Genomic DNA, 55,032 nt, shown 5'->3' with positions numbered 1-55,032 from the left:
CTAGTGTCAGTAGATTGCCTTTACTGCACACAGGTGAGCAGACCCAAATTTGGTTCAGTAACAACCCCAGGACAGAGTGAGCCCCTTGATACAAGCACACAGGGCCCAGCTGCCATCAGAGCTTTTTTGGCGCCTCACTGCATGTGATGGATCAGACATGGGCACACTCTGTGCACCTTTGACTGAATGTACTGTAAAGACAAGCAGAAGTCTTAGGCCTTTCTCCCAGAGATTGCTGTTAAATGTCAATTATCATTTCAGCTGCCATGTATTGCATATCTACTGTGTGCAGGTTACATGCAGTCTCTAATCCTTGAAACAATCCTGCAATACAGGAATTAGGTCCATGTAATACTGAGGAGAATAGGCTTGAAAGAGGTGAAGTGACTGCCCAAGATTCAAGGCAGCCAGCCTGATTCCGGAGTGTTTCCCCACACGCTACCCAGTCTCTTTACACCTTAATTTCTTCAAACCTATCCTGTTCCTGGGCCACAGTAAGCACATTCCCAGCCTGATGCTAAAGCTGCCAACACCCTCTCTCCTCTTCCCCAGTCTTGAATGACAACATATAGAACTCACATGCTTGGTTTTTCTGAGAACTGAAACTAACATAAAATCCTCCAAAACTCATCTTAAATTTCTTTTCCACACCTATCACTAAATGTGTGAAAAATAAAGTATTCTGAGTTAAACACAACCACCGCACCACCTAGAATATCCTGTTCTGCCGTCTCCCACTTTCCTTTCTTCCTTCTCTGCTGTTAGTGTTCAAGAGTGAAAGCAGGTTACACCAAGGCTGAGAAGCTCCTTGACCCATCAGGCACTTTTGCTGGACCTCACAGTCTTGAGGAAAGGGGCAGTTTCATGTTGCCTCCCTCATGTCTTACACACAGTGCCTGGGTGCAAAGATTCATTTGATAAATGCTTTGTTGGATAAGTGACACTGATAGGAAGTTCACAGTGGTATAACTTTATTGAGATTTCCTTGTAATGTAGTCATCTAACAGGGCTACCACCCTAAGCTAAATAGAATCTAGGTTGTTAGGAAAAGCCCGAAGATTTGTTTTAGAGATACTGCTATCTGCAAATGCTAAACGCAAGGAATAATATTAACAGAAGAAAAGAAAATTCTTCCCTTTTTCCAAAGGATGCCTTTTCCACTCTGACATCTTGGCAGCAAACAGGACTTTTAGTCATTTGATATTTTCTTCTGATTCAATTTCACATTGTGAAGGAGAAACTGCCACACCTAACAAATAAATGCTGGAATCCTACCATGTTATGCCTGGCTTGTTTTAATAATCTCATGGTCTGAACTTTCCAAATGTGAAAGTCAGTTTCTGCTGACCTACTGAAACCAATGAGCTGTCACATAGGCTATATTTGTTGGTTACTGGGAGCTCTTTGGTTTGTCCCAGGGGAAAGTCAGTAAGTTTTTTTTTTTTTCCTACCCAAGAAAAGTAAAGATCTTATCTATAAAAAGTTTACCTTTCTTTCTTGAAAAGAAAATTGGCCAGTTCACTCCACATTGTTACTAACTTTTCCAAGGACATTTGTTTCTGTTGACCTTTGAAAGAATGTGCTAACAAGGTATTCTGCCTTCCTGTCAGGAAACACTCTTGCTGCCGTTCACACTGTCACTTCATGGAGTGGATTGGAATGTGGTTATTTGGGGGAACTTTTCTTGGGGGGGCTGTGCCATGTGTCTTACAGGATCTTATTTCCCAAACCAGGGATCAAACCCGTGCCCCCTGCACTGGAAGCACGGGAGTCCTAATCACTGGATAGCTAGGGAATTCCCTGGGTATGGGGGGGGGGCTTTTTTTTTTAATCTTTCTGAAGTATAAAACGTATCAGTCAAGTACCCAATCTTAAGTGTCCTGCTTGATGAATGTTTGCAAAGTGAACACATCCATGTTAACTGCCACTCATCAAAATTACCAGAAAACTCTTTCATGTACCATCCTCGTCATTCCCCTCCACAAAAGTAATCACTCTTCTGATTTCTATCATCAAGATTAGCACGCTCCATATATACAATGGAATATTACTCAGCCATAATAAGAAACGAAACTGAGCTATTTGTAATGAGGTGGATAGACCTAGAGTCTGTCATACAGAGTGAAGTAAGTCAGAAAGAGAAAGACAAATACCGTATGCTAACACATATATATGGAATTAAAAAAAAAATGTCATGAAGAACCTAGGGGTAAAACGGGAATAAAGACACAGACCTACTTGAGAATGGACTTGAGGATATGGGGAGGGGGAAGGGTAAGCTGTGACAAAGCGAAAGAGAGGCATGGACATATATACACTACCAAACGTAAGGTAGATAGATAGTGGGAAGCAGCCGCAGAGCACAGGGAGATCAGCTCGGTGCTTTGTGACTGCCTGGAGGGGTGGGATGGGGAGGGTGGGAGGGAGGGAGATGCATGAGAGAAGGGATGTGGGAACAGATGTATATGTATGACTGATTCACTTTGTTATAAAGCAGAAACTAATAAAAAAAAAAAGATTAGCACGCTCGTCCTGTTTTTGAACATTGTGTAAATGGAATCATACCGTATGTGTTCTTTTGTGTCTGCCTTCCTTCACTCAATATTACGTCTATAAGATTGATCTACATTGCTGCATATGGAAATAGTTTATTCTTTCATTACTGTATAGTATTCCATTGCATGAATATAGCACAATTTACTTACATATTCTACTGCTGATTGTCTACTACTATTTCAAGTTTTGGCCTATTTTCAGTAAAGGTGCTAGGAACATTCTTATCCATGTCTTCAGGTAAACATAACCACTTGTTTCTGTTCCATATTAAGCCAATAGTGAAATTGCTGGAGCATGACATACATATACACATATATGTATACATGTATACATATATACATACATATATATGTTCAGCTTTAATAATTACTGCCAAACATATTCCAAAGTGTTTGTGCCAATTAATACTCCCATCAACAACTATGAGAGGAGTTCAAATCGCTCTGTATCCTTGTCAATGTTTACTATTCTCAACTTTAAAACTTTAGCCATTCTAGTGGGTGTATAGTATATCGTGGGTTTTTTTTTTCGTTTTTGTTTTTTTTGGCGGTACGCGGCCCTCTCACTGTTGTGGCCTCTCCTGCTGCGGAGCACAGGCTACAGATGCGCAGGCCCAGCAGCCATGGCTCACGGGCCCAGCCGCTCCAGGCATATGGGATCTTCCCGGACCGGGGCACGAACCCGCGTCCCCTACATCGTCAGGCGGACTCCCAACCACTGCGCCACCAGGGAAGCCCCCTATATCATGGTTTTAATTTGCTTTTCCCTCATCACTAATAGTGTTGATCTCCTTTTTAGGCTTACTAGTCATTTGGATATATTCTTCTGTGAAGTGCCTCTTCAAGTCTTTTTTTCTACTGATTTGTACAAGTTCTTTATATATTTTGAATATGATTTTTTTTGTTGGATATATGTATAGTAAATAAATTCTCCCAATATGTGGCTTGCCTTTTGACACTCTTAATGGTGTCTTTTAATGAAAAGAGATATTAATTTTAATAAAATGCAATTTATCAATCTTTTTATGATTGGTTATTTTTATGACTTTTATTTTTCCCAGGGAGGTTGTTGATACAGGGAGCAGTAGGCTTGATGGAGCCATGTGGAACAGTACCAAATCCACATTTACCCACATACCAGATGTAGTTTAAAATTTCAGGCATAGGCTTTGAGGATCTATTGGATGTGCACAGGGGAGCATGAAAATATTCTTATATTTTCTACTAAAAGCTTTATTGTTTTACCTTCCATATTTAGGTCTCTGATTAACTTTGAGTTGATTTTTGTGTATGGTATGACGTAATAGTCAATGTTCATTTTTTCCCAGATATACAATTGCCTCAGCATCATTTATCATTAAAAAAGACCATGCCCCCCACTGAATTATAGGGGCATCTTTGCAGAAGTCAAGAGACTGTAAATGTGTGGCTTTGTTTCTGGACTCTTTATTCTGTTCCACCAGACTGATTCTTCACTTTTGGGCCTGTAGTGCACTGTCTTAATTACTGAAATGTTATATTAAGTCTTGCAGTTTGGTAGTGTTAAGGTCTCCAATTTGTTGTTTTACTTCAAGATTGTTTTGGCTATCCTGGGTCTTCTGCCTAGGTTATAAATTTCCATAATAATGTTACAAAAAACTTGTTAACGTCTACAAGAAAATGCTGGAATTTTGATTTGGATTGCACTGAATCTATAGATCAAGTTGGGAAGAACAGACATCTTAACTCTTTTGAATCTTTCACTTCATGATAATGGTGTATCTCTTTGTTTATTCCATTTATTTAAGGTTTCTTTAATTTTTCTCAACAATGTTTTGAAGTCTTCAGCATAGAAATTTTGCTTATATTTCATTGCATGAATTCCTTGATATTTGATGTTATTGATTCTATTTTATTTTTCCCAACTGTTTGTTGCTAGTATAAAGAAATACACTGGATCTTTATTGACCTTGTACTGTGACCTTGCTAAATTCACTTGTAAATTCTAGTAGTTTGTAGATTATTTTGGATTATCTACATACAAAACCTTGACATCTCTAAGACAATTTGCTTCTTTCTTCTAATCTCTATGCTTTTAATTCCTTTTTCTTGCCTGGTTAGAACACTCCAGTTTTAGTCAACACTGTTGAATAGAAGTGTGATGGTGAATATGTATCTTGTTCCTGACCTCAATGGGAAAATGTTTAATATTTCACTATTAAGTACAATTTTAGCTACAGGGCTTTTTTTTTTTTAAAGATATTCCTTCTTTGTTGAGAGCTTTATCATATTATTATGAATTTTTATCACACTATTAAATTTTATCAAATGCTGCATCTAGTGAGATGATGAGTTACCACCTATGTTCTGTTCATTTTACCCTTGATTTTTTAATTTTGAGATAACTTTAGAGTCACATGCAGTTGTACAAAAATAATACAGACAGATCACATGTACTCTTTATCCAGTTTCCCTAAAAATAAGCATTTTTTCCAAAATTATAGTGCAATGTCACAACCAGGGTATTGATATTGATATAATCCATTGATCTCATTCATGTTTCCACTCTGATTACTGAATATTAAACCAACCTTGCATTCTTTATTCATGAAATATTATATATTATAATATTGCTAGATTCAATAAGCTAATATTTTGTGAATGATTTTGCATCTATCTTCATGAGAAATACTGGCCTTTAGTTTTCTTTTCCTGTAATCATGTTGCCAGATTTGGGTATTAGAATAATATTGACCTCATAGAATAATTTGGAAGTGTTTCTTTTTTCTCTATTCTCTGAGTTTGTGTATATTTGGTATTGTATCTTTCTGAAATGTTTGGAAAAATTCAGTGAAGCAAGCCAGCTGGCTTCTTAAATTTTTTAAATGCAGATTGGATTTTTAAAAACATATCTAGGCCTAAATCAGAATTTTTATTTCCTTCTGTTTTGTAGAAATATTTTTCAAGAAATGTTTCCATTTCATCTAAATTGTCAAATTTATGGGGAAAGTTTTTTTCTACTTAATTTCCTTTTATCCTTTTAATAATGTCTGTAATTCTGTAGTGATGTCTCTTTTTCATTTATTTCCTCTCTTTTTTGATTAGTCTTACTATGGGTTATCAATTTTAATTAACCCTTCAAGGAACCAGCTTTTGACTTTGTTGATTTTCTCTTTTATATGTCAACTTTCTATTTAATTAATTTCTGCTCTTTATTTCCTTCTACTTTCTTTGGGTTTATTTTTGCTGCTTTTTTTAGATTCCTGAGATGAAACTTAGAAGATTGAATTTTCAAACTTTCTTCTTTTTAATACATGAAAGGTTATAAATTTCCCCTTAAACATCACTTCAGCTGGTTCCCACAAGTTTTGATGTCATATTTTTCATTATAATTCAGAGTATTTTCTCCTTGTGATTTCTCCTTTCACACATAGGCTTTTCCAAAGTATCTTGCTTACTTGAAAATTACAGCTTTGTTGTTGTTGTTTTTTTTTTAGTTATTTTCTACTGTGGTCAGAGAACCGTTCCATGCATCTCAACTTTTTGAATATTTTATGGCCCAGGATATAGTCTATTTTTGTAAATATTTTAGGTACACTTGAAAAGTATGCATAATCTACAGTTGTTTAACTTTTTATATCCTTAATGATTGGGGTTTTGGTTTTTTTTTTTAATCAGTTATTGAGAGAGGTATGGTAAGACCTTCAAGTCTGATGGTGAATTTGTTTCTGCCTTTTTTCTTTTTTTATTGTGGTAAAATATACATAAGGTTTACCATATTGCTTTTTAGTTTGGTAAATTTTGTTTTATATATTTTGAGATTATATTATTATTTAGAATTGTTATATCATCCTGATGAATTAATCTGCTTATTATTGTGACATATATTTCTTCATTTTCTCTTTATTTTCTTAACACTTCTTACCTTAAAATCTACTTTGTCGAATAGTTTGGTCACACTAGCTTCCTTCTGGTTAATGTTTGCATGGTGTATTTACTTTCAATCTATCTGTGGCCTTATATTTAAAAGGTATTTCAAAAAAAAGAAAAAAATAGGCATTTCTTGTAAAAAGCTTTATAAGTAGAACTAGCTTTAAAATGGAAAGCTGATGCCAAATTCAGGCACAGTCAGAGTGTCCTTGGCTTGTGGTACCAATAAGAGGGAAGGAGTAATGACCTTGGATAGAGACTCAGCAGTTGAGACTTGATATAGCTGATGGGAGATGGACCTCCCTATTGAAGGAATATTTTTGTAAAAGAAATTACTACCCTCAAATTTGTTTCTAAAATGTTTGATTTTCATTATAGTGTTAGGTTAAAGAAGAGTAGACTTGAATTGTGGACTGGCTATCTATCTTTCAGCACCCTCAGAGGGAAAGATGTGTAGTCAGTGCTATGCAAACCTGTAAATTTTCTCAGAAAATTCCTAATTGAACTATTTCATATTGGCATCCTAGACTGATCAGTAAATTTTTTTTTTTTTTTTTTTTTTTTTGTGGTACGTGGGCCTCTCACTGTTGTGGCCTCTCCCGTTGCGGAGCACAGGCTCCGGATGCACAGGCTCAGCGGCTGTGGCTCACGGGCCCAGCCGCTCCGCAGCATGTGGGATCCTCCCAGACCGGGGCACGAACCCGTGTCCCCTGCATCGGCAGGCGGACTCTCAACCACTGCACCACCAGGGAAGCCCCTGATCAGTAAATTTTTAAGTGGTAAGCAACCTCAGAGACCATCTTGGCCCACTGTCATGCTCCTGTGTACTTGAATATGGAAATATAAAGTGTACTTTCATTTTTGTCACTCAGGCCACGCAAGTAAATGAATAGCTGAATACTCAGATCTTTGATTTTAAATATAATTATGACCTTTAGAAACAACAACTGCTTTAAAAATGGACCAAAGAGTAAATAAAATGGGCAACTGATATACCTCAGTTCCCAAAGGAAATGTATAAGAAGTTGTTTTTACTTTGCAGATTTCAGTCTTAGAGAAAAGACTTCATCATTTTATATGTGATGTGGCTTTCCGGGCTCCTGACATTGTCATAGAATTTGACTGGAGTCTCCTTCTCTTGGAAATGGATGGGCATTTTCTTGCTCTCCACAGTCATGAGCTTCACTTCCAGGGGGCGCAAGTTTACATAATCCTGTGGTGAACAGACACAGAGGAGAATAGGAGAGGTTATTCAGCAAGTTACCAGCCTTCATAGATCAGGTTTTATTTACTATAGTTGGCCTCTATATGACAGATTTCATTGCCCTCCTAATTGTCTGAATGCTGTATAACATGTGAAATATGAGAGCTACTGTAAATAAAAACCACTCAGTAAAGTTATATACCCAGTGGGGGCATGGTAGGCAAATCTCCCAAAGAGCAGGCAGCAAGGCTTGTAGGCTTGTCTTTTGGGGGCTTGAGCCAGGGAGGGAACATCAGCTACAGTGGGGAGGTATATTCTCTGCAAGCTCTTTAATTGGTAAAAGGAAGTAGGAAGTATTGGCTGCATTTATATAGCCCTCTGCTGGCCAGGATATAACCACAGCAGAGTTTTCTATATTATTCAAGAACAAAATGAATGATCTGCAAACATCTTTGATGATTAATATCTTTTTTTAAAAAATAAATTTATTTATTTACTTATTTATATTTTTGGCTGTGTTGGGTCTTCGTTTCTGTGCAAGGGCTTTCTGTAGTTGCAGCGAGCCGGGGCCACTCTTCATCGCGGTGCGCGGGCCTCTCACTATCGTGACCTCTCTTGTTGCAGAGCACAGGCTCCAGACGCGCAGGCTCAGTAGTTGTGGCTCACGGGCCCAGTTGCTCCGCGGCATGTGGGATCTTCCCAGACCAGGGCTCGAACCCGTGTCGCCTGCATTGGCAGGCAGATTCTCAACCACTGTGCCACCAGGTAAGCCCGACGATAAATATCTTAATATTGAGCAAATCTACATGGGTTTTGCACATTTCACAGGATCTACTGTAGATATAAAACTTACCACATTCTGTCAAACTGAATATAGTTTCAGATATCAACAAACAGAATTAGAAGTCTAATTTATATGAAATCCCACAGGTAACCCCAAACTGACTTGAAACAGCTCCAGCCCTACCCAATGGGCCTTCCTCTTGGAAGCCTCTCCAAGCTGTAACTCCTTCCTTTTTATTCCTTCAACACTTCAGCAAACCTTTCCTGAGTGCCCACTATGTGCCAGGCTGTGTACCAAGTGCTGGGGCAAAAGACTGGTCAGGGAGACAGATATAGGTAGTACATTCCTCCTGTACAGTAATCAATGATTTTCTTATCAGTTTTCTACTAGCATGTACACTATTTAGGGTAGGGTCTGCCACATAGGCATCTTTGAGACTTCATTTCCTCCTGTTCTCCTCCTTAACTTCTCAAGCATCTAACAAGTACCTGGCATGTTGTGAGGGTCTCAACAAACATTTATTAGAATTTAGGAGAATCAAAGAATGAAAAAAGAAGGCAATGTTTTATTAATATTTCTCAAAAATTCATATAACTGTATGTAGCTTTTAAAATACATAATTACAGAGCTACAATAAATGCGAGATAGGAGAAAAGTAAATTGATGGAAGTCTACCATATATTTCAGAACCATCTGGAGCAGGAGTCTGAAGTAATAGACTCTCTTAGTCTGCTTGAACTGCCATAGCAAATACCACAGGCTGAGTGGCTGAAACAACAGAACTTTATTTCTCACAGTTCTGGAGGCTGGGAAGTCCAACATTAGGATGCCAGCATGGTTGGGTTCTGGTGAGAGCCTCTTCCTGGCTGGCAGATGGCTGCCTTCTCACAGCATTCTCACAAAGCAAAGCCTCTTCTTATAAGGTCACAGTCCTATCAGATGAGGGCCCATCTTCATGACCTCATATAATCTTAATTAACTCCTGAAGCCTGTATCTCCAGATACAGTCATATTGTGTGTTAGGGCTTCAACATGTGAATTTGGGGGAGGGGCGGGGACAAAATTCAGCACATACAATACCATTTCCACCACATCAAAAACTTCCGTGGAAAGTAAGGTCTTAGAAGATAATGTAGGCAAAACATTCTCTGACATAAATCATACCAGTGTTTCCTTAGGTCAGTCTCCTACGGCAATAGAAATCAAAGTGAAAATAAACAAATGGGACTTAAACTTACAAGCTTCTGCACAGCAAAGGAAACCATAAACAAAAGGAAAAGACGAGCTACAAAATGGGAGAAAATATTTGCAAATGACACAACCAACAAGGGCTTAATTTCCAAAATGTACAAACAGCTCCTACAACTCGACAACAAAAAACAAACAACCCAATCAAAAAATGGGCCAAAAGAGACATTTCTTCAAAGAAGAAATACAGATGGCCAATAGACACATGAAAAGACGCTCAACATCGCTAATTATTAGAGAAATGCAAATCAAAACTATAATGGGTTACCACCTCATGCTGGTCAGAATGACTATCATTAAAATGTCTACAAATAACAAATGCTGGGGAGGGTATGGAGAAAAGGGAACCCTCCTGCATGGTTGGTGGGAATGTAAGTTGGTGCAGCCACTATGGAAAACAGTATGGAGGTTCCTCAGAAAACTAAAAATAGAATTACCATATGATCCAGCAATCCCACTCCTGGGCATATATCCAGACGAAACTATAATTCAAAAAGATACATGCATCCCTATGTTCATAGCAGCACTATTCACAATAGCCAAGACATAGAAAAAGCCTAAATGTCCATCAACAGATGAATGGTTAAACAAGATGTGGTACATATATACAATGGAATACTACTCAGCCATAAAAAAGAATGAAATAATGCCATTTGCAGCAACATAGATGCAACTACAGATTATCATACTAAGTAAAGTAAGTCAGATAGAGAAAGACAAATACCATATGATATCACGTGTGGAATCTAAAATATGACACAAATGAACCTATCTATGAAACAGAAAATCAGGGACAGAGAATAGACTGGTGGTTTGCCAAGGGGGAGAGGGGGTGGGAGAAGGGAGGAGTGGGAGTTTGGGGTTAGCAGATGCAGACTAGTATACATAGAATGGATAAACAACAGGGTGGTACTGTATAGCAAAGGGAACTATATTCAATATCCTGTGATAAACCATAATGGAAAAGAATATGAAGAAGAATGTATATATACATATACATGTATAACTGAGTCACTTTGCTGTACAGCAGTAATTAACACAACATTGTAAGTCAACTTAAATAAAAAAGAAATTTAAATAAATAAATTCAACATAAAAGCATATAAAAATATGCCAAAAAAAGCAAAAAAATAAAAAGTAAGAAGGTTTTTCATTTATCCAAATGGTATGCAAATTTGGAATTTTATAGACAGTTGTCCACTAGTGTGAGGTTATTGTAACATACAAGGCATCATGATTCCAATATACTCATGGGGGTGTTTGAGTGTTATAGAGACTAGAGCTTTAGTCTTTAAATTATCACTTGATGGTAGCAGGACTGAGTTGTACTTAGTTAAAATGGTTTTTGTTGATTTATTCAGTTTCTTTTGCTTTCTTAATCACTCTTTCTCCTACCAGACTTTAAGTTCTAGGAGAACTTTCAAGGTTATTGGTAGTATCAAGAGGGAAAACAGCAAGGGGTGGATGTGAAAGTGACTGAAATGTACCAAAAGGTTTTAAGACTAAAAGGCTTGATAGTCTAGGTTTCACCTAATGGTATATGTGACTATTTGTACTTTCCAAAGATGGTCATGCTAATATACATCCTATCCCACATGCTTTTCTTACAATATGATGCTGACCTTCCTCTTTCAAGATGCAGGAGCTGCATTGTTTCTCTTTGGGTGGAATTTTGTAGCTACATCAACAAATAGAATATGATGGAAGTGTTGGTGTAAGATTTCCAAGGCTAAGTCATATGAAATGTTTGGTCTCTGGGACTGATTGCTTTGGAAGAAGCCAGATACTGTAACAAAGGGACAATAAAGGTGCCCTGTAAGGAGGCCCATGTGAAGAAGAACTGAGGCCCCCAGCTTAGCCAGCATCAACTTGCCAGCCATGTGAATGAGCCACCTTGGAAGTGGATCTTCCTGCCCAAATCAAGGCTTCAGCCAAATATAACTGCACCTTCTAGAGAACCCAAGTGAGGACTGTCCACTGGAGACCTTCCCAAATTTCTAACCAACAGAAGCCCTGAAAGAGAATAAATGATTATTGTTATAAGCCACTAATTCTTGAGGCAATTTGTTACGTAGCACTAGATAACTTACATGGTATACTAGTAATGGATGTCTATAAATGAATATATGTAGTAAGCTGGGCAAGGGTAGGAGTGAAAATAGTATCTAGTGACAGACATGAATGGTTGGCAAATTTCACTAATAATTGCAAATAGAAACTTTCAGCATCCATACTTCAGGTTAATTTTCTCCACTAACTAATAAAGCAACATTTTCTCTAGTAGTCAAGATGTTTTCTCATGAATCTTACCTTGAAATCCTGCTCATCCTCATACAGTAAGTATTTCCTATCAGAGGCTCCAAACTCTATACTTGAACTCTCTTCATCTATCTTCAGATGCTGGCCATATCTGCTGCTATCCTCATGACTAAGATGTAAAGCACTGCTCCCAAGTGATAAGCTCAACAAGTCTCTACTTTTTACTTCTGCAGGTTGTAATTGTAACTTTTCTGGGATGAGTGCAAAGAAATTAATTATGTACAATTTTTGAACAGATTAAAAATACAATACATACTTTGTCACATTTTATTTTTTTTTCAGTTTTAGTGTTTTTTGAATTGAAATATGGTTGCTTTACAATGTTGTGTTAGTTTCTGGTGTACAGCAAAGTGATTCAGATATATATATATACACTCCTTTGTCACATTTTAAATTTGAAAGACCTTTGAGAATCTCCTGGAGGAGAAGAATTTGAGAATTAGAAATGTAGAATCTAGGTATTAAAGTGAGAATGAGTCCTATTATTAGAAACCACATCTAGGTTGTATTTCCTTCTATTAGCTAATAAGTTATAATAATCACATGGGGACCTGTGAGTGTGTTGGTATTTTGGTTGGTTGGCTAAATTGGAGCACAAACCATGCCAGTGTAGACATCATTCCATCCCTCTCTACCAGTGTCTATTTAATTCACTGTGACACATGGTGACTTTGATTTGAAAATAAGACTAGAGAAAGGAGATGGGTTACGTAAGCTCTGCAAGAACAGAGAAATATGGGGGAGCTGGCAGGCATCTATTCCCTGAATAGCTCTCTGATATAAGGTTCCTATCCATAATAAGAAGCGCAATTAAGTGTTTGTCAACTTTTAAAAAATCACCATTACAATAAAATAATACCTATATATGTTTCTGGCAACTCCAAAGGCATTTCTTCATGTGGCACTTCCTGTCCAACAGCTTGAGCAAGATATAGTCGCCTAAAAACAAATAAGAAAAGTAGTCTGTCAGTCAGCAAATATTGTACCACCTGCTCAGTAGTGTCTTACCTCTCTGCTGGGTGCTGGAGACACAGATGAAAAAGGGGCATCAGGCCCGGTGGGGGTGCAGACAGGCTTACAGTGTTTTATGGTGATGGTTTGTACCATGATGGGTAATTATGTGAGGAGCATAGTGTCAGGAGTGCCACGGGGCAAAGAGAAGCAGCACCGGATTTAGCCTTAGGAGGTAAGGAAAGGTTTCCAGGAGGAGATGAAACCTGAGTTGAGTCTTGAAACACCAGGGGCTGTTTGCCAGGGAAGAGCTTGGGGTGAGGGGAGGGCATCCCATGATTAGGAAATAACAGGCTTAAAGTCCCAGAAATGAGAGTGATCATGACACCAGTTATGTTACTGTTGCAGGGAATCCAGATGAGGAATGGAATGGGATTTGAGATAAAGAGAAAAAGAGAAAGACAGTGAGCATTTGGAATCCAAGATGACACCTAGGTTCTGGCTCTCGCTGAGTGGCATGTTCCAGCTACAAGCCTGGTGAGTTTGCGTCTGCTGTTGCAACTCTCTGCACTGCAGAGGCCAGTGGAATTTTCAGTCAGAAGACATGATACCTTGAAAGCTCCGTACAGCATTGCCATGAAGTTTGCCTGAAGCTAGCATGAAGCAAGTGCCCCTTGCAGATGCGCCAGCCACACTTCATGCTTAGCAACTCAGCAACCAGAGTGAATCCCCTAGATTACAGGCTGTCAATTACTTAAAGACCACGAAGGAAGTGTTATCTGAGATGCTTAAAGCTCCAGCAAATAATGTAACTACATACAATATCTATATCTTAAAACCTTCTTAAGAGTTAACTTAGTGAAGCTCTGGTCTGCAGGTGGACAAGTCTGAGGCCACAGAGTTCTCTTCTTTCCTGGTTTTACTCTTTTGAATAACTAAGATCTTACTAAACGCCGTAGCCTTCTGAAGTCTGGCTTCTCTCTTAATCATTAGTTTATTGTCACTTTTGTACCACCACAGGGCAGCAACACTTGTTATAGAAAATATTTTACAGAACATTATCATATGAAACTAGCATTAGATTTGAGGTACTGCGTCCACCTCGCCTCAGCTCTGCGGCGTGGGAGTCCCTGGGCAGTCACCTCTAGCTCATTCAGCTCATCTAATGTATCAGGCAAATACTGTGACGTTCTATGGGAGTCAGGAAGGAAAGAAGTTTGGGGAGCTCTGGATGGGAAATACAGTAACTCTATTAGGTAGAATACCCCATTCTTCAACCAAATAGGGAAGTTTTTATATGTTTACTGGGTACTGTTCATGTCTATTTCTCACCCTACCAGAATATACAGGACGAAATTCTCAACAAAGAGGTGGAAAGAGCAGTTACCATAAATTACACAGTATGTGTTAACATTTCTTTGACTTGAAAATGGATACAGGAAAAGCTCCTGAACTTTTCCTTCTGGATAAGCATTGTAACAGATAATTGAGGGTTTACACATTTCTCTGTTTCTTTATTCAGGTCTTTCTAAGATGTCCTAAACACTTGTCTCAAGGACAATCTAGCAAGGAAGCAGATGTTTAAAAAGTAGTCACTACTGTGATAAATGCTAGTTACAAAGGAAAAGTTCAGTGTGCCATGGAGGCATATACCGGGCACCTAACCCAGTTCTTATAAATGTCGCCCATGCTGTTTCTTTTCCCTCGGACAGATTTTGAATTCATCTCTCCCATCTCTGAAGCAAAACTAAGCACTCAGGTCTCTCACTAAAGAAAAACAACCCACAAAGCATTGACGAACAATGTGGATTTTACTGAAGATTTCTGTGGGGAAGCTAGAGGATAGGTTTAAATTGCATACAATACAGCAAACAACTTAATGAAAATCGCCATTAAAAGTTTCTCATCTCCCTTTCCTGTCCTTGCCAAGCTCTCTCTGGCCAATGAAAGATTTCCCCTTTATTATAATGAGCACTTCACATCCACATCAGCAGCAAATCAGGTGCACTAGACTGAGCTGACCAAAGCAGGAAGTGGGGTTGGCAGTTTACAAGGTAGCTCTTTCCTAAGGGTTGGCTGGTTCAGAAGAGAGAAAAAGAACACAGCAGACAACAGGTGGAGCATTGGTTAGAAGGCACAGCTGGCAGAGATTCGGCGTGATCACAAAGAAAGTGGTGGCAGCAGCAGGTGCTTTGGGGTAGAGGTGGGACGGGAGTGTGGAGCTGGGGACCCGATCATAGGGAGCGAGGCTGGCAAAAGAGAGCATTGCCTGCTGGGGTGACAGTGAGGCCCCTCACCCGCTAGGGACCCTCAAGGGCATCAGCTCAAGAGACTGGAAGTACAGGAGTCCAGTAATCAGCCAATTCATTCAGCCTGACTGCCTACCTCATTTACACTGGTATCTGTGGCTCCAGGGCAGCACACATAGACTGTGGAAGGGAGGCAGGTGGCCTCTTTCTCTGTCCTGCCCCACCCAGTGTTCAGCCTATAAAGTCATTGTACCATCTCCCAGTTTCTCCAATCTTGTATCCCGACACCCATCACTTAGCTCAGCAAACAAAAACCCCACAACTTGTATCCACCCTTCTTGAAGCACATTAGGAAGTTTGCCAACAATAAATACTTTATTATGTCTCAAATAGTATTTTTTCCACGCCACACAAGCAAGACCTACTCAGATGGAAATGTTTTCCTGACCCTTCCACCATGTTGAACTTCTCTGCCCAGACGCAGATGTTTCTCTCCCATCTTGCACATGTACACCTTACATTTGTGTGATTTAATTCCTCAATCTTTCTAAGCACGTTACTATTTAGGTTATTTCTTGTTTCTGACTACTTGTCCAAATTATGAATGCCACTTTGGGTTTTAATACCACATTCCAGGGCTCAAATTTTCCATCAAGATTGGTATATTAAGACTTTTTTTTTGTCAGGTAAGAAAAAGAGATAAACTACAAAGAAGATATTTGTTAAACTACAAAAGCCATATACATATTTGATTTATCTCATGCAGGAATAAATGTGACTTGGAATGCCAGGCTATTTTCTCTTTCTAGAAAGTAGTTTGCCTCTTTCATTAACTGTCAAAGGAAACCATTCTATAATCCACAAGGTAACCAGATGCTCAGAACATCTCCAGGAGCTCCCATCAAGTTGATCACTCCCTCCTGTGTGCTGGCTTCAAACCCCGTACCTCTTCCACTGTACTGTTACGCATTTATTTTTATGCCCAATTCCCCTGCTGGCCCAGAGGCTTCTGAAGGACAGCAGTTGTGACATTCATGTTAAGTGTTTGCTACTATGACCACAGTGCATTGTTAGAAAAAGCAAGTTGAATTCTGCACTGGACCAGTGGTCGGTTGTAATGATCTTATACCTTCCCCATGGCCATTTTGTGAGTTCCTTTCTTTTCAACTATTAAAGAATTGTCATCTTAAAAAAAATAACTTTTTACAGATACAAATGTTTAAAAAAATACTTTCTAGATATGTAACGACTCTCACCTGGGTATTTTGAGATCCACAAGTCTGCAGTTGAACAGCTGATCAATAAGCACCAAATTTTCTCCTTCCAGCTCACGAGTAGCATGTTCCAGTTCTTCCACTTCCTTCCTGTGATTTGCGATCTATTCTCAGGAAAAGAGAATGGGTGTTAGTACTTATGGACTTAGTTCTATCTAGTTCTCTATAAAAAACTTAACTTTTAAAAGTGCATTTGTGGTTCTTCCCTGGTGATGCAGTGGTTAAGAATCCACCTGCCAATGCAGGAGACATGGGTTTGAGCCCTGGTCCAGGAATATCATCCCACATGCCGTGGAGCAACTAAGCCCGTGCGCCACAACTACTGAGCCCGTGTGCCACAACTACTGAAGCCCGTGCGCCTAGAGCCTGTGCTCCGCAACAAGAGAAGCCACCGCAATGAGAAGCCCACGCATCACAACGAAGAGTAGCCCCCGCTCGCCGCAACTAGAGAAAGCCCGTGCAACAACGAAGACCCAACAGCAGCCAAAAATGAATAAATAAATTATTTTTTTTAAATGCATTTGCCTGAGGGGAAGATCTATCCTGTAATATTTATTACTGGGTTTGCTCTAAGAAGGAACGGGTGGGACTTTTTTCCTGGTCATTTGCAGAACTTGGTTGCATGATTAGGCAGTTATTACTGAATGGCAGGAGTAGTCCTTTCCTACTCTTAGAAACATCACTGGATTTATCTGAGCTGGAGGCAGAGATAAATAAGAATATAAGACTAATTTATCACTCTGGTGTTAGTAGCTAAATGAAGCTCTATCTAAGGTTAATTATAAACAACACAATGAAAACTAATAACACTGGGAAAAAATCTTTATTATGGCATTTAAAAAAGAGAAATACAGGCCTAGGAGCCCTTTCTATCAGCCTCTATAGGACAATTATATTCTCTCTTGAGTGTGCTGGAGTCATTCCAAGAAACATCAGAGAGATGAAATGTTGTTTATTCATTCATTCATGTAATTGTACTGTATGCCTACTGTGTGTCAAAAACTATAGTACACTTTGGGAACAAAGGATCAATAAGATACAGTAACCTTCAATGATCTCTTAGTTTAATGGGAAAGAGTGATAGCAACAGAAAATAGTGTGGTAAAATCATAATGGAAGCCATCCAGGGACTGTGGGAGAGATAGAGGTTTACCCTATGTCCGCCAGGTGTGAGGGGGTAAGGGGGAGTTAATGGAAGAGATGACCTCTCTTCTGGATCTTGAAGGCCAAGTAGAGATTCTCTAGCAGACAAGAGGATATATTCTAGGCAGAAGGAGCCACATGGATAAAGGCACATGTGCCTTCTATCCACATTTTGGTGTGGATAGAAATAAAATGGGAATGGGGAGAAGTAGAAGAACTGGACAAGTAGAGGAGCCAAGTAATGCTAAAGAGTCTGATTTCTATCTCGCGGGTGATGGAAGGTCCTTCATAGACATAGCAGGCTTAATTAACGTTTACTGAAGAAATGTGGCTAACTCAAACATGAGCAAAATTTGCTGGTTCTGTTGATAGAGTTCCCGTCAATCTTTAAGAAATGTATTTTGATAACTTTTGTCTAAAGAAGGCTTGACTGTGGGAAGAATATATAGAAGAATGTGACTAGATAGAATCCCCACCTTCCCTCTCTGCCCCCCAAAACAGCATGAGCTGGATTGAGAGGTGCTCATGCGGAGAAGTCAGAACAATAGAAGAATTAGAAATAAGGCTATAAAATAGAATGTGATCGGCTGGTGAGAATGATAAACTGGAAAAAGTAACGTGTCTCCAGGGAATATGATGAAATAAAGGCATAGGGTAGGGGTTTCGATTCAGTATCTCTTGTTAGGAGTTGCCAAGAGCATAACTGAGATGAGTACTTAGAAAAAGATGACTAACATTTTTGATTTGTCATTGAAACTATTGTATTTTGGAATCTGGAAGCACTCAGTATATTACCAGATGGATATCCCTTTCACATAAGTCATTTATTAAATGCTTGAATTCTTACCATGGGTAAGGTTCTGTCCTAGAGGTAGATGGATACAAAATCCAATAAAGTGTGGCTCCTTCCCTCAAAAGAAGGAACAAGTATAAAAACTGGTGACCAAATATACAAATAATTATAATATAAAACAGTACCAGTGTCATAGAAAAGGCTCAAATATTGCTGCTGGCTTAGAGGTGGAAAGAGAAGCATATATTATTTACCAGCCTTAAACAATTTCACAAAACCATTTAAGTCCATAATTCTACATTACAGAGCTAGGTGTTGGTGCTTTAGGATCTCATGTTTTCAAGAGATGATCAGCTTGATTACAAGCCTGAATGCCTTAAGGAAAAGTTTATAATTTTCAGATGTCAAAGGATGAGAAAAAAAATCATAGTTAGAGGTTGTAAAAGAAGGAATTAATAGAATGCGTGACTAAGGGTTTGGCATACTTGGGAGGCAGCACACACAATTCCTGGTCTCCTGACAAAGCTGGGAATGAGGGCCCATTTGGGGAGCTAAGTCCAAGCTTTCAAGCTATGGATATCCTGTGACATCACCTACCCCTGTAGAGTGCTAAGTAAGGTTCTCATCAATTGCTATCTCCCTCCCAGTCTTTTGAAATGTTAGGGAAATGAAAACTAGTTCCTTTTTATAGCCATATAAATACGTTTAGTTTCTGGGGTAAGAAAGTATAAAGAAGGAAGTAGAAGACCTCTTTTCCTTCCCCACCCCTGCTTCTCCCCAGATACCCAAGAAATGTACTTAAGAAATTGGGCAAGATAATTTAGTTAAAACTATTTTAAGTCAGGGACCTAGGATCCTGAATAAAATGCATGCCCTTGAAATTTTCCCCTGCAAGATCCAAGTTAGCTTTATGCCTCCTCACGTTTGAAACTCTGATTGCTAACCTCTTTGAATCCCTTTGCCTAGTTTTTCCAGCTTTCCATTTGTTGTTAGTCCAGGTTATTTGGAAATTTGAATTTTCTTCATTTTCCTAATAAGCATGCTAAATAAAACCAGATAATAAAAGTCACGCAATGGGACATCTCATTCTTCCCAGAGATGTAAGTTTTTGGTTATTGTTGAAAGATAGTTATATGGAGAAATATTTGGGGGAGTTCCACTGTTAAATATTCCTTGTTACTCATTCTAAGCCTTCCTCAAAGAAATTAATTGACATACATTGTTCTATTTCCAGGCAATTTTCAATTCTTGTGATAGTACTTATAACCAAAACTGGTTTTAATTAATTTTGTGAGTAAATTTAATGACAGCAAAAATGAATATATATTGAAATAAAGATAAATTAAATATATTGAATTATATGATTTGTTCTTTATTAGTGAGCTCTTTTTGCTCATGATTCAGTTAAACTTGACATTTTTTCTGTCTTTTGTTTCCACTGAATTATGAGAATTAAAAAATAAAACAAATCAAAATGTAATTTGTGGCTTTAGTAGGAAGGACCAAGGCACAAAATGGCCTTTCTTTTCAGTCGAATATAAACTTTTATAGTTATTTTCTCTGAGCCTAACATCTATGATACCTTATAAAATTTAAGGTTTGAATTGTTAAATTATTATCACTAGGATCATACTGTTATATTTAATAAAAGTATAAGAACCACGTTTCTCCCTAATATTCTTTAACTATTGAGCTCACCTTGAGTTTTTTAAATTAATACTTATTTTTTAAAATTGAGGATTCATCTTGATTAGTTTTGGAAATAGTAATGGATTCCTACTCACCATGACTTTATAAAGGCAATTTCAAGATAATTGTCAATATCATAGAAAGCATATTGATTTTTAAATTCTTTTGCTTCCTAGACTAACCAACTCTTTTCAGTCAAATGGGAGCAAGGAAGATGGAAAAGAAGCTGATGGTGACATTTTTACCTCGGGTGTCTGAGCAGATGGCAAAAAAAGAAACGAAGGAAAAGAATATCTAAGAAGAAATTTAATAAATTATGCTTCAGGTATGATGAGTTTGAAGTGCCTTTGTGACATCTATGTGGAAATATTCAGTTACTGAATTGTATGAGCTGTTTGTATATTTTGGAAATTAAGCCCTTGTTGGTCACATCTTTTGCAAATATTTTCTCCCAGTCTGTAGGTTGTCTTTTCTTTTTGTTTGTGGTTTCCCTTGCTGTGCGAAAGCTTACACATTTGATTAGATCTCATTTGTTCGTTTTGCTTTTATTTCTAGTACCTTGGGAGACTGACATAAGAAAACATTGCTATGATTTATGTCAGAGAATGTTTTGCCTGTGTTCTCTTCTAGTTTTATGGTGTCTTGTCTTAATATTTAAGTCTTTAAGCCATTTCGAGTTGTGTGTGTGTGTGTATGGTGTGAGGGTGTGTTCTAACTTCATTGATTTACATGCAGCTGTCCAGCTTTCCCAACACCACTTGCTGAAGAGACTGTCCTTTCCCCATTGTACATTCTTGCCTCCTTTGTTGAATATTAATTGTCCACAGGTGTGTAGGTTTATTTCTGGACTCTCTTTTCTGTTCCGTTGATCCACAGGTCTGTTTTTGTGCCAATACCACACTGTTTTGATTAGATTTCTTGTAGATTTGTAGTATTTTCTGAAGTCTGGGAGGGTTATGCCTCCTGCTTTGTTCTTTTTCCTCAGGATTGCTTTGGCAATTCTGGGTCTTTTATATATTTCCATATAAATTTTAGGATTATTTCTTCTGGTTCTGTGAAAAATGTCATGGGTAATTCAATAAGGATTGCATTAAGTCTGTAGATTGCTTTGGGTGGTATGGCCATTTTAACAATATTAATTCTTCCAATCTAAGAGCATGAGGTATCTTTCCATTTCTCTGAATCATCTTCAGTTTCCTGTATTAATGTTTTGTAGTTCTCAGCATATGTCTTTCACCTCCTTGATGAGGTTTATTCCTAAGTATTTTATTTCTATTTTTTGGTGCAATTTTAAAAGGGATTGTTTGTTTGCATTCCCTTTCTGATATTTCATTGTTAGTGTAAAGAAATACAACCCGTTTCTGTATGTTAATCTTGTATCCTGCTACCTTGCTGAATTCATTTGTCAGTTTTAGTAGTTTTTGTGTAGACTCTTTAGGGTTTTCTATATATAGTATCATGTCATCTGCATATAATGACAACTTTACCTCTTCCCTACCAATTTGAATACCTAAAGAGGCAATTTAAAACAGCAGAGGATGAGGTTAAAATGATCCTTAAACCTTGCTCCCATCACCCATGAGGAAGTAGGGTCCAGAGGAAGCCCAGATCAGTTTTAGGACATAAAGAAGCTTTGCACACTTGAGTATGTTGTATGAATTGTAACACCAAAAATGATTTCTGTTTATTATTGAGATTATTTATGGTGTTCATTGAGTAACAACTTGTAATAAGATTAGTACTCCACTTGAATTTCATTTTACCTCAGTCAGTCATGGTTCCATGCTTTTCCCATGACATAAGTTCATAAATAAAAGTCATTTCCAGCTCAAAAAAATGAGAAAGAAGAAATTGTTTCTAAAAATTCCACTTACCTCTTTTTTGAGCCAGTCATTCTCCCAGATCTCTCGATAGCTGCCCTTGTCAATGAACCTTATAGCATTCTAAAAAAAAAAAAAAAAATTCCGTATTAAAGAAGAGCTGCCACATAGCATTTAAGAGTTTTAGCAATGGGGATACACAATCAACTTATCTGATCATTTAAAATTATGTTTTGCAATTACTTTGGAAATATACCTAAAAACTTTTGGTGCAGTTGTTCTGTCTTTATTATCCTATTGTATTGTTTTTACTGATTTACATTGCCTAACACAGGTGATTGAGAGAACTGGACAATGGTTGTCCATTCAATTTGGCCTCTATTGTGACTGAATCTGACTGCTGTGGTGAAATCAGTCATTAATTGATCTGCTTCACAATTAAGATGGTTAAACGGCAGTGATCAAACTTCCTTCAAGTTTATGGTCACAGACATAATTCAACATATAGCAAAGGCAGGAATAAATTATATAACTACCTTTTTAATTTGAAAGATTTCTGCATGTCAATAATAACAATATACATACTTACAAACCTCATAGCCAATAGTTTCAGGGTAGCAGGCTGTAGCTAGATAGTCTTCTGGAGAAAGGCATTTTAGACAAAGTAAACAGGAAAATCCTTATTTTATCAGTAGAATCTTAAGATGTAAATTCATATTCAGTTACTAGGATATTTACAGTTTCACCCAAAGGAACTTTATAATGGATGACAGATTCTCTTTACATGTGAGGTACTTTTATATGGATACCGTGCTACAAACGCAGGAACTGAAGGACATAACCACAAGAAGAAAAATTAAGAAAAATATTCTGGTTCATAAACATGGATTGAAATAATTTTAAACTATGTTAAGGGTAAATTTGTGTAAGTCTTTAAAGTAGGAAGATGTGCAATACATTTCTTTTCTTTAAATCATGATAATTGACCTAAGAGTGAAACTCCATTTCCTAGGAACCAGGAATTTTTATACTTCAGCTCCAACTGATAAGTCTAAAGTTTATTTGAACATAGACTTTTCTTTGAACAAAAGTAGGAAGTCACTCATAATTGAATTTAGTTGACTAATGGCTTAATTCACTAACAATAGTGTTTTCAGCTTTGGCTACACATTAGAATCTCCTGAATATTTTGAAAAATCCAAAAGCCCAGGCAACATCCCAGGCCAATACATGAGCATCTCTGTGGGTGGTACCCAGGACCAGCCTGGGTTAAACAAATTTCTCAGGTGACTCCAATAAGCAGCCAAGGTTGCACAAAAGTAGTAGATTTTAGAAGTTAACACATAAGATGGCCGGAGAAAATGAGGAAAAATCGTTCACGTGTGTGGGTGTTTGGCAGTATGTGGGGAAAAGAAAATGTACAATGTAATGATTAAGAGTAATGATCTGAAGAAGCTATCTTAACTCTCTATTCTGATACATGTTCTGGGCAAGTTACAAAGTTTCTCTGTGCCTCTGTCTTTTTATTAGTAAGTCTTCCCCTTAACAGGACTGTTGAGAGACCTTAATGTAAAATGTTAGGAACAGTATTGGGAACAGTCTTCATTATATGTTGAATGTACATACTGAGAGCATATTTGATCTACATATGCATTTTTAATAATCTTAACTATGATCAGATTACTTGATTGTTGATTTCACCATTTAACCATATTCAGTAACAAAGGGGCTGAATTGCATGGGCAGACAAAACCATTGGTCAGTTCTCCACATCCTCTGTATTTGTGTTAATCAGTAAAGCCATGCAGTAGAATAGTAACACTGAAAGAACAATTGAACCAACAGGGAAGCAACAAACAAGAGCAACTGAAATTCAGTGAAGAAAAGACCAGATGTTTATGACTGAAGAAAGGATGTTCCAGATAAAGAGACAATCCCAGCAGGGACCTCACTGATTTAGGAGATAGTCTGGAGACAGGGGAAGGGCAGTGAAAAGGAAAGAAAGTCAGGCATTAGGGGCAAAACAAAGATTAGAAAACATGAATTGGAAATTACATCTCAAACATTTTTTTATATCCCCAATTTTTAAAGCTCCAGCAATGTAAAGTGTACTCTCTTAGGTTTGCATATGTAAGAAAGTACTTTTTAGACAAATTATATTTCATCCTATAATTCATCCAAAATCTAATTTAATAATTTGTTGTAGCCATTATTATTATACTTAAAAATACCTGAATATTAATTTACTGAGCTCTTGCTCTTATGAGGCACTATCAATCCTCATACTGTTTGTTAAAGGTAAATATTATTATTGTCCTCTTTTTATAGATTAGGAAACCGAAGCCCAGAAAAGTCAAGTATAAATTCAGTTTATACACCCAGTAAGTGGTAGAACTGTGATTTAAACTAAACTGCCTAATTTCAAAACACAAATTTATGACCGTTATAATACACCATGAGAAAGAAATGGGTGGGGGGAGCTTTGTTTTTTAAGGAAATTGAAATACAGACAGGAGAGGGCTTGGGATGGGTGAAATAGGTGAAGGGGATTAAGAGGTACAAACCTCCAATTATAAAATAAATAAGCCATGGGATGTAATGTACAGAATAAGGAATATGGTCAATAATAACTTTGTATGGAGACAGATGGTTATGAAACTTATCATGATGATCATTTCATAACGTATGCAAATGTCAAATCCCTAGGTAGTATACCTGAAACTAACATTTCAGTTAAAATTTTGAAATTCTGTGTGAGAAGAATTATACATCAACTACATTTCAGTTAAAATTTTGAAACTCTGTGTGAGAAGAATAAAAATCTACTATCAGAAAAAAAGAAAGAAAGAAAATTGAGATATACCTCTGTGGCCCATTCCTTCTTTTGGTTCAGTTGCAACAAAGTTTCTCTGATTATTCTCTTTCTATCATCTTCCAGGGTGATTTTATACTGTTCTTTAAAAAGAAAATTAGAAACCTAAGATCCTAGGTAAACTATGAAGCTATAAATTTTATTTTCCATGATCCCCACCTCTCCTTTCTATGTACTTTTTCTTTTCTGAATTTTCAAGGTACATTCTTACTGAAGCATCTAGTACCTCCAATTAGAAGAAATGCTCCAATAATTTACTAACACCTTAATGTGAATTCGTTTATGATGATATCTCTCTCATGAATAGTTATAGTTTTAAAGGATTGTCTCTCCAAAGGGAGAATTTCTAACACTTTAGTACCTATGCAGCCGTCTACCTTTCATATCACACAACTTCTGATTCTACCACATAAATATGAAGAGATTTGATTACACACTTGAGTGGCATCCTGTACATCTAACTCCTTCTAACTAATTTTCCAATATTCTTGGCATGCGTTTCCTGGGGCAGGAAAGACAGAATAAGCAGAGAGAGTAGGAGAGGGGCTGTGAAAGTCAGTAGACCTGTTCTGAGTTGGATTCAGAGCAAGAAGGGAGAACTGAGATGAAGAAGCGCTGGATTCTCTATCCTCTCCAGATTTTCTTACATCATAAATGTCAGAATTGAGAGAGCAAAGGATTGTAAAATTGGGGGCCTTGAAAGATGCTGAGAGATCATATAATCAACACTCCTGTTTAAGGGAAGCAAGATGTAGTGACATGAAGGCTGCTTTAGAGAGTGGAGAGAAATAAAGCTGAATAAATGAGTCCAGTTTGTTCATTCTTTTATTCAACAAATCATCATCAAGTTCTTTTGATGTGCATGACACTATTTAAGGTGCTGGGAATATTGCCAAATAAGAGACAAAACCCCTGCCCTTATGACATGTACATCCTAATGGGGAAGCGAATGAATAATATTTCAGGTGGTGAGGTGTGTGATGAAGAAAAACTAAAATTTTCTGTTTTAGATAGGGTGATCAGAGAAAGCTTTTTTGAGGAGGTAACATCTGAGCAAAGACTGAATACAGTGAGGTAGTCAGCAGTGTGCAACAGGAGGGCAGTGTACCCTCCAAATCTAAGAATCGCCAAAGTTAGTTGTGCTTTATGATAACATCTATGTTATGTGTCCCCATTAGATGTGTTTTATTTATAACATTTGAAGCATAATTACTTGGAAGTCAGAAAGTATCTTCCCATACAAATGATGTTGACAATTACTGTTGCTAGATTTCTGGACTGGTCCACAGAGACCCATTTAACTTATTCTATAATGAAACAATAGTATTGTACTGAGAGTGTTGTGGAACATAGCTGCCATTTAGGACATTGTTTCAAAGGGAAGAATTTCTTCACAGACCAAGTCAACCAAAGCCAACTCTAAGAACTCTCGAGGATCTTAGGCTACAGGGAAGAAGATCTGTAGGTCTGATCTTTCCATAGTTTAGAGCCAATCTAAGGCTCTGGAAAGCAGGGCAGGGAGCTAGGCAGGAGTTATTCAGACCTCCTTGTATTTTGTACTGGCATAACTGCTTCCCCTATTCAAGGAAAACTCTGAGCAGAGTGTAAAAACTTCTCTTCCATATCTTTTTATTACCTCAGTCCCTGGAACACAACTGAAAAATATTTTGAAGATAATGAACTTTGGCCAACTGCAAGTCTTTGGCGGGCAGTGATCTGAGCCTTCAGCGCCAGGATAGAAGAAGCAAACAATGGCAACTTTGGTGAGGGAAAGGGAGAGTCGAAGGAGGGAAGGGGCGAGCTCTCCCAGGCTGTGGAGTGGCCAGAAAGGGGGCTGGGAACCATCAGTTTCTACCTCTAACAGAGCTGGAACAAGAGTGGCTGAGGTTTATAAACAAGAGTTCATTGGGTTTTGGGTCTAGTCTAACTTGACATCTGGAGAATAAGAAAATGGACATCTTCATGATTCCAACCTACACATATATATGTATATATATATGGATATGTATATATATGTATATGTAGGTATGTGTGTATCTATCTATATATATAAAACCTGTATTTTTCTTAATCTCATTCAAAGTAATTGCTTGAATGTTTTAATCATTCCAATCTCATTTCTGATGGATTTTTTTTTTCAGTTCAGGATCTAGTCCACTAGACTAATGCTAGATATTTATTTAAAATTTCTACCACACAAAATACAACAATCAATCTAAAAGTTGCAATGCATCAGGAGTTGAGCTATAATGGATTTTACATTCTTAGCATCTGAAAGAAAACATAAAAACTGGAGCTTGATAACATTATATATTAATTATTTGCTATAAATCATAAAAAATAGATTACCAAATATGCTCTGGGTAAAGTTGTAGCTCTCCCTCATGTTAATACTGAAAAAGCGATAATAACATCCAACTCTGTTCCAAATTCCATATACGACTGTATGGACTGTTTTTCTTCTTAAAAGCAGAGTAGCTAGTACAAGGGAGGATGTGAAAATATCCCTGTTATCCTTTGAAATTCAGATGATGCTTCAGGTAGCAACTATTAACCACGCATTTGTGAATACGGCCATAGAAACTGGGAGTATGTAAAAGTCTCCTTCCCAGAAAAGTTTGGAACACTGCAAATGGGAGCTTGGGAGATTATGACTATGTGCCTTTAGACTCCTGGCTGCTCAGATGCCCGGTCTAATATGGTCACTTCTCAGAAGCTGACCACACTTCTCAGAGGCTGAAGCTTGCTTTGCATTGTTTTCTTTTCCTTGTTGTGTGTGGCTCTGCTTTGGCTCTGCTCCACGGCTTTTTAGGAGTCTGTTCACTCTTCACACACTTCCCGGTGTCACACAGCTTCACTGTGCCAGTGGCTTCCTTTGAGCCCCCTCTGGAGAAAACCAAGCAAGGGCAGGTGGCAACACTGGCCACGTAGCAGTTTCTTCAGGCCGAGTGCATGTTAGAGAGCCCTCCCTACCTCGCTGCATCACAGAGCTGGGAGGACTATTTGAAGCACAACGGTTTGGGTCTGACACACACCTGTGTTCAAATCCCATTTCCACTGCTTACTAAATCTGTGAGTTTAGTTAAAGCAATTAACTTCTCCAGGCCTCTGTTTCCTCATCTTTAAACTGGGCACAGTGGTATCCAACTCAAAGGAACTTGTAAGAGTCGGATGAGATAAGGTATGGAAAAGCAGGTGCTGGGACTGTGAGTTCTCTAGAGATCTCTGAGGTACTCTCATTTTACAGGTGAGGAAACTAGCATTCAAAGAGGTGGACTTGAACCCAAGTCTTTTAACTCACTGTTAGTGTACAAAGAAAATTTTCAGGATCCCTGTCCCATGCACCTGGTCAAGGACAAAATTAAAAACTCTCTGTGACTCTAATATCTGATGATTTGTAATAACCCCATACTTTCTCTGTTCCTGGGCCTAATCTAAGGTTCCCTTTCCTTTTATTGAGAGAGAAAGAGCCTTGTCCTGGTTATATCAGTGACTGTGTTTTCTACACCCAATATCCCGACATCTCCTTCTAGCTGAAGTTCAGGGAAGCAGCTCCAGGTTCTTCCTCCCCATGCCCCCAGGGCTCAGGGTGGCTACTGAATAAGATAGGTTGGACAGCTGACCAAAGAATGGTTTGTGCTGGGGCCAACTGATGACCCATGAGGAGGCATGGACGAAGGTCTTTTGTCACCTTTGACTAGGTAGGTGATCACGCTGGCTCTTTTCAGAACCTGGGTTGGAGAATACTGCAAGAATTGGTCTGTGGGAAGCAAGAAGAGAATGGGGACAGGCACAAAGAGCAAAGCAGAGGTGGCACAAGAGGGACAGTCACAGACCATGAGTGACAAATGTAGGGAGGAGCATCCCTAGAGCCACCACTGATCTGATGGCCTTCTGTTTCCATCTCCAGTCCTCCCATTCTTCAGTACAAGTGTTACATCCAACAAACATGATCATGGGACATCAAGAAACCTTATTTTTCTCTCTTGCCTTTAAAATTCATACTGTGAGGCTAGTAGCTCTCAGTAAGATACATGGCAATCCTATGACTTTTCTGGTTCCTTTGTGATAACAAAATATCTTCCAATCAGAAATTAATATGTCTAGTCTTTATAATAATCGAAATGTTAAGCTTCATTTAAAGTTATGGCTGTTCCCTTCCTAGCTTAAACCTACTACCATTTCCTCTGACTTGAACTTCTATGCCTTCTCCCTCGGGGCTGAAGGGGAGCCTGGAAAGGGACAGGAAAGCACTCACTTGACTGATACTATCTCAAGCTGATGTCCCATTTTCTGGGTCTAGTTAGCATTTAAGATTGATTCTCCTCTCTTGGGGGTGGTTTTTGTAGGTTCTCCGGAGGACTGCCTCCCCCATTGCTAGTTATATTTCACCTGCATGCCCTTGATACAGGGGAAATACTGCCCTTGGAGGTTGGCTAATGACTCTTCCTTTGACCTTTGGGCCTCAGTTTCCTCCTTCCTCCCACATAGACAGGCTTCTGTTTCTCTTTGGGGGCACCATGGCCCCTCTCATCAGCCCTCAGGCAAGATTTAACAGGACTGCGTACCAGCTCTCTTTCACAACTGGTCCACAGGAAACACTCCTTCTTACTTTGCCACAACAAACTCTGGAAGTGCAGGCTGCTACAGGCTGAAAGTCTGTGACCCCCCACCCACGCCCACCCCAGATTCTTAGGTTGAATCCTAATCCCCAATGTACTGGTATTTGGGTGGTCATTAGGTCAGGAGGATGGAACCCTCATGCATGGAATTAGTGCCCTTATGATAGAGACCCCAGAGAGTTGCCTCGCCCTTTCACTATGTGAGGTTACAGCAAAAAGAAGGCATCGATGAACCAGGAAGCAAGCTCTCACTGGGCACCTAATCTGTCAGTGACTTGATCTTGACTTCCCAGCCTCCAGAACTGTGAGAAATAAATTTCTGTCATTTGTAAGACACCCAGTCTATGGTACTTTGTTATAGAGGCCTGAATGGACTAAGACACAGGCCCAACCCAGGGCAGCAGCTGCCTACCTCTTCTTTGCTCTGATGTTAGAACAGTTTCCTAGTCAGCCACTTATCCCATAGATTTTTTTCAGGGATGAGTCATAAACTAGATCTCAATGTCCCCCCCCCACCCCAAACTGCAGGGAACACATGTTGAACAATCTGAAGAATTTCCTTTAAAGACCTTCCGACTTGATTTGAGATGAAGGAGGAATTACCCTTCACCTGCCCCTTTGGGGGACTGTGTACAACTTACAGCACACCAAGAGCTCTTTCCAAAAACTGTCTCCTTATTTCCAACAGTCTTTTCATGGCTTCCTCAACTTCTTTTATAGACTGGAATTCAGTGGTTGAAGGTGTGAAACCAGTTTTCTGCCTCATCATATTGGCAGTCTGCCTGGCGATATCTCACTTTACTTTGAAATGTGGTATCCATTATATAGACAACCAGGTTTAAACTGAGACTAAAAAAGTTTCATTTTAATATCATGTTTCACTTACAATAAAGCCCCTTTCTACTAACGTACTTGTTCCTTGCAATTAAAGCAGTCTAGCTAACACAAACTCCATGATCATGGGTGTGGGAGGAGAATTCTAGAAAAGTCATGGAAGAAGGAGAGAGGTGAGAGGAAAAGAAGAGATGGTGGTAGTAAGACTTCAGATAAATTAATTTAGGAGTTCTACTCATATTCATTGTGCCCAGTTAGTGGCCCCCAAGGTGCTTTAATCATCCCCAGCCAGAATTGCTGCTGCATGGTTAGGAGAAGTGCCTAAAACTAATGGCAAATAAGATAAGCCCATAACAGCCATTATCCCATGACACTTAAAACTGGCTATACGCCAAGGCTCAACCAGCAGCATATAAATGTTATTACCCCCACCGCAAAGTTGGATACAATAGCATGAAATTTTCAGCTCAAAGAAATCATCCAAATTTCTAATCAGGATAACGGGTTAAGTTTATATGAGAAGATCACTCTTCCTACTTAAAAACCATAAAATAAAGGAATGCTGGAAAAATTATTAAAAAAATTTTAAACATACTAGAACAGTAACAAGTTTTAAAGTGTGGTATTGTTGCACAAATACATAGATCCATGGAACAGAATAGAAAAGACAGAAAGAGATCCAAACACACATGGGAAATGAAAGTATGATAAAGTTAGCATTTTGGATCATAGGGTAAAAATGGCTTATTTAATAGGTGATGTGGGGACAACTGGAAAGCCATCTGGCAAAAAATAAGGTTGGTTTCCTATCTCACACAAAAAAGTCAGAGATTAAATATAAAAATGAAGCCATAAAAAATTCTAGAAGAAAATATTAGAGAATGTATTTGTAATACCAGAAATCATAAAATCAAAGTGATAAATCGGGCACTATAAAACTATAAAATTTCCTCATACAAACACTGCATAAACAAAAGACTAATGACAAATGGGAAAAATATTTGCATCTTATATCACAGCTAAAGAGCTAACTTCCTTGAAATGTAAAGAGCTCCACAGCATGATAGAAAAATGGGCAAAGATGTGAACAGAAAGGAAATTCATATGGTTCTTGAACTTATAAAAAGATATTCACTGTTGCTTATAGTAAGAGAAATGGAAATTAAAGCTACAGTGAGATACCATTTTCTACCTATAAGACTGGCAAAGAACAAAGAGGTCGATCACATCCCCTGTTGTTGAAGAAGTGGGAAAACAGACATCCTCACCACCACCAGCCGGAGTACACTTGGTACAACCTCTGTGTAGGGCCATGCCTATCAGTGTAAAAATGAATAGGCTGTTTGGGCCAGCCATTTCCCTTTAGAGATACACATAAATGGAATTACATACATGCAAGGGTATTCATCGTAGTAAAATGAGATTGTATAAGGATAGTCACTGCAGTATTATTTGTAATAGTAAAAGATGGGAAACAACCTAAATGCTTATGAGTAGGGGACTTTAAAAAATTATGGTACAACAAAACAAAGTAGCCATTGGGAGGATGAGGAAGTATTAATATGTACTCATCTATAAGGATGTCCATATTGTTACCTGAAAGAGCAAGTGAAAAATTGCATCTGTGGCATGCTGCTTGTGACATATATGTACATACTGAAACATGCATGGACTCTTTCTGAAAGGTTACATAAGGAACTGGTAATAGTGTTTTTGTCTAGAGAAGGGATCTCAGTGGCTGGGGGATTGACAGGGGTAGGAGGGTGTCACTCTTACTTTCTTCTTTTGGGGAGGAGAACCTTTTGAAAAATTGTAACTGATTTGGGGTCAAATTTACACTACCACTGTGGTACAGAAGCCCTGAGCTGAGAAACTTACATAAAAATTGGTCTAGAAGCAGACTGACTGGACAGAGCCTCAGAGGGGATAGTGGGAATGACCCCAAATGAACGCTCCTTCCACAAAACAGGGTACCATTACCAGCTGGGCTCAGAACTGCCATCCACCCACAGTGTTCTTTCAGGCCAGATTTCTCCTGTTTGTTCTACCCTAGGACTTTCTTGTCTCTGAGTGTCTGGTGTTCTTTTAAGCCACTATGCCTCAGTGACAGACAGCTGGCCGGCTTCGTGGTTCCTAGCTCTGATCCAGGTAAGATTCATTATGCCCGAGGCCGCCCTGCTCCATACCCTCTTCACTTCCTGTCTCATGTTTGTTCTCCAGTTTTTTTCCCCCGACTGCAACTTAGCATTTACTTGGCCATTTTTCTATAACGATTCTTGTTGTCCAGCCTGGGTGGGTTGCCTCAGCTTGCCTCAGGTGAATTCCTTCTCTAATATAACCCCTTCCCAGGACCCTCCCACCTTGGTGGAATTGGCCCAGACCCAGGTGTGAGCACAGGTAGACACCCACCCACTGAATGAAGCTTCTTTCTCAAAGTCAGTTGCAGGGTTTCTACACACACAGAGGCACACACTCCCATCCCTTTACTTCCCCTTCTCAGTTCCATAGGTGGTCCTGGGATAGTTTCTTTACTTCCTCCCTTCACCTAATCCTTAGACGCATAGTGCTTGTGCTGACAGCTGAGAGTAACGGATGATTCAGGGGGTACCCGTTTCTTTCTTCCACCAAATGTCTGCCTCTGAAAGATTTTTTTATTGAATCTGAACCAGCTTTCTTGAAACTGACCTGACATTTTCTCAGCAGTCTCTTTAACTCTGTTGATGTCATTCTGTAAGGAGGTAATGAGTTTAGCATGTTGTTCACTCCCTACATTCTTGTACTCCTCCCAATATTCTTTCTCACTGAGTTTCTCAAGAGATAGTTTCTCAGCGTCATTTATTTGGATGCGCATATCTGTTGAAAGAAAATCGAGACTTTCCGTCATTTCTATTGTCCTTGCAACCATTATATGTTGCAATCTGTTTTTGTGAAGTTAAGGTCCGATATGAAAATATCAACTCATAAATACTATTTTATATCTATAATTTAGGGAAATCTAAACTATTCAAACTATTGTTTATCTATCCCTCATGATTCAAAATCTAAGTAAAATTAAACTTCTAATTATAAAGTAGTTGTGTGGTTTGGGGCTGTGATTGAGAGCTGTAACATGAAATCAGCCTATATGCCTAGGGACCCACAAGCTTAAATTATGCCTGTGATAGCTTGATAAGTGTCCTGTTTTGTACAATATATTATGTCGCGTATACTTTTTATTAGTAAATTGTCATTTTTCTGGTCATTATGTGTCTGGGCAAAGTGATTTCAACTTAACATCCTGCCACAGTACTTGGCGACCATTTTTGTAGGTAAGTTGTTTGATTCCATCATTTAAAGTTCAACTGTTTGCGCTTCCCTTGTGTGAAATGATAGCATATGATAGTCATAATAACCTGCCTTTCCCTAATCCCACACAGTGAGACTTCAGAGTGAAAGATAAGTTCCCCAGTTACGTGTGTACAAATATGGAGCCCTCTCAACCATATAAACTTTCAGCTTGCCCTAGTGTACTTCCTACACATGATATTATACTCAGTCTTTAGGCTGAGTATCATGCTGCTGAATATTCTGGAAAAGGCAGCATTACAAAAAGCCAGGTCCAATGAACTGAATGGCAGTTTGGCTTGCTACCATGCACCATCTTGTTTGAGAGCCCCTGAGGGCAAGACCACATCTTATTCATCTCTGTCAACCTGGCACTTAGCACAGAGTCTGGCAATTAGTTGGTGCTCAATCGATGTTTATGACTGAAGCATTCCATTCAGGCCAGAGAGGTGTTCTTCAGTCCAAAGGTCCAGAAGGACTCCAGACGTGTCTTTTTCCAAGACATGATAATATATTTTTAATACATATATTTTAATATATACTTAATATATTAAGAATATAAGATAATATATTTTAAACTCCCTTAACAAATGGTACTTGTTATTATCATTAAACAATTAAGAACACTGCACCCCAGTGATCAGCTGTCCTCCGATGTGGGCAGACTGTTGCTGTCTCAGCCCTGCACCATGTTCAGTCTTTGTGGGGAGGGTTGATTGATGTCACTGAAGCTTTTGAAAGAGAGGGGGGTGTAGTGGCTGTTGCTCTACTTTCCCAGAACCCCTCTCTCCCTTCCCTTCTAGTAACACGTCTCCTATCCCTTGTCATATAAGTAGACCGATTACAGTCGCCCCTTCTCCTGGCTTTAGGGATTGGTCCAGGGCTGTGCAGGTGCCCCAAGCTGGGCAAATGCTCGGAGTCCTCCCCTAGAAATATTTTCACTGGTGGAAAACATGTCTCTTTTGTCTCCACTTTGAGGTTATAAGGATGTAAGTTCAGAGGTGTCTCTGGTCAGAATTCCAGCCTCACGGGGAGAACATTCTCAGAAAAAGGAGCCAACTTTCAGGGGGAAGGCAGAGAGAGAAGACACATAAGAGGAGCAGCGGGTGGAGGGGGAGGAGGTGGGAAAAAAGAGGGAGGGTGATGCAGGGGGAGAGAGGGGGGCAAGAGGGAAATTAACAAAAAAACTGCTGAGCTCTGACAGCATGTGAGGCTCTGGGTCCACGTCAGTAGCACCCTGCCTTTTCTGTTTGGTTACATGAAAAAATTAACATCTTCTTTATGCTTGGACTAGTTTGGATTGGATTTTTATCCTTGCAACCGAAAGAGTCCTAACTAAACATTGGAAGAAGGGAGTTTTGTCAGCACCTCTCAAACTTTACTGTGCACAGGACTCCCCTAGGCTCCCGTCCAAATGCAGATTCTGATTCAGCAGGTCCGGATGGGGGCCTGAGGTTCTGTACTATCACAAGCTGCCAGGTGAAGCTCCAGCTGCTGCTCCACGGACCAAATTGAGTTGAAAGTGACTGACTACCGGGTACTAAATGTCACTGCCTCAGGGATCCTTTGTAGACACATCTGTTCTTTCTTTCCCTCTCTTCCTCAGCATCTGTGGGCTTCTTTCTTCCTTGGACCACTGCACATGCCCAGCCCTCCTGTTCTTAGTCACCCAGCACGTCCCCAGTCCTGTAGGACACACATACCCCAGCACTCAGCCCAAACCACAGACAGGCACACCTTAACTAACCGGGCCCATTCCCACTGAAGGCAGTTTAGTGAGCACATCTAAGTATCTGCTTTGGTCTCACACCCATCTCAAGGGTGTGACTTCTTAAAGCATTCCTTCCAAACATAAGCAGAACTCTCCTAGACAGGAGCCGGACCAGAAAATACATCTACCACCTCATGACATCACTGTTGCCCACACAGGGACTTGGCAGGAGGATGCTTATGGGAAAGTTTTAGAGACCCCCTAAAAATGAAATGTGCTGATTGACCTTTGGTGTTGGTAACTATTTCTTTCAAAATAACAAATATCTACAAATGGAATGCCTTCTCTGTGCCAAGCGCTTGGGTAAGGAGGCTCTCTAAAATGCTTGGGGAAACTCAAGAAAATCTAGTCCCTTTTTTCGCCTCTCAGATTCTAATACTGCTTCCTGAGAGCACTCAAGTCTCTCCCTTGTTTTCCAGCTTCCTAGCTGAGATGGTATTTATAGAGGTTCTGGCAAAAGTTTTAGAAATCTGAGCAGCATGTTTATGATGAAGGGCTAGGATTTTTTTTTTTTTTTTTTGCGGTACGCGGACCTCTCACTGCTGTGCCCTCTCTCGTTGCGGAGCACAGGCTCCAGACGCACAGGCCCAGCGGCCATGGCTCACAGGCCCAGCCGCTCCGCGGCATGTGGGATCCTCCCGGTCCGGGGCACGAACCCGTGTCCCCTGCATCGGCAGGCGGACTCTCAACCACTGCGCCACCAGGGAAGCCCTGTCTTTGTTTTTGATCACTGACCTCACTTCTCCTCCTCGCTTGGCTTCAGTGTCTCTGCCCACTTTATTTCCCTCTCTCGTCCACTTACTTATATGTGTTTGTGGTTGTGGTGATGATGTCATTTGAAATGTGTTCACAGCCTTTTGAACATATTAGGAGACAAAAGCATTAATACATTCAAGAAATAACTTGATACAGCTTTATGATAATTTTCTAAGTTTCTAAATCACCTTTCAAGTTTTGTTCTGGTCTCTTACAAACTTCCATTTTTCCTTCATTGCTTTTTCAACTTCCTCTCTTGTTACAACTGCTAATCCCTCTGACTTCTCCTCACTCAGTTCCTTTAGTAGGTTCCTTATGTGCCAAATCTGTTCATCCTTTAAGCGTTTATTCTGTCATGAATATCAACAGTTGTTAATTACATCTGCTGAAGTATTTCCATTGATTTCCCTCAAATAGAGTTACACATTGAGGTTTGCAAAATGAGAGATATTTAATGAAATAAGTTATTCAATAATATCTCTAAAGAACATAAGGAATATGGAAGACTCAAAATTAAACCCATCAATACAGTAATCACTGAAGAGAAAGTTACATATTAAAACCTGCGTTATTAATCTGCCAGTCTATCACCCTATCATAGGATCGGTGAACATTAAAATTAGATTTCAGAGGTCAGTTTCTTCAACTCCCACAAACACCTTTCTTTTCTAGGAAACATCGTTCATTTAGTCAATATTTATGGGGCATCTACCATATGCCAGGTAGTCTTCTAGACACTAGGAATATGTCAGTGAACAAAATAGACAAAAGTATTGCTCTTGTGGAATTTACATTATTCTTTGTTTTTCTCACAAATGACCCTAATTCTCTTGTTCTGGGGTGATGGTTACTATTTCAATACTCCACACCTGAAGTATGGACTGTGTTCCTTTTATGAATATCCCACCTATGTTTCCAAGTTTCTTACTTAATCAACTTAGAGTTTATTCTTGCCCTTGCTAGCTTATTACGTATATGTAGAGATATTTTACTGTGTGTGAACTTAATACCTTTTCCTTGTAATTTTCTTAGCCTCCCTTTAAGTTTTAATCCTCACTTCCCTGGTGTCTCTCCTTCAATTTCTTAAACCTAATGAAATGCATATACTTAAAATATTCTAATACTTATTTTAAAAATTATTTTTCCTGTAATTTAACATTCTCTTTACTATAGCTTTTTTCAACATTTTATTTCTGATATTCATGTCTTTTATCCTCTTAACCTACATGGATACTCTACTGTAAGAGTATTTTCTTTCCTAAAATTGATTCTCTGGGCCAGTGCTTCTCAAACTTCAATGTGTATACACAACACTTGGGGACCTTGTTAAAATGCAGATTCTGGTTCAGTAAGTTTGGTATGAAGCCTGCAATTCTGCACTTCTGATAAGCTCTAGCTGATGCCAACCCTGCTGGCCCACAACCCATAGTTCGGGTAGCAAACTTCTTTCAGGTAATCCAAATATCTGTGATTTATTGATAGTGCTATGGCCTACTAAATCTCAATTCTTTAACACTGAATCCAACAAACTTTAAAGTTGAGGGCTGAAAAATTTGATTTCTAGTTTAGTAAACTCCCTGGACAGGATTATGTAACCTTAGTGCTCTTTAAGTTATTCCACAGGCTACGTGACATTATTGCCATTTCAGTGCATTAGAATTTTAATTTAAAACTTTGATAAGCTGAAAGAAAGCAACAGACAATTAACTTTATGATGATGCTCAGTATTGAGAAATATAGGCAAAAAAAAAAAAGACTGGGACTGGACAGGCTTTGAGTGATTTAAAAAAATGGAAATAAAGATTAAAAAGATATGATATTCAAAATTCGGTGGTTTAACTTCTCTGATCTTTTATTTCTAATATTCTAAAGTATCATAATTCTGTCTCTGAAGAATTTTTAGTACCGAAGGGTTCATAATATGATATATCTGAAAACTGAATCTCTTTCCTTCTGTGTAAAATATTGGGCGTGATGTAAGCAGGAATGTTGGAGTAAGACTTCTGAAAATCCTCTGCTTCATAAAAGCCATGAGAAAAAGTTGGCAAAAATTGTCAAAATCAACTTTTCAGAACTCTTGAAATTAAAGGCTTTGCAGTAACTTCCAGGGAGTGTTTATTCAAGAAAAATGAATCTTGGTAAGGACAGTGAGCTTTGTGGCATTTTAACTTGCTCTAAGAACCAAAATCCCCATGGTTATGGTAAAACCCAGCAACGTAGCAGCCTGGGGTTGAGGGTCAGGAAGAGAAGTGAGGGGAACAGAACTCTTCCAAAGCCCAGTTCTCAAATAACAGTCATTATTTGACCTATCTGGTAATTCCCTGGAAAATCCCACTGGGAAACCTTGTCTTTATTTGACCTGAGTCAGAGCTTACCCAGTGTGTGACCAGCCTTTTCCCAGATTGATGTTGGTCAAAAACAATCAGAGGCAGATGTTTGTCAAAAACAATCAACAATTGTTGAACATTACAGCTCCCTGAGGCGGTAATAAAAGTTGAGGTAAACAACAAGCTAACAAAAAAACTTTAAAAGAAAGCTGCAGATGAGATGTCCATAGAGAGCTTTGAAAGCTCTGACATAGTCCTGGGAATCTAAAAGCCCACATGCATGTATAGAGCATATATATAAATTTAATAACATCTGTATTAAACTTCCCAAATCCTGTATGAATTTCAAATAGGAAGGAAATGTGTTTGACAATGTTTGTTATAAAATTTGCTATGTCTGAAAAATTATTTTGAGCTACATACCAAAATAAAATTTATTTAAATATATCCACCAATATGCTAAAAAATGACATTTATCTCACGAAGTGAAGTACATTTATTATTTGAGGTAAGAATAATTATCACATTATAAAATAGAAGAAAAGAAATTTAGTAATTAAGCTACAAAGAAAGGATTAATTTTGTTTTGTTATAAGGCCATCTCATGGCCTTTTTTAAAACTTTTTAAGACTCACAAGAACAAGAATAGAAGTTGCCAAAATAGGACACACAGTGGCCATCTACTATTCACCCAGCTTTCCCCAATAATAACATCTTATCTAATGATAGTACAGTATCAAAACCAGCAAACTGACATTGGTACAATGTTGTTAACTGAACTAGAGACTTTATTTGGATTTCACCAGTTTTTAAACTTTTTTTTTTTAGTGTATAGTTGTGATATTGTAATCTATAAAAATATATTTATTTGGTCATTCAGATGACTAAAACATATTTCTTAGCTATATTTGGTTTTCACCCATAGTTCCTGGTCCACAGTGCCCAAAACCCTTGGAATTTCTGCCATCACAATTGGGTTTATGTTAATGAAAGTGACTTTTGAATCCCACAGGTGGGGAGAGAGGGAAGGGGCCTGGTTGCCAGGAGAACCAACCAAGTTATTAGAGGGTTGGAACTTTCATTCCCTCCCCCTGATTTCCAGGGAAGGTAGAGGGACTTAAGGTTGAATGAGCCACTATTGGCCAATGATTTAGTCAATCATGATTATGTAATGAAGCCTCCATTAAAACCAGAAAAAGGAGCGTCTTTTGGTCCTTTTTGAGAGAGCTTCCATGTGACACTGTGCTAGGCCCCAAGCTTCATAAGGACAGAAACTCCTTTGTTTAGGACTTTGCTCTATGTATCTCTTCATCTGGCTGTTGATTTTGATTCATATCCTTTAATATCCTTTTTATGATAAGTCAGTAATCTAGTGAGTGAATGGGTTTTCCTGAGTTCTGGGAGCCATTCTAGCAAATTAATTGAAACTGAGGAAGGGGTTGTGCGAGCCTCTGATTTATAGCCAGTCGGTCAGAAGCACAAATAACAACCTGGACTTGCAGCTGGCGTCTGAAGTGGAGGGTGGTCTTGTGGGACTGAGCCCTTTACCTGTGGAATCTGATTCTATCTCCTGGTAGGTAGTGTCAGAGTTGAGCTGAACTCTCAGACACCCTGTTTGTGTCTGAGATTCTCTTGCTGGTGAGAGGAAGCCTCCACACATACAAGTTGGAATTGGGTCGGGAACCCTTTCAATAGGATTATGAATTCTGTCACATATACATATGAGAAGTATCACCATGAAGATGGCATTTGAAGCCATGATGTTAAATAAGATGATCCAGAGAGAGTTTAGAGTGAAAGGGAAGGATTGAGATCAGAACCTTGATAAATACCCTAATTAAAGGGTGGTTCTAGGAAAAAAAAAAAAAAAACAATGAAAATCAAGAAGAAATGATCAGAGAAGTAGAAGGAAATTTAAGAGTGATATCCTGGAACCCAAAGGAAAAAGAGTTTCAAGATGACAGGAGTGACTGCTGAAGGAGTAAGGGGTAAAGAAAGGACTACAAAGAGTCCATTGAACCTGGCTAACTGGTCATTAACAACTTTTTTTTTTTTTTTTTTTTTTTTTTTTGTGGTACGCAGGCCTCTCACTGTTGTGGCCTCTCCCGTTGCGGAGTCCAGGCTCCGGACGCGCAAGCTCAGCGGCCATGGCTCACGGGCCCAGTCGCTCCACAGCCTGTGGGATCTTCCCAGACCGGGGCACGAACCCGTGTCCCCTGCATCGGCAGGCGGACTCTCAACCACTGTGCCACCAGGGAAGCCCAACAACTTTTGCTAGAGTGGTTGTAGGGGAATAGCAGGAGTGAAAGTATGTGTCGGGAAGTAAGGATGGATGTGGACACACTGAACTATGAAATATCTAATGATGTAGTGGAGCAATGAATGCAAACAGAGAAAGAAAGATAATAAACATCTAAACAGAACTAAACACATAGGAAGAGATGATGGGTAGGAAGGAAGAGGGGCATTTCCGATTTCGACATAACTGAAGAGAAAAATATATCTTGCTCATGAGTCATGTTTAACTTAGCAATTTAAATATCTGTGACCTCAGATATTTTTTGACCTCAGATATTTTTTGACCTCAGAAATTTTTTTCCTCCCACTGGTGTTTGTGTGAATCAACTCAACATATATTTGTTGAACATCTACTCATGCTGGGCCTTTCTGGAGGAACAAAGATAAGATTTGATTGCTGCTGCCTAAAGGGCTTTCAACTGAATAATGGAGAAATATTTTTACACAACATCCTAGCTCAGATGGGGGGAATGAACAGGGGCTAGCCAAGAGAAGAGCATTTCGGGAAAAGGAAACAGCCTTTTTGTTGTAAAGGTACCATAGTAAGAAAAAGATTGGGTTTTCTAATATTTAAAAGAAGCAGGGGTAAGCAAAGGGTGGGGCAGCTGGAGAAAAGACTGGAGAGGTGAGCAGAGGTCAGCTTTTGCAGGGCCTTGAAGGACTATGGATTTTACTTTCTGTGCAGTAGGAAGCCACTGCAGGGTTTTAAGCACCGAAGTTTACCGTATTCCAAGGGTAATTCTGGTTGCACTGTGGAAAATGTACTGGTTAGAGGAAGGATGGGTAAGAGATGATGGTGGCTTAAACTGTGGCAATAGCAGCATAAATGGAAAGAAATAAATACATATGGTTGAGCTAGAGTCTGCATTACCATGCTCCTCACTGCTGGGTCCACTAATGACTCCAAGAGCAGACTTAGACCTATCGCATTCTTGAGCTAATCCTCATGGAAACAAGAACTTTGTTTCTGGCTCCAATTGATGGGTTATGGGAAAGTGATTCCTTAGTCCTGATCTGTTGTCCTTTCCGCAACCAAATGGAAATCCCAAAGCTGGCCTGGGAGTTCCCATGTTGACCACTAGGGGATGTGCATTGGTCCCTTGATGGTGGCTCACTCTCATGTGCTCTGGAATCACATCATGTGGAACCTGCCTCTAAGTGCCTAAGCCAGACTTCCCCTTTCCACTCTCATCCACAGACTTTCAGTTTCTTAGGTCCTATTTCAAGTGACTGATTCTTCAGAATCATGACAGTGTCAGGGTCACAGTTATATCACCACCAGGGCTTTTCTTGCCCCATATATATTTGCTGAACAAATGAACAAATTCACCCTATAAGGAAGACAGGAATCCTCATTTTACAAGGGGGAAATTGAGGCTTACACCAGTTTGGCCAAAATGACATCAGCAGTAAGTTGTACAGTCAGGATGCAAATTTAGGTCTCTGACCCAAATTCTGTTAAAATTTGTAGATATAGTCTTTTTAGACAAAAGCCAAATAAAACAAGTGTGGAAATTTCAGGGTACATATAAAATAAATGTTTTAATAGCAGACACCCTCAGTATTTCCTCACTCATGAGACCCCTTAAGGGCTAAGTTGTATGCGTTATCATTTACTGCTTCCCAACTTTATTTCTGTTGGTCCTGATAGTCATATACAGCACCCCTTTGAGAGTCGTTTTATTCTAATTTCATAAAAATAAATCATTTAAACAATAAATTAGTCATTTTAACAACCAAGATTGTACTTTTCAGATAATATTTACATATGCACACACTCTGAAAATCTAAAGGAAAACAGATACAGAAATTTAAAATAGAGAACCAATGTTTTATAGTGCGGTTAAATAAGAAATTAAAAGATAAATGTGGTTGCAGAGCTTTAAAATTTTCAACATAAGATTCAGTGTCCGCATGATCTAAATAACACAATTCAAGATGACTTCCTTTGACATTATAATTAATATAATAAGAACAGCAGTATCCTCTTGTCTCCCATGTACAAAAATATATTTAAATATAGTAGAAATTTATCAACTCCAAGGGCTAAAGAAGATAATTTCCTAGAATTCATTTCATCATAACTCACAATTTTTTAAAGCATTTGTGTAAATGTTTAATGACTAGATAGTGGCTTTAAATTTTATACTTACTCTTTCATGATATTTTTGGTTCTTTTCTCTAATTTTCTTTATTTGAGCCATGAATCGTTCTACTGCATTTTCCTTTATTTGACAGCTGATAACAAAGACAAGATGTATTTTACGATTATTTGCCTTAGGAAAAACTAATGAGATAAAATTTAAAAATTAATCTAAATTAATTTGAATTGAAATAAAGTATCAAGCATATTATAAAGACCCATTTAGGGATAAGAACCATAAGTGATTTTATGTTTCTGAGTACATTTTACTCACTAAAATATGTATTAGAGAGATAACGTCAAGTTTTAAAAAAATCAATCCCCATTTGTATTTTATAGTTATAATTTTTATACTTTCTCATTATAAATAATTCAGCTTAAAGGGAAAGGGCATCCGAAAACATGTTTTCTAGAATTCCAAAAACATTCATACAAAAATGACAAAACAAAGAACTTACAGGGGCAAGCACAGCTTCTTGAAACAGTAAGGTAAACCAGGCTGACCTACTGGTTCAAGTTCATTAGTATACCATCTCTTCTATAAATAGTAAAAGCTTCTTTCTTTCTTTCTTTCATTTTTCAAAGCTTCTTTCTTGACACAAATACATTTCTTTAACACCCAACAAGCCTTCTCTACTTCCCATTTTTAAGGGGAAAAATAAAATGTTATAAATGAAAATTATCTGAAAAGAGCCTATGCAGATGCATGCTAATTACTTACATAATTTCTGTAATTATAAATACGGTGATCCCAATTTTCTGCATGGGTTGGGGGAAGCAGATAAATGAATCACAAGTGTGTGGTCTCCATTGGTTGAAACTGAATCTTTGAACAGGCTGGTTCACAGAGTGATTCCCTGGCTTCAGCCGAGAGCCTGCCTTGGTGATGGATGCCTAAGTGTGCAAAGACCAGGCTGGAGACTACATCCAGTCTCAGGCCCAGCTATTGCAGGGGACACACTTATACTAAAAAGTCATTTGTTGTTTATCCAAAATTAAAATTAAATTGGGCATCCTGTATTTTTATTTGCTAGGTCTGGCAACCCTACCCTCAGCCTGCCACCCTTTCCCCTCTGAGAAGTTAGAAGCAAGCAACGGCTTTGTCTTGTGTTCCCCCTGCAGGAAGCAGTTCAGAAAGGTCTGAGTGGCATCAGCAAGTCTGGGGGTGGGGTGGATTCTGAGAGGCCCTAAAGGCTTTGGCTGCTTCATCAGGCCCCCTCTGGAGCATATGGTAGTTGCAGGTGTAACTTCACCTAGCCTCCCCTTGGAATTCATTTCAGCCTCCTCAGGCCTCAGAGACGGATTGACCAGGACGCAGATGAAGCTGAGCCTCAGAGCTCCACACCATTAGCCACTGTGGGGATTCAAGCCTCACTGTTCTCCATATAATTTTTCCTTTTCACATCTCCCTTATCTATTCAGTGCCCTAGTAACCCACACGTTACACTAAATGCTGAAGCAAATGGGATGATAAACCAGTGAGGTAATATACAATAAAGTGCTTTGAAAAGGGTATCACACTGTTCTAAAGAACAGTGATATGAAATTAATAGTAATGCAATGTGTCACCTTGCCCCTTCCCTCCTTATTAAAATGTTAGTTGATGGAAGAAATGTTCACATATTGAGGTACGGGGAAGTCATCCTGGCTTATACATGCTTTGGCTTGAGCTTTATGCTAACTAGAACAGCCTGTGGCCTGTCAAACATGCATTGTGCATCTGCTTTAACCATGACAGAAAAGAATGCATTTAAAAATCAAAATGAAGTAACCGTGGTTCAGGCATTCAAAACGGAGTTGGGTGGTCATTGTGGATGTGGTTTCACATACATTCCTGACAACCTGAATTTTCTGAACTGTATCAAACTCAAAGACACCACCAGATGTTTTCAAAACGATATCTGCCAGCAGCTGCCAGCTGCAACCTTATGGTCTCAAGGTCTCCCCTTATAACTATGTGATGATTTTGGACCCCAACCAATCCTTGCTTAACAAGCACCCTTACTTCTTGCGAGCTCCAATCCTAATTCTTGACAAACAACGTGTAACTGTGGTTTTTTGCCTATATAAGCCTCCCCATTTCATAGTCAGTGGAACACAATTCAAGTGCTTCTTGAATCTGTGTCTCCTGGGCTATAGTCCTCAGTTTGGCTTGAATAAAACTCTTTTCTATTTTTATTACAGGTTGTTTATTGAGTATTTGTGTCAACATAGTAATGTGTCAGCTTCCTTCTTCCATGCAATTTCATTGAAAATTCTGAGCAAGAAAACAAATTTGGATTCCAAAAAAAAATCTGTAATTTTATCTACTTTTTAAACCCACAACTATATCCACACCTATTTCTATATCTATGTCCATACTCATTGTAGAAAACTGGGTTTGGGGGAATAAGTATAAAGGAAAAAATTAAAACCACCATTACCTAGAGATGATCACTTTATAGATTTAGCATTATGTAATAAGATATTTTGAGAGAGGGAGAGAAAGACCACATTCACATCACTTTTAATACAGTATATTGTTATAATTGTTCTACTGTATTATTACTTATTATTGTTAATCTCTTACTGTGCCTAATTAATAAATTAAACTTTATCATAGGTATATATGTATAGGAAAAAACATAGTATATAAAGGGTTCAGTACTATCTGTGATTTCAGGCACCCACTGGGAGTCTAGGAACGTAATCCCTGAGGATAAGGGGTGGGGGGAGACTAAGAGATGATCTATAGGTTTGACATTGGCAGTCTCAGCTTTTCACAAACAACCATATAGGTTCATGACTTTATTTTCTTGAGATAGATTTTTTTTTAAGTTAACTGTTTGGAATTGACTACCTACTGTGTGCCCTCAGCTCTTTGTCAGGAGCTGAGATTGTATAAGAGAAATATAAGATGCTGCCAGGGGACCCTTGAATAATCCTTCCTCAGATGGTGGAGGGAGGTGTCCTGGCTATTTGTCATGTGACAAAAGTCCTGTCACCTCAGAACACACGGAATGAGTAAAGCGTCACCAGAAGAGCACAGTAAGGCCTAGGCTGTTCCAGTCCATGAGATTATTTATTTAGTTTTAACGAAGGAAAGAGAACAAAAGCATGGGAATGTTCAACTTGTGTCTCTCACTAGATCATGAGAATTTTCAAACGTGTGCCTCTTTGTAAACCTCTGTTAAAGAGGAGAAAGACTGCCCTCTGGTTGACCCAGAAGAGAGAGAAGGAGCTGTAATTGGATGTCATCACTGTGAGCCGTGGAAGCAGATTAGAGACCAGATTGTAATCACAGAGCTGGACTTTTTGTCCACCTCTGCTAAGACAAGATGAGCGAAGTTTTCAGTTATGCTGAGAAATGAGTACAGGTACAATCTGGTCATCACTTAATTGTTATCTAGAAAATAAAGGGAACTTCGTTAGAAGTCCCTTCCCATGGATGTTCCCCTCTCAGTGTTCTGACCCTTTCACTCACTATCTTCTAAAAAGAACCTATGAATAGATTTGGAGTCTTGCAGGGAGATGGATTTTCCCTGAATGTTGTTAAAAACAATTCTCTTAAACAAAGGCCTAGTCACCAGCAGTGTGGACTCCTGACTTTCAACCTTGTTGCCCTCCAATAAATGGCTTCCCATTTCCAAAGCCCAAGTGTTCCACAGGGGTCTGCATCTCTGACCCTTGCCTAAACCCCCAGAGTCTGCTCTGCCCTCTCTCCCTCACTCTGCCATTTCTCACTTCCCCAGCCTCTTTTCCATAAGCCTTCTGTCCATCACTCTATGTCTGCTTAACACCTGTTCCTCTTTCAGAGGTTAGCTCAACATCGCTTCCTCAAACAAGCTTTTCCTGATCTATTTCAAGTCCTTCAGTTACACCGTTACCCAGCACCCTACACTTTTCTTTCATAGAATCTTATTTAGAGCTGTGTAATTTTTTAAAAAGACTGGACTAGGTATTTAATGTCCATCTCCCATGCTTCGTTAGGGCAGGGACCATGTGGTCCTGTTCACTGTGTCCTCCAGTGCCCAGCACTTGCCTTGTATTTGGTAAACATTCAAATACTTGTTCAATATGCATGAAGTACATTCTTATTTGAAAAAAGACTGACACTTATTCACTCACTCCCTAAGCGTTACACATTAAAACACCTACCCTGGGCCCAAAGTTGAGGTTCAAAAGCTCTCAAGGGGCTTCCTCTCTGTTAGTTGGATAAAACATAAATACAGGATATGTATCACCCCTACTTTTGTCTCCATCTCCTGGGACAGAGACATTAAGAAATACTCTTATTAAAAATAATTCTCTCGGGGCTTCCCTGGTGGCGCAGTGGTTGAGAGTCCGCCTGCCGATGCAGGGGACACGGGTTTGTGCCCCGGTCCGGGAAGATCCCACATGCCGCGGAGCGGCTAGGCCCGTGAGCCATGGCCGCTGAGCCTGCGCGTCTGGAGCCTGTGCTCCGCAATGGGAGAGGCCACAGCAGTGAGAGGCCCGCGTACCGCCAAAAAAAAAAAAAAAAAAAGAAATTCTCTTTAAATCACTTGGATTTGATCTACAGGCATTTGGGGATAATGCAAATTGGAATGTCTAGAAATAAAAAAATAAAGAAATGTCCTCTTTTACTCTTCTGTAAATGTACACTAACTATTCTATGCTGTACTTGAAGAGGTAAGCCTGCAAGCCACTGTATATATGTGGAGGAGTGACCAATAATACAATGAAGGGAGGGAGGGAGCCAAAACCCATTTATGAATGCTGTTTCATAGCTACTGCTTGGCTTGTGTTATAGTCAACGTGCAAAAACTTTAAAAAATATGCACATAGCACAAGAGTGCAATTATACCTCCAATCCACCTCCAGTCCAGCTTATTTGATACCTTTTGAGCACTTCATTTTCCATTGGAGTCATATGAGTCTTAGCAGCAATGATTGCCACTTATGTATGGGAACTTTGGGATTTCATAATCTAAGCTTACTGATAGTCGAGAAGTGCTTCACCGATAGGCAATTTGACTTCTTTTGGCAGTCTGTCTTGAATATCCTTTTTATTTGTTTTCGACGTGTTTTCCATTGTGTTGCTTAACTAGAAAGAAGAATACCTGTTTAAAAAAGAGACATAGGAAGAATAAATAAATTCTTTGTCCCTCTACTTGTGTTTATGAGATAAAGCGCTGCTGGGACTTAATTTAAAACTGGCTCTTCCATCCAGATTGCTTCCACGTCCCAAGAGCTAACATCCACCACAATGCTGGGACCTCATGAATCAACTGGATTCTTGAGTCTGGTGAGTTCCATGCTTAGCCCAGGTGCAGCATTCCCCCACCCAAAACTGTCTGAGACTCACTCTCTTATATTATCCATCAACAACTGTTGCCCCTGTCAGGTTTCTTTAAGAGCAAGGGCTAAACTTTTTCAATATTTAATGTCTCCACAATGTTTGGTAGAGTGCACCACATGTAACAGCAGCTCGATATATGTCTTCTAGTTTTTAAAAAGTAAGACAAAACAAAAGCACAACTTTCTATGACTAGGCTCCAAAAGAATTAGAACTGGGATCCAAAAGAATTAGGTTTGGCCAGGATTGTTATAAAGAACAAATAAAAGGACACATTAAAGTGTTTTTAAAATGGTTAAGAGGTTTACAAATGCAAAATAAGAAGAAGAATGATAATAATAATGTTATCATTAACAGTAACTGTTCATCAGCTACTAATTGCTTTTGTAACTAATAATAAAAACTATCAAAACTAATATTTTTTTAAACGAGAAAATCAGGCCCAAGGTTCTTAGATTTTTATGGTAAGCAGAAATAACTTTGTGGATTTGGTATGGATACTAATGCACATCTTTTAAGATCAGTCTTCCTTGACAGATTTTTATCTTTTGATTTTTATTAATCTCAAGAAAATAAGTGCCTAACCTTCAATCAGTGTGTTAGTAGTTGGGTGTGGTAGAAAGAACATAACCTTTGTAATTATTTGTTAAAATGGCTGGAAACTCCATGAGAGTGGGGATGATGTAATTCTTGTGCATTACTGTATTTCCTCACCTAGCACAGTAGATGCAGTCCTTGTCAAATGAATGAATGGACAGGTGGATGAATCAGGCAGACATATTTTAATCCTAGATCCACCATCTTTTACCTCTGTGGCCTTGAGTAGGTTACTGAATCTTTTTGAGCTTCAGTTCCATCATTCCTAAAGTGAGAACAAAAATCTTATTCTAAACGCTGTAGTAAGGACTAAATAAGTTAATATTTATTAAAGCACCTAGCATAGTGTCTGACATAGAAAGAGCTTAATAAGCATTCTGCCCCTTTAGTTATGGCTCCAGATTATGCTTCTTTAAATTTCAGGTAACTAAAGAAGAGGATGTCTGCCTGCTGCCAAGTATGATGAGAGGTGTAAAGACTAATCCATGTGGTTTGCTACTGTCAGCCTTCATCATTGATTTGGATCACTGAATAGGCAATCTACATAGGTCATTCAGATCCAAAGTGGAGAAACTCTCTGAAATGAAAACATACTTTTCCCCTGCAGACATGCTGCTTACATAACCAGACCTCCAGCAAGGCTCAGTCTTTGTGGCTGAGACTTTTCTTTTCTAGCCATGCATGTTCATCTCTGCACCCTAATAGATTCTAGTATTCATGCATGCAAATATACTACAATACTTTTTAACTGAAAATCACAAAGGTGACACATCAAAAAGATTTAATATATTAAGACACGGTAATATATTAAGTGATATCTTCTCAGATATGAAAGTATTGAGAATAATTCTATACGCTACATACCAAAATATTTCATTATACCATCACAGGTCACAGAAACTTATCAGCTAGGAAAAAAATTTGCTTTCTTTTGTTTCAGATGCAGAATTGAATTTTTATATTATTTTGTATTTTAGAATTAGAATGTTTAAATTGAATGTTGCACAAAAACATAGCATGTTGTCAAGTGTTTCATTTTATAATAACTTAGTATTTAACAAAAACTTTTACAATAAAATATTTTATTTAAAAGCTAAAACAACATTAATTTCTAATTTTCTTTCTGAGTCATATAGAAGAGATCAAGAGTTATGGTTCCCACCTATGGTACCCATCTGGTGCTGGAGGAAAAATGACCTCATCTTGCTCAATTACTTCAGTTACCTGGCTCTAATGTTTTCAACTCTCTGACCAATGTACAATTAGTTACCTAACTGCAGCTCACGGCAGACGATTTTAATAAAATATGAGTGAAAATGTAGATCCATTAAGCACAAATGATTCGTGCATAAACTATATTAAGATTCATTGTTTCACACACTTTACAGAAAATTAGTAAGCCAATTGGATTGCCTGCTTAATAGCTGCCTTTTTGCAATGAGCTAATGACATTACCTCAAAATGTACTTTTGCATTAATGTACTACAAACAATGGGCATTTTAATAAACATTTACAAGGATTTACAGTTCCTGACCACCTAGAGGAGTTCTATCTCAGCATGTCTTCTTTTTTTTTTTTTGATGTGGGCCATTTTTTTAAAGACTTTATTGAATCTGTTACAATATTGCTTCTGTTTTATGTTTTGGTTTTCTGGCCCTGAGGCATGTGGGATCTTAGCTCCCCAACCAGGGACTGAACCCTCACCCTCTGCAATGGAAGGTGAAGTCTTAACCACTGGATTTCCAGGGAAGTCCTGGATTTCTATCTCAGTAAAAGGTGAGAATTCTAGAAAAATAGTCACAAAGTAACGTAATTATCTTCCAGGAAGATTTCACTTAAAATAATTCCTGACAGACACCTAATCGGCTTTGTCAGTAATTTCAAACATCTATTTAGTGCCTGTTCTCTGCGTGCCAATTTTCCTGGCCCTTGGTTATAAAACGTAGAAGAGGTGAGATCTCTACTCAGACTGATAGGAAGAAAGAAGCATACTCCAGCAGAACCTAAAAAAAAAAAAGAGCAACTTAAAAAGGCTTGAGAAAACCATACAAGTAATGAATCCTAGAGAGATCTTCGCCCAGGGCATGACCTTTTGTGCGTGTCTGTTTTTCCTCTCCCAACTCTGTTTGGGCATCAATAACACACACTATATAGTGAGGGCAGGTGAGGAGGGTGGGTTTGAAGGACTCAGATATCCAGCCTTTTCAAAGACTATTTCATAATCATTTTCTGTCAGAAAATGTTTCAAAAAATATTCCCCAAATGCTTCTCAGTGAAAAGTAAGAAGTCTATTTAGTAAAAAGGGACATATAGTAGCCATCTTCTTCAAATGAGCTGTTATCCCATAATGCTTTACTTGACTTTGCAAAATTACCCAAAAAACAAGGAGTGTGTTCCTTCCTGCACAGTCTCAGGATCCTGGCTCAATACCTAGAAAGCTCCTAATGACTTTTTTTATGACTTTGTGGAGCCATGAAGATCCAGAAGCCTCCTAATGACTCCTTTCAAATTTTGTGGAGGCTGGGAGGGATGGCAATTCTGCCCTAATACCTTTCCAGACGTTTGAAATGGATCCTGATGTTTGTTAGCTAATGTTTTATATAAATGTAGATTAAAATGGAAGATGTTTACTTAATAGCATTAGTAATGACAAAAGTTCTGAATAAGATTCCATCAGGGGTTGACAGCACGATTTAGTTAAAAGGTCTCTGTATGGGTGCCGGAAGTCTTAAAGTCTAGTCATGGCTTTGCCATTAACAAGCTATAACGTTATGTAAATCTAACAACAACAACAATAATAATGCAGTACTTCCAAGAGCCTTTGTTAAAGAGCAATCTAACTTAAAAGGCACACATCTAACTATCAAGGCACTCATCTTCAACAAAACATAACTCCTTAAATACTGAATAGTAACTACTTCAGCAACTCGTATCTTTGGGAATTCAAACACAGATGTTGGCACATAGGTCAGCATCTCCCATGGGCACAAACTAGATGTTCAATAAATGTCTGATGTGAATGACTGACTGGCAAATAATGCATACTCACTCTCTTTCCTAGTGGCCCTATTTATTTGCTCATAACGTTGTATATACCCTGAATTTGGAAAGTAAAATAACTTTTAAACTCAAATTCTCAATTCGGCTAGAACATATTTTCAATACAATTGAAAACATTTTAGAAATGCTCTCCAGCACATGTTAAAAAAAAAACAAAAAAAAAAACCTGAATGCATTTAAAGCCTCTTAGTAGTGATATCACCTAACAGTTAGTTTTACAAAATTTCAGACCCATCTCTTTTTGTATAGATTACGTATATATAGCCCCAAACCGCTTTAAAATGTAAGATAGAGCCAGTTTGGAGATATGATAAATAACTATACATTCAAATCAAGGTATTTAAAAATATCTAGATGGATGACATTTTCAACTTTCACTTGCATGACTGACAATGTGCATTACATTAGCATGTATTTTCTTTACCAATACAAATCCTTTGGTTAGTGGCACATTTTTGAACTACAGATCTCAAATTATATTGGATTCTTAGCTTAAAAATTGGTGTCTTTTGATCCAGAATTGCTAATAACAAATAGTTGGAAATGCAGTATATTATAATAACTTTTCTAGCAACCAGAACTACATTTTTTTTTTTTTTTTTTTTTTTTTTTTTGCGGTAGGCGGGCCTCTCACTGTTGTGGCCTCTCCCCCTGCAGAGCACAGGCTCCGGACGCGCAGGCCCAGCAGCCATGGCTCACGGGCCCAGCCGCTCCGCGGCATGTGGGATCTTCCCAGACCGGGGCACGAACCCGTGTCCCCTGCATCGGCAGGCGGACTCTCAACCACTGCGCCACCAGGGAAGCCCTGGAACTACATTTTTTTCAACTCCTACTGTCCTTCAATTTTAGAAGTGTCAAAAAACAAAAGAAACATAACTGTGAAGAGAAGATTGTAAGGATAATGGAAATACATGCAGTACCTTTACACTCTGTTGGTGGAGGAGAACAAAAAGCCTTCTCTCCTTCAAAGAGCAGCGGTGAATAAAGACGACCAACTGGGGCTGGGTCTTGGGGCTGGTGGAAAGGAAATCCATGAGCAATTATTACACACTGATAAACACCCAGTCTTATTATTTTCCTTCTCTGCCTTCACAGAAACCTTTTCTTCCATCTCAGATGGGACATCTCCTCCCACCTCCTAACGGTTTCCTCAAGTCTCTCCACCCAGAAGAGCATTATGGGGTAAGAAGGGGAATGAGGAAACAAATAGGCCGCTATACAAATCTAGCAAGTTAATAAAAGAAAGAAACCAAGTGTCCTGTTTAGAAGGATGCTGCCAGCAGCCAGGGCAAAAAGCCGAAACCAGCCTATGGATTGGGTGGGTGAGGGTGAAAGGCCATCAAGCCCACACGGAGCACTTATAGGGTACCTTTAGTGGGAGGGGTTCTGTGCTGGTATGGAGAAAGGTTCCAGGGTTTGCGGGGTACTCATTCTAAAGGCATTCACCAGGGCTTCCCTGGTGGCGCAGTGGTTGAGAGTCCGCCTGCCGATGCAGGGGACACGGGTTCGTTCCCCGGTCTGGGAAGATCCCACATGCCGCGGAGCGGCTGGGCCCGTGAGCCATGGCCGCTGAGCCTGCGCGTCTGGAGCCTGTGCTCCGCAACAGGAGAGGCCACAACAGTGAGAGGCCCGCGTACCGCAAAAAAAAAAAAAAAAAAAGGCATTCAGATGGGGAATTCAGTGAGAAGAGCACTAAGAAGATGAGTCTAGACCTAGCTCCTCCACCAGTGAATTTTATAACCTCGGACAGGTCTCTAACCCCCTCTGACCCTCAGTTTCTCTTCCATTTTTCCTACTTCCTGTCGGAGTTATTAATGAGGCTCCAATGCTTTGGGAAAATTGTCAAGTGATAAAGCCCCATACAAATGGAAGGCATTAGTTTACTGAGCATCTACTGTGTGCTAGAGACTGTGAGGGCAAACCTGAATCAAATTCAGATCTGAAAATCTAGAAAGGCAAATAAGCAATGTATCCAGGGGTTCTATGGCAAAGCGGAAAAAGAGATGGGTTAATACTCCGATCAGATCAAAAGTTCTTCCTCCCTCTGTGTCTCCTGGGTGAAAAGGAGGGGGTCGGCCTATGAGAATCCTTCTCAGCAGCTCCTAACCGCCCAGAACTTCGCCCGGGGCGGGACCCCAGAAGGTTGGGACCCCAGGACCATTTTGTGGCCGAGTAAGCAGCAGGGCCGTTGGGGTGGGGCGGAGATGCTCGTAAAGTCTTAAGTGTCAGACTGGAAGGAGTCGGGGCAGAGCGAGGAGGCTAGGCAGCCTTCTGACCTCCCCTCGACGGCTTCCAGGTGCGGATACACAGTAACGGTTCCGGAGGTAGCACTTGCGTCAGGCCGGCGGACCAGGCCCACTCACTCCACAGCCGTCGCCGCGGCGCCCTCCGTTTCCAAGGCGACCGGCGAGCTAGGGCCTCCCCTGCCCACCACCAAACATCCGCGAGCGGCGGGCCAGGCGCGCCACCTGGTGGCAGCAAGGGGAACAATCAGGCCGAGGTCCCGCGCTGCCTCCCTGCGGGTACCGCGCCCTCCCACCTTCTTCCCGCGAGGTTGTCACCGCCGCAAGCCACCCAGTTTACTCCACAAGACGCGCTCGCCCACCTTGCCTCCCTCTAGTGGCAAACCGGGAAGTGGTGAGAAGTGTAGAGACTTGACGTCCGGGCTCTGTGTTGTGACCGTAAGCGGCTCACTTGTTTCTTCCCCTGTAAAATGAGACGTCAGGACTGGTCTGTGGTTTTCAAGCAGCGCGTAGCATCCTACGATGTTGGGACGTGTGCGCGTAACGGGGATTCGGCGCGCCTCCGCCACCCCTATCCGACCCTTCCACCTGGGCAGCTTTTCTCCTGTCTACTTTTGTTTTGTGTAAGAGTTCTTTTAACTCCAAACAGAAGTGCAAACCCCTGGACTAAATGCTTGTAAGGTAACTTACAGCTTTAAAAGTCCTTGATCCGGCTTGTTTTCTTTCTCGTTTTACTTTTTTGCTTCTAAACCTTAAGAAAACCAGTATGGATTTTGTCTCTCCCTCTCTTTCTACTTTTGGCAGCTCTCTCCTAATTCAGGAGGAAAAAATATCACACACCTACAACCTTTAACGTTCCTCTTTTCCTCATCTGCGTTCGTTCTCATTCTCTGCCTCAAGACAATTTTCTTACATCCTGAGAGCACTTA

At 39.2% G+C, this 55,032-nt stretch overlaps 1 protein-coding gene and 1 long non-coding RNA gene across 2 annotated transcripts; one reads left to right on the top strand and one right to left on the bottom strand.

The window, feature by feature from the left end:
- Window positions 1–7,515: 7,515 nt before the first annotated feature.
- Window positions 7,516–47,938, bottom strand: CCDC83 (coiled-coil domain containing 83; the record flags this gene model as incomplete). Its single annotated transcript, XM_081239967.1, is given in 11 exon segments — window positions 7,516–7,677; window positions 12,011–12,210; window positions 12,879–12,958; window positions 16,476–16,597; window positions 21,993–22,061; window positions 24,802–24,893; window positions 32,952–33,119; window positions 36,306–36,323; window positions 36,326–36,467; window positions 42,896–42,980; window positions 47,844–47,938. Coding segments are annotated over 11 exon segments (1,233 nt in total).
- Window positions 47,939–50,354: 2,416 nt separating this feature from the next.
- On the top strand, window positions 50,355–53,024 carry LOC308619698. Its single transcript, XR_014016217.1, has 3 exons — window positions 50,355–50,576; window positions 52,710–52,837; window positions 52,956–53,024. It is a non-coding gene; the product is annotated as an uncharacterized lncRNA (long non-coding RNA).
- Window positions 53,025–55,032: the final 2,008 nt, after the last annotated feature.

The sequence above is a fragment of the Mesoplodon bidens genome (genome assembly GCF_964165515.1).
Source record: "Mesoplodon bidens genome assembly, chromosome: 7".
Lineage (NCBI taxonomy): Eukaryota > Metazoa > Chordata > Mammalia > Artiodactyla > Ziphiidae > Mesoplodon > Mesoplodon bidens.
This window is presented reverse-complemented; position numbering and strand designations above follow the sequence as displayed.